We start from the raw sequence: 69,331 nt of genomic DNA, 5'->3' as shown, positions 1-69,331 counted from the left end.
GTTTACTCCGACACCTCAGTGAGTGACACAGACAGAAAGAGCAAGGCCGTCCTGAAAGAGAATGGATCTGTCTGGAGACAAAGCAGACCCTGAGAATGAGCAACTGTGTGAAAAGAAGAACTTCAAATGTGTGTTAGGTGTTAGATAGGAGCTCTCACTGAACTGAAAGAGGGAGATCACTTTGTGACGGGTTACACCTCTTCTTAAGGGTGTTTGTCTGGCTGGCAGCCCTGGTTCCCAGGTCTCTCCTGAGGGAAGAAAGTTTCTGCACAAAATACCAAAACTTTTAACAGAGAGGAGGGAAAGGCAATGGCCACATGATGGGGCCAATATATACGACAACATAGTTCTTCTATGCGGGATGACTCTGAACACTGACTGATCATCACTCCCTTGGATTTGAAGAGATGTTTAGTTTTGCACTTGGGAACCTGTAAGGCTGAAGCAATTTTATGGATGGTGACACTAGGATAAAAGGGTTATTTAATGTTGTAGAAATTGTTAAAAACACTGAGCTTAAACTGGAACTGCCTGTTATTAAAGGCTGGTTTCCCCACGTCAGTTCCACAAGCTCTGCTAGAAACACCCTGGGTTATCTCCTGGCTTGGTGGGAACTGGAGGGAATCGTCCCCTGCTGCCCTTGGCTCCAGGCTGGTTTTTCTGGGGAGGGGACGTGGAATTGATTTGTTTGCTGTTGAGAAGGGAGCCAGGCCAGTTCTCAGGGAACGAGAACTCCCGGCATCTTCCCAGCCCAGCCCAGGCTGCTGCCCTGTCCCAGCCTCTGTTCCCCTGGGGGCCCTGTGTGTTTGACTCTAGAGCAGGCCGGGAGCAGCAGCTGAGGCAGAGGACAGCTTGGGCCGGGCAGATAAGAAGGAGTTTAGCCAGCAAAAAAGGTAAAATGGCAGTGGAGTGTTACCTTGGACTCGACGGCATTTCTCCATTGGTCTGTCTGCTTGGGGGCAGGGACAATAACAAGTCCTGCTGCATTCGTTATTTCAAAGGGAGGTTTAGGATTTTCATTCTCACACACGGTGCACAAACCAGGACTCAACCTTTGCTGTAAACTAAACAAGCTGCCCACAGATTCTAGGAGCCACAATGAGCATTTGGGTGAGAGCTCAGACCTGCCCCTGTCTCAGAGGGAGACAGGGGTCATCTGTGTGGGGACTGGACCACTGACCTATCAGCTCTTAACTCCCAAACTTTCAGTAACTCTATTATCAGTGCCTGTGAGTGTTATTTAAACCATAAGAAAAACCACCCTGGGCTAGACTTCTCTTCTGACAGTAGCCAATAACAGGTACCCCAACATCCAGCCAACAAGGCACCACTGGGAGTTGAACCCAGAATCTCCTGTTTACAAAACAAACGCTTTAGCCAGCTAAGCCATGGTGCCTGGGGGTAGCTATAACACACTGTCTGCCCACACCTGACTCCCTGCCATCCCCACTGGGGCCTGACAAGCTTTGCTTGTGTTTGGATTCCGCAAAGCAGAGGAGCAGGTGACGTTTTCCTTGCAAGCTATGTGTGTGTGTGAGTGAATCTTTGGCCAGGTCTGCACTACAAAGTTGTTTCAGCAGAATGATATTGCTCAGGTGTGTGAAAAACACACAATGCTACCTCAGTCGGCAGCTTGTGGCTGGTGTACACACTGCAATGCCATGTCTGGCGACAAAAGTGCCCTGTTTTGCTGACAAAATAAAACGACTTCGATGAGAGGCCTAGAACTTTTTGCAGCAAACTTAAAGTGGCAGAGTGTCACTGTAGATGCTGCTGTTCATTATATCAGCATAACTGGCCTCTGCCAGTATCCCACAATGCCGGCCGTGAACTCGCCTGCCCTGCAGTCCTGCTACAGAGCCATGGGCCCCTCCCCTTTCATAGCTCTGGGAAGTTCTGACAGCTGAGCCTGCTGCTCTGCTCCGGCAGCCAGGAGCAAATCACTGCCGTGGATGCTGCTCTCTCCCGCACTGCGAACACAGAGCAGATGGTGGGAGTTTCCTTACAGTGTAAGGGGGCCACTGGAATCCGAACTGTGACACGCTCAGGACATCCCTTCCCTTGAGGAGGCTCTTACCTTCTAAACAGGGACGTCTGTTTTCTAGTAAAATCACGAAAAGGGAAGGAGAAAACTCGAAAGAGGTTCCCCCTGGTGCTCACGTACGTGAACCCGAATACTCTCTCAGTCCTCAAAGAGAGACCTGGAGAAGGAGACTTGCTGAAGCAAAGCCACAGGGGTCTCTGAGGTTTCCCTGGCCCCTCGCCCCTGTCCTGCCTGGCTGATGTCAGCATCTCTCTGTGAGGTCACCACCTCCCCACCACCTTTGACCAATGGTCTGAGGTCCTGCAAAAGGCCTTTGTGATGTCACTGCCACACCCCTCCCTTGCTGGGCTAATGTCCTGCCCCTGCCCAGGCACTGTGGAGGTTTGAGCTACTCCCTGTGGATCACCCCACTCAAGGAACGTTCGTTCTAGGAAGCAAGCCGGCTAGACAGGAAAACATCAGATGCTGTTTGGATGGACAGGGTGGGTCTCAGGGGAGGGGCAGAGAGGGTGGGTGGGGGGAACTGAACGCAATGCTCCAGATGTGGCCTCACCAGTGCTGAATAGAGGGGAATAATCACTTCCCTCCATCTGCTGGCAATGCTCCTACTAATCCAGCCCAATATGACCAGTTACCCATATTGAATGCAGACACAGCAATATCTGATACATTGGTTCCTGTCCATTCAGGAGGTTATTTCCCACCTATTCATAAATAATGAAGCTGCTCTAAGTGGAGGGGAGAGAGCTGTCCCGTCTGTGCAGTTAACCCATCTCCCCGAGAGGTGGTAGCTATGTCACTGGGGGAAGCTATGCTGGTGGGTGTGCAAGCTGTGGTGTCTCCATGTGTATATAAAGTTTAATCAAACCCCATTTTTAAAACCCCTGTGGTCTGGGAATAGAAAAGGAGCTCACTGAGGCAGAGCCCGTCCTTCAAAATCCTTAAGATCACTGACTTGCCAATGCAAAAGTCGTGGGGGTAGAGCTCAGTGGTAGAGTGTTTGACTGCAGATCAAGTGGTCCTTGGTTCAAATCCAAGTGCCCCCTTACAAACATGTTACTTCAGTAAAAATAATTCTATTTTCAGGAGCTCCACTAAATAGGGATCCCTGAAATGAATGGACACACTCAATGTTTTCCTGTGCAAATGCATAAAAACCTAGCAAACAAGTCCCCCAGCTGAAATCAGTTCCAATCCTCTAAGTGTCTAGGTTTGTTTTCATCAATTAAACAAAGGCCCATGAAGACACATTTGCAGGTCCTTGGCCTCCATGGGCTACAATGTGCAGAAGAACAAGAACCACATCCACTTGGGAGGCATGGACTAGTCTGTATTACATCTGGTAAGTAAGTTGCCATTGGGACTGAAAACTCTACTGGGGGTGGACAGGAGCCTGTTACAAAAATAAAATAACCAAGATTTACCAAACTCCCTGTTACACATTCAATCCTCTGTTTGTGCACACGGCATCAATTGGGGCTCTAATAAATGGCAACCTTCCTTTAACACAGATCGTTGTTCCTTGTGACTTTCAGATGCATTCGAATGGCAGCTGTTCAGAGATCATGTGCTGCTAGTTCATGAGCAGCAGCAGAGTCTCTGTACGTTTACCAACTGTAGAGCTGGGTGTGTCTGCATCCAAGTAACTGCAGAGTCAGTGTAGTACCAGCCAGTTAATTGCACAGTCTCCCTTTCTGGTCTCATTGATCATTTGGGTAGAAACAGCAACGGTTTGGTGGGTTTTGGTTTTTCCCCTTAGTTTTCTCCTAAGGAATGTGTGATCTTGAGCATGTTAGTTTAAGTTCCTGTGGGTCAGGAAAATTCCATCTCCTTGAAATAGCTGGGAAGTGACCTGTTTGTATAACCTAGAATAAAGGAGCTTTTAAAGAAGAAACTGCTTTACAAATATGCTGAGACAAAAACAGTAAATTCCACAGCCAGACACCAGGCCAGGATCAATGGATGGGGCCAGGATCAATTAATTACAGAAGAAACAAACTCTTGGGAAATAGCTGTAATTTGTCCCGAAACCTTTCCTTGTTCTCATATGCTATCACGGATTCTCTTCTAGAGGGCAGAGTTAAGGTTATCTGGGCATGTACCATCACTCTGTATTCCGGTTTTTCCAGAGTTTGAGTTTTACTGAACTCGATGTTCTGGAAGGTAAGAGATAGTCACAGTCAAAGTTAACTTTCTGTTAACAAAGGTTTTGTTTGTGACAAATAATGAGACTAATCCCTCTCTGCGGTAATTCCACGGACTTCAGTGTACTCTTTCTCTATTTCTAGTTCCAAAAAAATAAGCAAATTAAAACAACCTTGAGACCTAAAATGCTGTGAGAAAATGGAAATTTTAGTAGCTCAAATATTTCAGTTTCTTCTGTGTCTTGTGCGTGTGTAAATGGCACAACATGTTAATTTATAAGCACATCTTTCTTAACTTCTTTAAATATTCTGTAGTACATTGACTAGATCAAGTCGGTTGTTCAATGCAGTGAGGTTTTCATGCATTGCCTCATACATATTTTTCATATTATGTAAATGAACACAACTCATTGAACACAAAATTATGTATTTCATGCTGTGAACTGTGTCGGTCTCTCACATTAATACGTTTATTTTTTCTCTCTCTCTGTGAGGCACAACAAAATAATTTAGTGATGCTGAAAACGTTCCCTTCTCCTCCAGAACTGCCTTGGAATCACCGTCCCTTTGTAGATTAATCTGCCCCTGTGTCTCTACAAGGAAAATATATTTTCTATGAAAAAAACACAATTTTTTAATTAAAGGGACTGAGACAGAATAGGTTACTCAGACATAGGTTAGGGGGTTGTTATAGAAGTGGGTGGGTGAGATTCTGTGGCCTGTGTTGTGCAGGAGGTCCGACTAGATGATCATAATGGTCCCTTCTGCCCTTAAAGTCTATGAGAATAGCCACATGAGGGTGACACATCAGGAATGCAAAGCAACAGGTTCCTGGTTTGCACATTGATGGTGACAAGGGATTGAACTCAACTCCCCTCTTTTCAGACACATTTGTTTTATTCTGTTGTACTTAGTCCTCTGCCTTGTAGCTTCAACAGCCGCAGATGCAAGATGAGTTACTGCAGCCTAGACCTTGTGTCTGTGTTTAGGTGGTTTTCACCTAAACGTTCAAGCAGCTCCCAGCAATGTCCCGAGCTCCCCAAGTCCCACTGACAGCTGAGCTCTTCCTGCCCACTGAGCCCAGCCCAGACAGTGGGTGGGGGGTGAGTTTGTACCCAAATAACTGACAGAGCCAAGCAAGGAGCAAATAAATGTTTGCTTCAGTCACTAGGTCTCTGTTTCTATTGCTCGTTTGCTCTCTCCCCTTCTCTGATAAGGAGCAATGGTAAGAAAAGAGGTTAAACCATGTGCTAGGTGGTGGCTGGGTTTGGATGACAAATTTAAAACCATCTCAGCGCCCTCTAGTGTGACACTGACACCATCAGATTCTCACCTTTCATTCACACTTCATTAATAACAGTTTCCCTGAACTACTTTGCTGTGATTATTTCAATGGCTCCTACACCGATACCTGCTGCCCCTTCTGGCTGGTTAATTGCACTATTTGGAACCTGCTCCTAAAATTACACCCTTCCTGGAAGCAAGATTCAGAACTGCCCAAGGAAACCCCATTGGGTTTCAAGTGCAGCCCAGGCAGGGTGGCAAGGGGACAGCCCAGGGGTCTCAGAGCTTCTTCTTCCTCACAGAGAGAAGGTTAAGGGGGGCCACTAGTTATGACTCCTGGGTTTTAGTCCTGGCTGTGGGAGGAAAGGGGTGTTTAGTGGATTAGAGTTGGGGGCTTAGGAATCAAAGAGGAAACATCTCCCTTTTCAGCTTCAATGCACATTGAACAAGAACATGGCTTCTCATCTCTTCGGTTTCAGAGGAGCAGCCGTGTTAGTCTCTATCCTCAAAAAGAACAGGAGTACGTGTGGCACCTTAGAGACTAACACGTTTCTTAGGTTCTGTTGCCACCATGTGGCCATTTCATTTCACTTCTTAATGTTAAAAAGGTCTGGGTACTTCAATGAAGCTAATCATCTAGTGGAACAAGCTCCGCAAGGGACGTGGTTAATTCCCCATCACTGCCCTGTGTAAATGAAGACCGCAGCTCTTGCTGCAAGACACCTGGTGTGTGGGTGTCCCTGTTCCCCCTTCAGAACCTCTGGTACATGGTGCTTGCCTCCTCCCAGTTCAAAATCCCCATCATGTGGGTGCTCCCATCCAGGATCTCTGGTGGGTGTCTCTGTCCCCCACCCCATGAACTAGCTCCCGTGTGTGGTTTCCCCTGCCTGCCCCCATCCGGGATCTGTGGGTGTCTCTGTTCCCCTTTTCAAGATCCGTGTTGCAGGGGGGGCGTCCCTCCCCCCAGGTCAGAATCCCCAGCGTGTGGGTGCTCCCATCCCCCACTCCAGGCTCTGCGGGGGTGTCTGTATAAAAAGAGACTGTGTCTCACTGTCTTGCCCAGGCTATGCTGTGGGGGCTATTCACAGGCACGATCCCACTACTGATCAGCACAGGAGTTTTGACCTGCTCTGTTTCTGACCTGGGCCGGTTCACCCCTCCTTAGACAACCTGGGGACCCCAAGCTTCCCCGGGATCACCATATTGATGCCAAACTTTGTGCGGACACCCGATCGGCACAGCCCACTGCAGCCCAAAACTCCTGAGCTCACGTGACCCGCTGGCCTCAGCCTCCCCAGGAGCTAGGATCACAGGCACCAGCCACAGGGCCCAGCTGCTAACAGCGTCTCCCGCTTCCAATTTCAGGCTCAGCCTGGGAGCTCTGCGTTCTGAGCGGGTGGAAGTGGAGCCTGGCACTGAGCTGATGCGCTGAGGGTTATTTGCACTGTGCGTCACACGGAGGTGAAAACACGCGGCACAGATCTTTGAGCACAACCCTCGTCCTGAGGAATGGGGTCGGGGGGGGGGGCTGCATAAAGAGAGACTGGCTCTCCCTGGCGGGGCTACAGCGGCTCTTCACAGGGGCAGTCCCACTGCCAATTGGTACCAGAGTTTTGCCGGCCTCCTTTCCTGGGCTGGCTCCCCTCTCCCTAGGGGGAACTGGTGGCCCCAAACTTCCCAGAAACCAGCATAGCGAGGCCAACCTGAGCACAGACACCTGCTCAGCACCCCGGGGTGTAGCCCTGAACCCCGGCAATCAGCTACGCTCAGCTGCCCACCCAACAAGCGTTACACGCAGGAGCCTTCGTGCCCCGCGTGTTCAGCTCCCTCCCAGTGCCAGCTTTAAACTCCGCTGCTCAGTTCTAAGCTTTGGCCACACGGGGGCAGCCTGGAGCTCAGCCAACGCCTCCCGGTGCTGGTTGCGTTTCCCACTCCTCGTGGCAGGTTCACACCCCGCAGGCAGATCTCTGAATCGGAGCTGAACCGTTCCCCAAATCCAGCGCTTTAGCAGCAGCTTTGCTAGGAAAGCGCTGACGTCCCCAAGTAACGTAAGAGCCAGAGCTCTGTGTCCAGGATCTTCTATCGGGCCCCTCACCGCGGTGTCTGTCAGGCGCAAGGAGAAACCAGGGAAATGTTCTCATGGCGTTTAAGGGCAGAAGGGGCCATTAGCTCAGCTAGTCTGACCCCCGAATAACACAGAATTACACCATGACACGTATTGATCCCACAGACCTTAGATAGATCAAAGCGTTTCAGCCCTCAGGAAGGAGGCCAAACTGGGTACCAGAGGCAGCGAACAAGGGGCCCCCAAGGCAATGGCAGGGAGCTGACGAGGTGAAATATGCCCAGATGATCCCAGCAGGCGACCCACCCCCATGCTACAGAGGTGGGAGTCCCTGTTCCTCCTGCCCTTAAGAATCTCTGGTGGTAAGTGGGTCCCCCCAGTTCCCCAGATAAGAATCCTCCATGGGATTTCCCTGGCTTCACCTCCAAATAAGAACATTCTGTGGAGGGGGTGGGAGGAAGGTTGTCTGGCAGATATGTGTAAGCGGGGGAATGGTCCCACTACTGTGGGGAACTTTCCTGGCTTCTGTGCTACCCTGGTGAAGTGGGCTAGTGAAAGGATCTGAGTCCTCGCTCCCACTTCCTTTACCCAGAGGCCTCCCTGCCCTTGAGGACTCTCCTGTTTGGCAGAGTTCTCGTAGCCCCAACAAGACTGGGCCCAGGATTCCTGGGGGGCTCAACCCCCAACCCTGCTGTGGCCACCTAGGACAGGGGCTAAGGTGTCCCCACTCCGGGGTACCCTCTCTGCACTGGGCACCTCCCTGACCCACTGATTATTCCAGACAATTTAAAGCAAATACAAGTTGTTTACTTAACAATCAATTTAAAGAAAAGAATAAGAATAAATGGGAACGGTTACAGGGAAACACATCACCCTGCTCTGCGGCAGGAACATTACAAACAATGTCTCTGGACATCAAGGCACTTTGCAGTCTGTTCCTTGTAGGCCCCAGGCCTCCTTCTCAGGCCCTGGCTGTGCTGCAGGGATGCTGTGGGTGGGACACTTGAAATGGTGGTGACCACACACCTCCGGGCTTTGGGTGGTGGGATCCTTCTTCCCAGTGCCAGCCCCCCGGCAGGTTAAGGTCCCCCACCCAGCCTGGCCTGCATGGACCCTTGGCTGGAGTGTCTTTCTGCGCTGGGCCCTTTTACCAAGGTTCCCCCCCTTGGCTGGCCCCAGTTGCTCACCACACTCTGGCTCTCTGGCTGCAGCTCTGCTCCCAGCACAGGATCTGCTCTCCCTGGGCTGTGCCTCTGGCTCTCTGGCTGCAGCTCCGCTCCCAGCACAGGATCTGCTCTCTCTGCGCTGTGCCTCTGGCTCTCTGGCTGCAGCTCCGCTCCCAGCACAGGATCTGCTCTCTCTGCGCTGTGCCTCTGGCTCCAGCTCTGCTCCCAGCACGGGGTCTGCTCTCTCTGCGCTGTGCCTGTGGCTCTCTGGCTGCAGCTCTGCTCCCAGCACAGGATCTGCTCTCTCTGCGCTGTGCCTGTGGCTCTCTGGCTGCAGCTCTGCTCCCAGCACAGGATCTGCTCTCTCTGGGCTGTGCCTGTGGCTCTCTGGCTGCAGCTCCGCTCCCAGCACAGGATCTGCTCTCTCTGCGCTGTGCCTCTGGCTCTCTGGCTGCAGCTCCGCTCCCAGCACAGGATCTGCTCTCTCTGCGCTGTGCCTCTGGCTCTCTGGCTGCAGCTCCGCTCCCAGCACAGGATCTGCTCTCTCTGCGCTGTGCCTCTGGCCCCTCTGGATCTGGCCCGGCTCTGCTCTCCAGCTCAGCTTGGGCCCCTGCTTTCTCCTTTGCTCAGCCCCACTCCGTCTGACTCCGGCACATTCCTGCTCACATGGAGGACGGGACCCACCCTAGCCTTCTGTCTTCCTGATTAGCCGGCCTGCCCTGTCAATCAGGCTGACCTGGAGCATTGGCCTCTTGCCATTGTTCCTGGGGACTGTCAGTCTCAGGGTCCTGATTTGCCATCGATCCCTCCCCTTTTGGTGCTGGGAGCTAGCAACCAAAACACCCCCACTGAATGTTAGTAAGGGGGCAACAGTCCCCTTACATATGTAAAGGGGGACTGTGTCTCCCTGTCTGGCCCAGGCTCCTGGGAGGAAGTGATCTCAGTGTGTCTGGCTGTCTCCATTCCTCCCACCCATAAGAATCCCTGGTGTGTGGGTGCACCCTAGACCATTAAGGATCTCTGGTGGGTGGGTGTCTCTCTCCCGCTAGTCAGGATCTCTGGGGCATGGCTGTATAAAAAGAGGCTTTGACTCACCCAGGCTGGGCTGCCATCATGGAACAGACCAGGTCCTTCTGTGGAGGGTTTGCGTTCCTCCAATGATGTGATCTCAGTGTGTGTGGGTGTCCCTGTCCCTTCAACCCTTAACAATCCCTGGTGCGTGGGTGTGCGGGGCCCCATTACAATCCCCTCTGTCTTACCCCCCATGAGGGATCCGGTGGATGTGGGTGTTCTCCACGCTACTGGGGGTGTCTGGTGCACCTGTCCCTCCTGGTTAATAGTGGAGTGTGTGGGTGTCCCCCCGCCCATTAAGGATCCGTGTTGTGCGGATGCACCCGTTCTTCTCATTAAGAATGGTGCAACGGAGCATATGAGTGTGTCCCCCACCCCATGAACTAGCTCCCGTATATGGTTCCCCTCGCTCCCATCCAGGCTCTGTGGGTGTCGCTGTTCCGCTTTTCAAGACCCGTGTTGCAGGGGGGCGTCCCTCCCCCTGAGTCAGAATCCCCAGCGTGTGGGTGCTCCCATCCCCCACTCCAGGCTCTGCAGGGGGTGTCTAAAAAGAGACTGTGTCTCACTGTCTTGCCCAGGCTACGCTGCAGGGGCTACTCACAGGTGCAATCCCACTACTGATCAGCACAGGAGTTTTGACCTGCTCCATTTCCGACCTGGGCCGGTTCACCCCTCCTTAGGCAACCTGGAGACCCCAAGCTTCCCCGGGATCACCATATTGATGCTGAACTTAGTGTGGACACCCGATCGGCACAGCCTCCTGCAGCCCAGAACTCCTGAGCTCAAGCGATCCACCAGCCTCAGCCTCCCCAGGCGCTGGGATCACAGGCACCAGCCACAGAGCCCGGCTTGTTTTGCAGCTTGGCAGCTGGAGCTTTAAACTCTGCTTGTGAGCTCTGTGCCTTGGCCAGACGGGGACAGCCTGGAACTGGGAAATGCTTCTGCTCCCCCTGCCCCCGTCTCATATCAAGCTGCAGGCGCCGCTGTCCTGCCAGGTAAGATCCCGGATGTTTCGGTGACCCCTTTCCCCGCCCAGGTGTCCGGGTACCTCTCCCCCCCATACAGAATCCTGGATGTGTGGGTGTCCGTCCCTCTGCAGAGGATCCCGGAGTGTGGATGCCCTTGTCCCCCCCTACAACATCCTGGGTGTGTGGGTGCCACTCTCCCCCCCGTAGATCTCTGGTGGGTGGGTCTCCAGGGTGTGAGCGCTCCCATCCCCCGATACAGGCTGCGGGGGGGGGTATAACTGTCTCTCCCTGTCCTGCCCAGGCGGTGCTACAGCAGCTGTTCACAGGGGCAGCAACCTCACTGTCACCCTGCAGCTTTAACCTGCTCCAGGGGTGACCTGCTTCACCCTCCTGTGGGAGCCCGGGGACCCCGAACTGCCCAGAATCACCTGATTGATGCCGAGCTTAGCACAGACACCGGCTCAGCCTGGCAGGGAGCTACCCTGAGAATCAGCTTCCCTCCGCCTCCTGCTGCACAGCGAGGGTCCCACGCGAGAGGCTTCGTGCCCAGTTTGTTCAGGAGCGTCCCAGGCTCCAGCTGTAAACTCTGCTGGTCAGTTCTAATCTTTGGCCACACGGGGGCAGCACTAACGGTCCCATCTAAACGCTGTTTGCGTTCGGCCCTTCGGATCGCAGATTGTAACCCGCGGGCAGATCTCTGAGTGCAGCCAGATCCCTCCCCAAACTAAACATTGAAGCAGCAGCTCCCATTGGAAAGAGCAGGATTTTTGCCTTTAAAAACAAGGGAAATGTCTATAGCGAGAGACTGAAGAAGCTCAATTGATTTCATTGACTGGAGGTTAAGAGGCGATTTAATCACTGGTTTAAATACGTTTTACAAATTCCCAGAGGGGGGGATATGTGATTTAAAGGGTTCTTTAATTCACCTGACAAAATTTGCACAAGACCCCATTGGCTTGCAGTCGATGTCAGAAAATCCCAACTGGAAATGACCATTTTTTAACCGTGAGGCTAATTATCTAGTGGAACAAGCTCTGCAAGGAAGGTGGTAAATTCCCCATCACTTGCAGTTTGTAAATCAAGACTGCAGCTCTTGCTGCAAGATGCCTGGTGTGTGGGTGTCCCTGTTCTGCATTTCGGGATCCCTGGTACATGGTGCCTCCCTCCCACCAGTTCAGGATCCCCACAATGGGTGCTCCAGTCTCTGCGGGGGAGGGGGAGTGTATAAAAAGAGACCGTGTCTCACTGTCTTGCCTAGGCTACGCTGCAGGGGCTACTCACAGGTGCGGCCTGACTACTGATCGGCACGGGAGTTTTGACCTGCTCTGTTTCCGACCTGGGCCAGTTCACCCCTCCTTAGGCAACCTGGGGACCCCCAGCTTCCCAGGGATCACCATATTGATGCCGAGCTTAGTCCGGACACCCGATCGGCACAGCCCCCTGACCAGGCCAGAGAGAGCAGCAGGTTTCCCGTATTGTTTCCCGCTCTTGTTTTCTTGACTAGTTTCTCCTCTGCACCAGCTTCCACTTTTCCTTTGTGAGCCTGGCTAGCTCAGTTGGCTGAGCGTCAGACTTTTAATCTGAAGGTCCAGCATTCAAGTCCATAGTCAGGTGATAAACTACTTGCCAAGATCTTAAACTGTCCTTTCTGTAGTCCTCTTTGATGTTACTTTTTCTCTTCAGGATTTTCCCTTTCCTCAGAAGGGCCTTTTTGTGTGTGGGCTTGAAGGGGCAACTTCCTGACAGCCCCTCTGTCCTTGCAGCCTGGAGGAATAAAGGCCTCTGGGCATAGAGCATGTCCCTCCCCTGCACACACACACATACAAACACATAGAATATCCCTAAGGAATTAGAATCACCTGCTACCTTCCCCTGTCCTGCTGGATCCTCAAATGAAGATGCTCTTCAGCCTTAACCCATGTCCCCTCTGTTCCCAGTGCCCCTCAGACCCAACCCTCAGCCCCTCCTATGCTCACTGCTCCTCACTCCCACCCAGAGCCTGCTCCTCTTCACCCTTCTCCTCTGTCCCAACCCACAGCCCCCTCTTATTCCCAGTGCCCCTCAATCCCTACCCACAGCCCCCTCCTATTCCCAGTGCCCCTCAATCCCAACCCACAGGCCCCCCCCTCCTCACGCTGCTCCTCAATCCCAACCCACGGCTCCCTCCTTCCCTCCAGCAGCAGGTGCTTCACACCCCCTCAGGAAGATTTTCTTGCAAGGTTTCGTGTAGGAGTCTGCATGTGGATTTTACAGTATGTTGGAAATAGGTTGGGTTGCTTGCCGAAATGATCACTTGTGGCTGGTGTTAGATTCCGAGTCTCCTTGTTATTGGGGGCAGGAGAAATAAAGGGTTGTTATCCTTGTTGTGTGACCCAAGGGCAGCACAACTGTGCTTGGCAGACCCCGATGGAGGGACTCACCCTCAGTTCAATAGCACTTGCTAGGCAGGGGACATGGGTTCCAAAGCCAAGTGGGATGGGGCCTGGGTCCCAATACTAAAATGTAGGTGTTAGACCAACATTAGGACAGGGGGGCTGGGGAGGGATGAGTGAGTCCCTAGACAACATAGTGAGTACGGGGCCTTCTTATTTCCCACTTTTCCACCCAGGATAGCAGGTGAACTCTACAGAGGCTCCTCTGGGCTTGCACTGACTAAGGACAACAGCTGTGAGTGGGGTGCAGAGCGGGGATGGCTCATGTTAAAGGACTTTTAGTTGCTGGACTTACGAACCATAGGGAGAAGGACACTGCCCAGCTTATTTGGGGGTTGGGTCTTTCCCTTGTGGTTTATGTTTATGTGTTGGGGCTGCTGACATGACTTCTGCTAACCCTGGGCTTACATTGCAGTGTAGACATATCCTGAGAGGGCATCTATACTGTGATAAAATCCCGCTGGCCTGGATGGTCTGATTTGGGCTCCTGGGGCTCAGGTTGTGGAGCTAAAAAGTACAGCGCAGACATCAGGGCTCAGACTGGAGCCCAGGCTCGGAGACCCTCACCCCTCGTGGGGTCTCGGAGGCTGGACTGAAGCCCAAGTGTCTACGCTGTTATTTTATAACCGTGCAGCACAAGCCTGAATCAACTGACCCAGGGTTTGAGAATAGTGACTTGGGTGTGTTAATGGCAGTGTAGACATAATGCTAGGCTATGTCCACACTGCAATGAAACACCCACGTCTGTCCCGTGCCAGTGCAGGCTCCCAGGCTAGGGCTGTGGGGTGGTAAATTTGCAGCGTAGACATCTCGGCTCAGGCTCAATACCGGGCTCTGGAAGCCCTCAAGGTTGGGAGGGAGTTTAGCAAGCAAACAAGGTAAAATGGCAGGGGAGTATTACCCTGGACTCAATGGCATTTCTCCATTGGTCTGTCTGCTTTGGGGCAGGGACAATAACACGTCTTGCTGCATTCGTTATTTCAAAGGGTGGTTTAGGATTTTCATTCTCACACATGGTGCACAAAGCAGGACTCAACCCTCGGTGTAAACTAAATGAGCTGCCCACAGGTTCTGGCAGCCACAATGAGCCATTCAGCATGAAAGCCCAGACCTGCCCCTGTCCCAGAGGAAGCAGGATCATCTGTGACAGGCTGGAACACTGACCTATCAGCTCTTAACTCCCAAACTTTCAGTAAGTCTGTTATCAGTGCCTGTGAGTATAATTTAAACAACTATACTGGGCTGGACCAAAGAGCTCTGTGTTTTGTCCTCCCACAGTAACCAATACCAGGTTGCCCAAAGGTTACTCAAGAAGGCACCACTGGGAATTGAACCCAGGATCTCCTGTTTACAAGACAGGTGCTTTAGCCAGCTAAGCCATGGTGCCTGCCTGGGGCAACAACCCACTGTCTGCCCACACCTGACTCCCTGCCATCCCCACTGGGGCCTGACAAGCTTTGCTTGTGTTTGGATTCTGCAAAGCAGAGGAGCAGGTGAGGTTTTCCTTGCAAGCTCTCTGTGTGTGTGTGTGTGTGTGTGTGTGTGTGTGTGTGTGTGTGTGTGTGTGTGTGTGTGTGTGTGTGTGTGTGTGTGTGTGTGTGTGTGTGTGAGAGAGAGAGAGAGAGAGAGAGAGAGAGAGAGAGAATCTTTGGCCAGGTCTGCACTACAAGGTTACTTCAGCATCATTATATTGCTCAGGTGTGTGAAAAACACACAACGCTCCCTCGGTCAGCAGCTTTTGGCTGGTGCACACACTGCAATACCACATCTGGCGACAAAATTGCCCTGTTTTGGTGACAAAATAAAACCACCTCGACGAGAGGCCTAGTGCTTTTTGCAGCAAACTTAAAGTGACAAATGTCAGTGTAAATGCTGCTGGTCATTATATCACCATAACTGGCCTCCACCAGTATCCCACCATGCCTGCCGTGAACTCGCCTGCCCTGCATTCCTGCTACAGAGCCATGGGCCCCTCCCCTTTCATAGCTCCAGAAAGTTCTGACAGCTGAGCCACTATCTATACCGGGATTAGCTTGATAGAACTGCATTGCCAGCCTAAGTCATGTAATTACACCAACCTAATTTTGTAGTGTAGACCTGTCCAAAGAATCACACACACACCTTGGGAGCAAAACTTCATCTGCTCCTCTGCTTTATAGAATACAAACACGAACAACACTTCTCAGGGCCCAGTGGGGATTGGCAGAGAGTCAGGTGTGGGCCATCTTTATCCCAGGAGAGATGGACTCTAAGGGTACATCTCCATTGCAATGTAAGCCCAGGTGTGGCACGCTGTGCTCAGAGCAGCACCGGGAAGCCCTATATTCACCACTCTCATATAATGATGACATGGTTTGTTCAAAGTCTGCCTTGTGACGTATCATTTCAAAAGTCTTGATCTGTTGAACATTAATATCATGTTGGATTGTGTGTGCTCGCATTGGTTGGGAAGTTATAAAGCTTTGCTCTGTGTGTGTCACTGAAATATGTTATGAGGTTGGGAAATGCCCCCCACCAGCCTTTCAGGTGTGACAAGGGAGGAGCCAGACTCGCTGCTGGCCCATTGAAGGGATCCACACTCCCAAGGACTAGCCCAGGAACCGTGTACAATGCAGACTTCTCCAAGGGTACGTCTACACTACAAGACTATTTCGAATCTACTTAATTTGAATTTGTGGAATCGACCTTATGAAGTCGAATTTGTGTATCCACACTAAATACACTAATTCGACTGTCTGAGTCCACAGTAACGGGGCCAGCGTCGACTTTGGAAGCGGTGCACTGTGGGAAGCTATCCCACAGTTCCCGCACTCCCCGCTGCCCATTGGAATCCTGGGATTTCCCCCCAATGCATGCTGGGGGGAAAAATGTGTCGAGGGTGGTTTTGGGTAACTGTCATCATTGAACCGTCAATCACGCCCTCCCTCCCTCCCTCCCTGAAAGCGCCTGCGGGCACTCTGTTCGTGCACTTTTCTGCTCAGTGACAGCGCAGGCGCCACAGCACTTTGAGCACGGATCCCGCTGCAGTTATGGCCGTTGTCAACTCCTCGCACCTTATCGTCCACCTCTTCCACAGTCAGCTGCTGAGAAATAGGGCTACTTTTCAATGGTGCTGCGAGCACTGGTGGACCATGGGGGACGTTTTACCAACATCAACGTCAGGTGGCCAGGCAAAGTTCATGACGTGCGTGTTTTCAGGAACTCTGGTCTGTTTAGACGCCTGCAGGAAGGTAGTTTCTTCCCGGACCACAAAATAACTCTTGGGGATGTGCAGATGCCTATAGTGATCGTCGGGGACCCAGCCTACCCGCTAATGCCCTGGCTCGTGAAGCCCTATGCAGGCGCCTTGCACAGCGACAAGGAACTCTTCAAGTACCAGCGAGCAGTGAGCAGCGTGACCTGTGACTGTTCAGTTTCTTTACAGAGAAGCTGAAGCTGCCCCTGTTTCTTTACCAAGTGACTGTTGACTAGCATCTGCAGTTACATACCCCGCCCACCCCACTTTCCCAACTTCCAACACACGTTTAAAAATAAAATACATGTTCCACTGTAACTTTACAAAGGTTTCTTTATTGATGACTTTGCGTTACAGGGTTGAAACTGGGACACGGACTGTGCTGGGTAGGGTGTGCAGTGATGTAAAGACCGCCTGTAAACTCGAGGAATGACAGGCTCCTGCTCCAAGAGCGGTCTGCAGTGCCGGACTGGATGTTTCAACGGAGCCTGCCATCCCTCCTTTTTGGGACTCTGTGTGCGGGGGCTATGTGGCCTTTTGGCGGGGGAGGACGGATACAGATTCCTCTGCTGCGTAGCTCTGTGGTCCAGGACAGGGACCGTTGCATGAGATCTGTAACCCCCCTCCCCCGCTACAAAGTCACGTACCCCCCCACCCACACAGAACCTGCAAACCACCTCCCATACCGACCAGGGTGCCTACTGACTGCAGTGTGTGTGTGACCTGCTGCTGATCCTGCCCTCGTGTCTGTACCCTGGTAAAGGTGATTGTCCTGTCACATTACCAACCCCCTTCCCCCCCTTCAAACACAGTCTCCTCTAAAAGAACATGACGGAAACAGTAATTAACAGAAAAGTATTTTTTATTATCAACTAGACAGTTAGGGGATGAAACTGGGATGGGGGCTTGGGTGAGGCGGGAAGGAAAGGACTTTTCAAAATTTAGGGTATGAGAGCTTTTGGGTACTTGAGCACTCTGCTGGGGTGCAGTGACAGTTTACACGGCCTCTGGCGCCCCCCTTCTGGTTATTTTGGGTGAGGGGGGTATGGGACTTTTTTGGCGGGGGAGGGCGGTTGCAGATACACTGCAGGGGGGCTCTGTCCTCCTGCCGGAGGTCCTGCAGAACATGCACAAGGCGCAGGAGCATGTCCGTTTGCTCTCTCATTAGTCCAAGCAGCGTTTGAGTCGCCTGCTTGTCTTCCTCACGCCACCTCTCCTCCCGTTCACTGTGTGAGCGCTGGTACAGAGACAGGGTCTCCCTCCACTGGCTCTGCTGGTCCGTGTCGTCTCGGGAGCACCCCATAAGTTCTGCGAACATCTCGTCCCGTGTCTTTTTATTTTGCCGCCTAATCTTTGCCAGCCTCTGTGAGGGGGATGCTGTGGCGGGTCTGGAGACAGTCCAAGCTGTGTGATGGGAAAAAGGGAGTGAATTCCTTGCCAAGATAAATGTTTGCGAACAATGAACACAGTCTAGTCTGTCTCTGTGAATTCTGGGTTGAGATCCCAGTGCCTGATGGGGCAAAAACCATTTTCGCGGGTGGTTCTGAAGCTCAGCCCCCTGCTGCTATAATGATGATGGTTATCAGCCATATTGTACCATCTACCAGGAAAAATTAGGGCCAGGCACCCTTGATTGACCTAACGGATGGTAGTCTGCATGGTTACCAGTCCTTTTGCACTGCCCCATATGCCAATAGGCTGATGATGAGGATGGATATCAATCCGATTGTACCACCAACCATCTATAGCATGGGGGGAGCAAGGATGCTGGTGTTGAGAGCTGCACCATCGTGTCTATCTGCAGCATTCAGTAAAGATACGGTGACATGTAAAAGAGTCAAGAGAGGATTGTTTTCCCTTTCACTTCTGGGGGTGGGTGGGGGGTTGCATAAATTGCCTAGCTATGCCCTGACCCACTGCGGACACTGTTTTTGACCCTAGAAGCATTTGGAGCTCAGCCAGGAATGCAAATGCTTTTCGGAGACAGCAGGAACTGTGGGATACCTTGCGTCCTCAGTCCCCCCTCCCTCCATGAGCGTCCATTTGATTCTTTGGGTTTCCGTTACGCTCGTCACGCAGCAGAGTGCTGAGTCTCTGCTATGCCGTCTGTCTGGAGATTTTTTAAAAATACTTAGGACCAGGTGTAACTTTACAGTACTTCCCCTAATTAGATGCAGGAGTCTCCGAGCGAGATCACCCTGAGGACGGTCACTGAAGGAGTTAGAGAGCGCATGCTGCGTGAAAGCCAGCACAAACCAGGGGACTATGCAGCCGTGCTCGGGGAGGCAATGCTCCCTGAGTAGCTCATGAAAGCCTCGTGCGGAAAAGTGTGCTACCACGGAGCACCCAATAAGGCAGCTCTCCCCAGGAGCCTCCTGCGGAGGCTTTTAGATTACCTCCAGGAGAGCTTCGTGGAGATCTCCCAGGAGGATTTCTGTTCTAGCCCCATATATAGAGAGACCTTGTTTTCACATACTTCAGATTCCTGTTATATTAAGAATAAAAGTTTACATGGTTAAAGCACTTACCGAGTGATCCTTCCCCTGATTCAGGGTCCGGGTTAACGGCCGGGGAGGGGTTGGTAGGGGATCTCCGTGACGGTGATGAAGAGATCCTGGCTGTCGGGGAAACCAGCGTTGTAAGCGCTGTCGCCTGCCTCGTCCTCCACAAACCCTTCCTCATCTTCCCCGTCCGCGAACATCGCCGAGGAACTGTCCGTCGACATTGTCCCATCGTCAGAGTCCATGGTCACTGGTGGGGCAGTGGTGGCAGGCTCCGTAGCGTCCGTTTGCCGCTTTGATTTGTTGGTAGCCTTGTCTGGGGTCCTTGATTTTCCCGCGGCGCTGTGTTGCATCCCGCCTGTATCCTCTGTCTCTCATGGCTTTGGAGACCTTCTCGTAGGTCTTTGCATTCCGTTTTTTGGAGCGCAGCTCCAAAAGCACAGACTCCTCGCCCCACACACCGATCAGATCCAAGAGTTCCCGGTCAGTCTATGCTAGGTCCCTCTTTCTATTCAGAGATTACATGAACTCCTCTGCTGGAGAGCTCTGCATCGCTGCCGGTGCTGCTGAGCTCGCCCCGATGTCCACCCACGAAATGAGATTCTAACTGTCCAGACAGGAAAAGGAATTCAAATTTTCCCGGGACTTTTCCTGTGTGGCTGGTCAGAGCATCCGAGCTCGGACTGCTGTCCAGAGCATCAACAGAGTGGTGCAGTGTGGGATAGCTCCCGGAGCTAGTAAGTTCGATTTGCATCCACACCTAGCCTAATTCGACATAGCCATGTCGAATTTAGTGCTACTCCCCTCGTCGGGGTGGAGTACCGAAGTCGAACTAAAGAGCCCTCTAGGTCGAATTAAATGGCTTCCTGGTGTGGACGGGTGCACGGTTAATTCGAATTAACGCTGCTAAATTCGAATTAAAGTCCTAGTGTAGACCAGGCCCAAGATAGCACAGCGACAATGGACACTGCTTGACTCACATGGTAACAAAGGAGCTTCCTAGCAAGTTGGAAGAAACTATGAAAGAGGGGAAGAGACATCATGACTTGGCCTCTCTCCCCACAACTCAGCAGGTGGAAACACACCTGGAGGACAAAGACTGAACTGATTCAGAAATCAGAAGAGAATAATAACAATAATACTTGCAAACCAAAGTCCCCAAACAGACTAGTATTAGTTTTTCAGCAGAAAATTTTCAGTTTGGGGAATTTTGTTTTCTCAGTCAGACCTTGCCAAGGGAAGCAGGGAGAAAATGTTTGAGTTGCCTCCTTCAGAACAGCTTGGCCTAGACACTAGTTCTGGTTCACTGCTCTGGCCTTGCTCGGGTTGAGGGTATTTTAATAATTTGGGCAGGTCCCAGGGTGTTTGGGGGAGAAGATGAGGATGTTACCTCTTGAGATAAAAACTAAAAAATACAGCACCAGAGAATTTCTGTTTTAAAGAAATCTGGGATTTAGACATTTTATTTAAAGCAAGGGAGTTCTGAGTTTCTGAGAAGGTTTTTGTTTGCAAGAAGCAACATTGTTTGATCTGTCATTGTTCCAAAGGGGGAGATGGTTGTCTACAAAGGAGGGGTGAAAACTAAACGCACCCGATGAGGATGGGATTCGAACCCATGCATGCAGAGCACAATGGATTAGCAGTCCATCACCTTAACCACTCGGCCACCTCATCTGAGCTGTTAGAAAAAGGACAGAAGGAGAAATCTAAGGCCAGCAGAGCTAGGGACAATAAGGCCTTTTTAAATACTAAGCGGAAGCAGGGGCTGAATGAGCTCCCCCCTCACATCCAGTGAGGAGCTGGGGGAAAGACTTCAGAAACAGACCGTGTTTGCACAGACACACCTACTCTGCCTAGCTATGCAGCATGATGGGGCCGCTTTCCCAAAATGACCAGTTTCGGCTGGTGGTGGGTTACAAATCACTTTAGGATTGAATGGAATGAAATGTTATTATCCTTCCTGCATGAGTGAAGGGCAGCAGAACATACCTAGACCGTCCTGATGGAGGGGTCGGTGGGTGAGAAATAGCTTTTATTGGACTTCATAGAAGTGATTGAGAACATCACCCTAAACCAGTGGTCCCCAAACATTTCACTCTGTGACCTCTTAGCCATGGCTGTGGCCCCTCGGAAGTCACAGTTGAGAACATGGGCTGGGAGTGGGGCTGTTGCTTGCTGGGGAGAGGGGTGCAGACAGGGGTAAGGGGGTCGAGGCCGAGCTGGGAGCCAGAGGCCCAGGCTGAGGGTGGGGTTGGGGAAGAGCTGGGGCAGAGTGGGGCTGAGCGCTGCTCCCTCCATGGGGGCTGGCTCAGGCCCTGAGGTGCCTCCATGAATGTTCCTCTGTGTCCCCCTAGGAATCATGCCCCACATTTTGGGGACCACTGAACCCTACTCACTAATCAGCGGCTAGTGATGCCAAAGCCCAGGGAAAGGGAGAACAAGTGCGGGGCCCCCAGCGCTGGAGCTATGTGAAGGGGCTGCAGGAGAGGGGCAATGGCTGGTGGCCCAGGGAGTTAAGGGCAAAGGGGGCACAGGAGGGGGCAGGAGTTAGGGGTGAAGGAGGTGCAAGGGTTGGGAGTGCAGGAGCTAGCGGTAAAGGGGGAGTGGGGATCGTCCAGGGGCAATGGGGAAGTGCCAAAGTACAAGCTTTGCCAAGGGCACCATTTTCCCTAATGCTGGTTTGAGCAAACAATTGGAAATGACCCTTCAGTGAGACCAGAACCATAGTGTAGAAAAGCCCCTTTGTCAAGTGGTGGTGGCTGAGGGCTTAGGGAGATGGGTTAGAAAACAACAGGTATCTTTCTGTGGAGGTTTGATTCTTGCCTGCTAGGCAAGGCTGGTGTGTGGTGTCTCCATGGCTGCACTTTCAGTGTCTGATCTGCCACAGGGAGCCAAGTCTAGACATATTCAGAGGCTCTATGCCAGGGTTTCTCAAACTTCCTTTCACTGCAACCTCCTTCTGCCAAAAAAAACTTACTACATGGCCCTGGAAAGAGGGACCAAGCCCCTCCACACTGGGCAGAGGCAGGGGAGACAAAGCCTGAGCCCTGCCCCAGTGAGGGGAGGGCAAAACCAGAGCTTGAGGGATTCAGCCCTGGGTGGTGGGGCTCAGACATTTGGCTTCAGCCCCAGGCCCCAACAAGTCTAATGCCAGCCCCGGTGACCCCATTAAAACAGGGTTATGACCCACTTTCTGGTCCTGACCCACAGCTTGAGAACCACTACTCTGTGCTGGTGGGAGAGAGTTTTCCTGGGGGTGTAGTTAATCCACTTCCCAAGAGGTGGCAGCTTTGTCAGTGGGAGAAGCTATATCGGTGGGTGTGCAAGCTGTGGTGTTTACCACATTTAAGAAGTTTAATCAAACCCCATTTTTAAAACCTCCTGTGGTCTGGGAATGGCAAAGGAGCTCGAGGAAGCAGGGTCCGTCCTGAAAAGTCCTGGAGATCACAATTCGATACTCTTGTTGTCATGGGAGCATAGCTCAGTGGTAGAGTGCCTGACTGCTGGTCAAGTGGTTGTTAGTTCAAACCCCTGTGTTCTCTTATAACCTTCTTTCTTTTTTCAAAAAAAAGGAAAACATTTTCATTTCCATTCTCCATTCTGTTCAGGGGCTCCACTATACGGGGGTGCTTGATATGAATGTAAAACTCAACATTTTGCTGTCCAAATGCATAAAAACCTAGCAAAGCTGTCCATCAGCTGAAATCCATTCCAATCCTCTAATTGTCTAGTTTATGTTTTCATCAATTAAACAAAGGTATCATACGAATGTACATTTGCAGATCCCTCTTCTCCAGGAGCTGTGCTGTGCAGAAGAACAAGAGCCACATCCAGCTGCAGTTCAGGAATCTGATGACCAAAGAGCCACCAAATGTTCTGAGGGCTGGAGAAAAATGCCTTCTAGTGAGCTATTGAACGAGCTCAACCTGTTTCGCTTATCAAAAGAAGATTGAAAGGTGACTTCATTGAAGTGTTGAAGGGCCTTAATGGAGAGAAAATATTGGATATGAAAGGGCTCTTTAATCAAGCAGAGAAAGGCATAACAAGACCCAATGGCTTGAAGGTGAAAAGAGACAAATTCATATTACAAATAAGGCACAAATATTCAACAGCGAGGATGATTCACCACAGGAACAAGCTACCAAGGAAAGTGGTGGATTCACCATCTCCTGATGTCATTCAATGAAGACTAGATGACTTTCTGGAATGTGTTTGCCCCAAAAGTAGCTCTTGTGTCATACAGGAGGCCTGTGATATGCAGGGGGTCAGATTAGATGCTCTAATGGTCTCTTCTGGCCCTAAAGTTGACTAATTTCTGAAAAACTGAGTGTAGCATTGGGAGCAGCGTCTGATGTTTTCCTGTCTAGCCGGCTTGCTTCCTAGAAGGAACGCTCCTTGAGTGGGGTGATCCACAGGGAGTAGCTCAAACCTCCAAAGTGCCTGGCCAGGGGCAGGACATTAGCACAGCAAGGGAGGGGTGTGGCAGTGACATCACAAAGACTTTTGCAGGACCTCAGACTATTGGTCGAAGGTGGTGGGGAGGTGGTGACCTCACAGAGAGATGCTGACATCAGCCAGGCAGCATGGGTGGCAAGTTTGTAGAAATTTTGGTGGTGCCCAGAACCAGTTCCCCCCCAAACTCTGCCCCCACCCTAAGGCTCTGGGTGGGGTTTCGGGGGGAAGTATGAGGTGCAGGTCCTGGGCTGGGGGTAGGGGCATAGGAAGAGGTGAGGGGTGCAGGCTCTGGGAGGGAGTTTGGGTGCTGGGTGCAGGCTCCGGGCTGGGGCAGGGGGTGGGTGTGCAGGAGGGGGTGAGGGGTGCAGGCCTTGGGATGGAGTTTGGGTGCAGGCTCTGGTCTGGGGGTGGGGGAGTAGGAAGGGGGAGGTGGCGCATGCTCTGGGAGGGAGTTTGGGGATAGGAGGGAATGCAGGGGTGAGGGCTGTGGGGCTGAGGATGAGGGGTTCATGCTGTGGGGGGGCTCAGGGCTGGGGCAGAGGATCAGGGTGCAGGGGGATGAGGGCTCTGGCTGGGGCTGAGGATTAGGGTGCGGGGGGATTAGGGCTCTGGCTGGGGATGAGGATTAGGGTGTGGTGGGGAGGCGGGCTCTGGCTGGGGCTGAGGGTACGGAGGGGATGAGGGCTCCGGCTGAGGCTGAGGATTAGGGTGCAGGGGGGATGAGGGCTCTGGCTGGGGCAGAGGATTAGGTGCGGGGGATGAGGGCTCTGGCTGGGGAGGAGAATTAGGGTGTGGGGATGAGGGCTCTGGCTGGGGTGAGGATTAGGGTGCGGGGATGAGGGCTCTGGCTGGGGCTGAGGGTACGGAGGGATGAGGGCTCTGGCTGGGGATGAGGATTAGGGTGCAGGGGGGATGAGGGCTCTGGCTGGGGTGAGGATTACGGTGCAGGGGGGCTGAGGGCTCTGGGTGGGGAAGAGGATTAGGGTGCAGGGGGGATGAGGGCTCTGGCTGGGGTGAGGATTAGGGTGTGGGGGGATGAGGGCTCTGGCTGGGGCAGAGGATTAGGGTGTGGAGGGGATGAGGGCTCTGGCTGGGGCTGAGGGTTTGGGGTGTTGGAGAGGCTCAGGGTAAGGGCAGCCTGCCTCGCCATTAGTGCGGGCAGGCACTAGGACCCTGGGGCAGCAGACAGCAGTTCTCTGGCAGCACAGAGCAGGCAGGGGAGGGGGGCGCGCTGCTTTCTGTCAGGCAGGGAGGTGATGCGGAGCGGCGGGGGGGATACGTGCGAGGGGGTGGCAGGTGGGGGCTGGGACCTGCTCCAGGCAGGGTCGCGGCAGCGGGGGGAGATGTGGGGGGGCCGGGGCCCGATCCAGGCAGGGCCGGGGGAGAGACCCAGCTCCAACTGTTGCTGGAGCAGGGCACCCGGCCCTGAATATTCCTGGAGCCCGGGCACCGCACACAGATATAACCTGCCGCCCATGTGCGGAGCGGGCAGGACCCATGTGGGCGGGGGGTGGAGACACACGTGGGGCAGACACGCTCCTGCCTGGAGGGCCCGGGCCCGGCTGCCTGGTTCGCCCCTTGCCTGAGCTGCAGGAGGGACCTGGAGCGCGGCTCGGCTGCAGAGCTCAGAGCCCAGGCTGGGCCCAGGAGCGAGGGGATGGGGGAGCTGGGGGTGTATCGGGGGTTGGAGCCAAGAGTTGGGTGGAAATGGGGCTGTGCCACTGCCGCCTGGCGGTGGGGGGGGGGGGAGCCTCTGGCTTTTTTTTTTGGGCTCCGCCCTCCGCGTCCCGATATTTCATCTTTGACATTTGGTCACCCCAGCCTGATGTGAATGAGGATGTCTGGACCAAGGGGGCAGAGACTGGCCTTTGCTAGAGAAACCACTGTCAAGTTTGATCCAATTAGGACAAGCAGCAAATAAGAACAACCTCAGGTCTCAGTAACTGCTACAGGTAGCAAAGTCCTACAGGGAGCAGTTTCTGGCACTACACCTGCCCAGCTCTGCTCCCTGGCTCTTCTCAGGCTCCTGCTCTCTCCTTAGCTCTGCCCCACTCTGTCCCAGGCAGTTCCAGCTCCCACGGAGGATGGGACCCCCTGGCCTGGTGACTCCCTCATTACACTGCCTGGCCTGTCAGTGCGGCTAACTTGGAGCTTTGGCCTCTCCCCATTGCCCCTGGGGACTGTCAGTCTCAGGGTCCTGATTTCCCATTGGTCCTTCCCCCTTCTATTGGGACTGGGAACTAGCCAACCAAAACCCCACTAAGCTTTAGTAAGGGGCCAACAGTCCCTTACATGAGCCGGCCCCATGAGGGTCACTGATGGCCAGAGAAGGCAGCATAAGCTGGTCCCAGGGTGTAACAGGCAGCACTCAGGACTCTGAATCCTGCAATCTGAGTTCAAATCTCAGTGTGACCTTGTGTTGGGTTGTGGTGAAGCCCTGGAGCTCCCAGTGCTCAACTTCCCTGTCTCCAGTTGTGCAAGAGCTGGTTTTTCCCCTCCTGCTGGGTGACTCACACCTCCTAGAGCCAGGTCTCTGGCTGGGATGGCTACAATGGGTTGGGGCTCTAGAACTTGCTACCCTGATGGTTGGGATTCTTGCTGCTTCACCTGATGCCCACAAGTTTGGCCCTGGTGGTTCCAGCCACACTTTTCCTGGGGCCCACATGGCACTTGCAGAAAGGAGGGTCAGGGCTGGGATTGATAGTCAGGGCTTGGCAGGAGGGAGGAAGAGCCCCAGGCTGGAGCCCCACACACCTTCCCTCCTCCTCTGGGCACCTAGAGCAGAGGCGGCCCAGCTCTGTCTGCTGGACACCTCGGCAGAGTAGGTGAGTTCATGTAAATACAGTCTGGTCCCAAAGCCTCCCCCCAGCCCTGGCTCATCACTAGCTGTCAGGGGAGAGTCATTCACACCTTGCTTCCAAATCATCGTTTGAAATTCTGAGGTTGGCCAACATTGCCGAAGCCAATGCACCGACATTGTCAGCAAACAGAACAGCTGGGTGAGGAACCCGGCTTTGTCCAGACTTTTCAAACCTATTTTACTTTCTCAGGTACAAGTATTTTTCATACGTTGGATCTGCTTTTAAAGTGAGTGTTAACGTTTCAATTTCCATTCAGATTTGCAACCAATGACAACATTGGCAGCGCTGCAAGTAACTACCTGACCACTGGGGTGGGGTTTGGGGAAATTCGGGGGAGGGGTGCACAGCCCCCTGGCTGGGGGGCGTATAGGGAATGCCGGTTTCACTGAATTGAGTCTCCTACTGCAACACCTAAGCAGGTTACATCAGAGAGGAGCTGCACTGTCTAGGCAGTGGGATGCCTGTGCCTTTAAGAGCCCAGCCCTGGGAAGCCCATGCTGAGAGGTGCTGCCTGTGGGAGGGGAAATAGAAAAGCCCCTCTGCTCCCCCCACTCTGTTTTTGCAAACACTGGAGTCTCAGCCCCCCAGGGTAACTGTTACCCCTCTGCCCCTGCCTGTGCCGGGGTTTAACCCTCTGGCAGCGCCTCCCCCTGGCGGAACTCCGGCTTCGTCCCCCCTCCCAGACGTTGCCCGTCAGCCCCGCGCCTCACTCGGCCTCCAGGGGCTTGACCCCGACCAGTCAATTTCCACCCCCTGCTCAGACCCTGGCCACCCCCCTCCTCTGATTTGCCCCCCTTTCCCCTCTTTAATCCTTGTAAAAAGTAGCGGGGGCTGGGTCCCATTCTCTGGAGGCAGGGCTGGGCGCCTGGCCCCTGCCTGCCCAATGCTCAAAGCGCCCCACGATCTTGCGGATGTTTGCCGAGTGCTGCAGGGGCACCTGCAGGGAGAGAGAGACGCGGTTAGGAGGTGATGCAGCCAAGGGTGCCTCAGCCAACACTGAGATGCAGCCACCTCTGGGGTGGGTTGCACAAGTCAGCAAATGAATTTGAACAGGAAATGCACTGAAAGAACCGAGGCAGCGCAGGAGGTGGAGAAAACCAGAAAAAGCAGGAGCCCTGGATCCCAGCCCTGCCCCTCCCTCACTCTACCCCCTAACCCCCACTCCCCTCCCAGAGTTGGGGGGAGAACCCAGAAGTCCTGGTCCCCAGCCTTGCCCACCCCCATATTCCATCCACCAGCTGTCCCCCCAATTGCAGGGCAGCGCCACGGGGCACACCAGGGCCTGCTTATATGCACAGGACGGGCAACACCAGTGCCCCGGGGGAGAGATGATGCTAAGGGAGAAGCAGGCAGCAGACACCCCATGACAGAGAAAGAAGTTCCAAGGGGTACTGTGCTGCAAGGAGAGAGGGGGGTTGGCAGGGAATGGGAGGATCTCCCCTCACAGCGGGTGCATCTGTCTCCCCAGCAATTCCTCCCCAGCCCTACCCCGGCCCAGGCTAATCCCGGCCCAGCTACCAGGGTTATATTTGGCCTGGATTCCCCAGCTGCTGCTGGAGGGGTGTGGGGCTGGGGGGCATGAGCCTCTACTCCCCCTTCCCCCGACACAGCTGCATGGAACCGACGAAAGGAGCCCGCAGCACTGCTGCCTAGAGGAAACTGAGGCACCAGCCAGTGACAGACACATCATGGCTCTCCTCATCCTCATCCTCTTTTCCATATACAACCCGGGGGGGGGGGGGGATTCAGGGCAGTTGCATAGTTAACCTGTGGAACTCCTTGCCAGAGGCTGTTGTGAAGGCCAAGAGTATAATAAGGGTCAAAAAAAGAACTAGATAAATGAACAGAGGACAGGTCCATCAGTGGCTATTAGCCAGGGTGGGCAGGGATGGTGCCTGTAGCCTCTGTTTGCCAGAAGCTGGGAATGGGTGGCAGGGGATGGATCACTTGCTGATTCCCTGCTCTGTTCATTCCCTCTGGGGCCCCTGGCACTGGCCGCTGGCAGAAGACAGGAGGATATTGGGCTAGATGGACTTTGCATCTGACCCAGTCTGGCTGTTCTTATGTCTCCCTTTGCGCAGCAGCGACACCCAGTGGCCAATCAGGGTAACACATGTTTCCCTTGGAGCAGCAGTGACACCTCGTGGGCATTCAGAGTAATGCACAGAAGGTGACACCCAGTGACCAGCAGGTGGCCTCAGCCTCTTCTCGTTTGGTGGGGGACTGAGGTGGGCTAGACAAAAAAAATTGGGGGGGCTGTGCTCCCCATCACCTGGCCCCACCCTTCACGGGGGCCATGCCGCCCATGCCTCTGCTCCTTCTCACTTAAAGGCCAGGGGTTAGAGCAATACAACCTTTATTAAAATAAAATAGTAAACAGGGTTTACTTTAAATAATCTAAAGCTGTCCAAATTTTAGTATTAAATCCAAAGTTCTTAAAGATCCCATCAATAACCAAAGCCATTCAGGGTGCAGTAGAGGGCTCAACGGTAGGGCAGAGAATTGGGCTGTGAGGGCTCTGGAACAAGGCCAGGAAAAAGAGAATTGAGGCATGCAGGGCCGTCCTTAGGATTTATGGTGCCCTAGGTGAGATTATGAAACTGGTGCCCCTGTGCCTGATCTGCTCTTAGCAACACAAATATAAGCATACAGTATTGGAAAACTTGCCACATTCACGTTATTAAAACCAGTTTAACTTAACTAAGCACACTGTAATGCTGATGCACTAGCGCTAAAGAAGTATCCCTATAGAAAAAATTCTGATTTGACAGAATGATGCAAATAATATAATTTTTTTAATTTTGTCAAAATTTTATTGGAAATTTATATGAAGAGGTATTGAAACAAAGATTTGTTTTTAATTAAAAGCAATCTTTCTGGCTTTTTTGGCTGCAAAATCAGTTTAATAAGCTGGGTCTCCAAACAGTGGGAAAATATAACCCTAGTTTTACTGCTAGGTAAAGCACAAAGTGACCAAAATGAAGTCAGCACAGAATCATCTCATCTAGATTAAGGTCGCACAGAAATGTTACAGAAGTCCTATTGTGCCTTATTTTGTTTGGAAAGACATTAGCAATAGCAGCACATTCACATGATAAAATACATGATAAATCACTGCCTCTAAAGTTCCATCAAAAACTGACATTTTCACAGCTCTAGCATGATCTGCTGTACAGATTCTTCACAAGGAAGTGTCCCTGGCCTTTTTAACTCATATTAACTATGTATTTACTTTATGAAAGTTGGAGAAAACATTGTGAAAACATAAAACATTGGCTGCCCAACTTCTGGGCTGGCAAAGGCTATACTGACTCACAGGATAAAAAAAAAAAAAGCTGGAGAATCTTAGTACAACATATGGTCAGTCTATACCAGGGGTCGGCAACCTTTCAGAAGTGGTGTGCCAAGTTCACTGTAATTTAAGGTTTCTCGTGCCAGTAATACACTTTAACGTTTGTAGAAGGTCTCTCTCTATGTCTATATTATATAAATAAACTATTGTTATTATCTGAGGTCCTGGCCACCGGTCCTGCTCAGGCCACTGCCAGCTGAGTAAATGAAACCCCAGACTGGCAGCAGGCTGAGTGGGACTGGTGGCTGGAACCCTAGACAAGGATCCCAGGCCCTGCTCAGCCCGCTGCTTGTCTGGGGTTCTGACCACCAACTCCTGCCAGCCAGGATCCCGGCTGCCAAGCCCCCTCAGCCTGCTACCAGCCTGGGATTCTGCTCACCCAGGCTGGCAGGAGGCAGAGTAGGGCTGGCAGCTGGGCTCCTGACTGGCAAGGGGCCGGCAGCCGGAACCCCAGAGTAGCAGTCGTCTGAGTGCTGCCGGCACCCCAGACTGGCAGCAGACTGAGCCACTCAACCCTCCACCGGCCCTGCTCAGCCCGCCTCCAGCCCACTCAGCCCGCTGCCGGCTGAGTGAATGGAACCCCAGGCTGACAGCAGGTTGAGTGGTTCTGCCAGCCTGCTCAGCCCGCTGCCAGCCTGGGGTTCCTTGGGGGTCCCCAGGCCAGCAGCAGGTGCTGAGTGGGGCCGACGGCCGGTATCTCAGCTGGCAATAGGGCAGCAGCCGGAACCCCAGAGCAGTGATGGGCTGAGCCACTCAGCCTGCCGCTGCGTACCATCAAACATCAGCTCACCTGCCACCTTTGGCATGTGTGCCATAGGTTGCCGACCCCTGCTTTATACGCTAGTAAGGAGATGAGCATATTACAGTTGTTGGAGGGCTCTTATCAGGAGTAACAGGCTATAGGAAAGTCAGTCAACATTTTTTGTTTCTCTGATGAAAACTGGCCCACTCCCTGCCTCAAACCAAACCTGTCATTAATAATTGTCAACAACTTAATTTTCTGTTTTTGGCTAAGAGATTGACTTTTTTTTTTTTTAAATATTGAAATTGGATTCAGGATTGTTAGCAAGAATTTTTGGCAAACAAAGTTGTTAAATGACAATCTAAATGGCAACACAGTACTGCTTTCATACTGCTGGTCCAACAGCTGCAGTAGACCCCAAAATCCACCTCTTGGGGTGCAGAGTGGCAACAGCAGCAGCAAACCCTCAGGTCCAATCACACGCCAATGGGCACCACCACCAGCCTTACGGACCATAGTGAAGTTAGCACAGCATCTGATCTCAGGGACAGGTCACCCATGGAGCCACAGCAGCTCATCCTGCCCTGTACAGCTCCCCCCGGATGAGGTGGATCGGTGGCAGCTGCCAGCCCGGGGGAGACACGCTCCCCAGCTAGGTTGACCAGATCCAGATGTCCTGATTTTATAGGGCCAGTCCCGATATTTGGGGCTTTGTCTTATATAGGCACCAATTACCCCCACCCAGAGTGACCAGACAGCAAGTGTGAAAAATCAGGACAGGGGGTGGGGGTAAAAGGAGCCTATATAAGAAAAAGACCCCAAAATTGGGACTGGCCCTATAAAATAGGGATATCTGCTCACCCTATCCCAACCCCCTGTCCTGAGTTTTCACACATCTGGCTAACCCCAGCCCAGCCCCCTGTGACATTCCAATCCTGGCTCACTGCCCAGGAAGTGAGTTACTTTCACTTTCATTCCTCAGCAGGCAGGGAGCCAGCCTCCTCCCCCCACCTACCCCCCAGCACCTCACCCAACCCATCCCTGATGGAGGGGAGGGAGGAGAGAGAGAGGGATGCTTCTGGGGAGGAGGGAGAAAGGAGGGGGTGCTCCATGGGGCAGGGTGAGAGAAGAATGGATGTTATGGGGGACAACAGAGGATACTGGTTCCAGAGCCGCAGGGCCTGCCTCACCTCACCTCAGCCGGGGGAAAGAGTCACACTCACAGGTGAGCTCCCTCCCCAACCCCTCCCCAGAGACCCCAGCAGCCAATCCCCTCCCTCAGACTGTGCTGCATTCGGCTCTCTCTAGGACCCAGCAGCCCTGCTCTTACATGCTCCACTGCTTCCCGTCTGTCCAGGCTCCCAGCAGAGCAGTGCCCCCACACCTAGTGGTGCCCTAGGCAGCTGGCTATGGGTAAGGACGGCCCTGGACACATAAGAGAGAGATCAGGCTAGAGCAGAAAATGGTTAGGGGTGGGGGTGGAGAATTTGAAATGTAAGGAGAAGAAAAATCTTTCTTCTGCTCCCTCATCAGAGCATCTAAAAACCAGGTGAGAAATACCTCTCCCCCACTGCAACATCAACTCTGGTGGGCTTGGGCTGAGGAAGGAACTTCTCTCCCCAGCAGCTCCAGCTCACCTGGGCTAGGCCATGGACATCTGCCCCCACAGATCTGGTGTGCCTGGCCTGGGACAGGGGAGGGGCTCCTCTCCTCTCCATTGGGGACATGGCGGGATGAGAGATGTGATAGGCCTTTACGGGAAATCATTATTTGCCTGATTCATGTGCCAGTCCTAGTCCTTGCTGACCAAACAAACAGTATCCTGCATGCTGATGCCAGTTTGGAGGGTCTGGGAGCACTCTCCTACCAGGAAGTGGAAGGTAAATGTAAATCTGTAGCCTTTGCCAGCTGAGGACTGTCTGATAGCGAAACTCACTATCCCATCCACCAGCTGCAGTTCTTGGCCTTGAAATGGGCCATCATTGAGAAATTTCGAGACTACTTGTCTGGTGCTCAGTTTCAGGTATGCACAGAGAACAATCCACTGACTTATGTGTTAACAAGGGCTAAGCTGGATGCTACAGGGCAGAGATGGGTGGCTACTTTTGCTAGCCATAACTTCAGCATTCAATACCAATGAGCTGGTATAATAGGGATTGTGATTTATCAGGACCACCAACTCTTGGCTGTGGCGAGGATGTAAGCAGCGTCAGAATGAACTCTACCCTGCCATCTGTTGGTGATGTGTTGTAAAGGCTTTTCGTTGCTGATGTGCATGGTCACACCCACCCCGCATTGCATGATGGGGGTGCTTGTCCAAATGGTGATTTTGGCTGCTGTGGGATTCCCAAACACTTTCTTAATAGGGCAGGAGTAATGAAGTGTAGTAATCCCGGTCATATGAATCAAAAACAGTAGAACGGTACTTAGCAGTTCATGATTTCGGGACTCACATGAACCTACATAAAAATCGTTAGACAAGGGACATGGGGTCCAAAGAATAGCAATTTAAGAGAGATTGAAAATATATGTGTTTAACATCCTGAGATTCTGTTGAACTCTCTAAATACACATTTTATGGTTTTCTTCGCTCTTTAGTTGAAAAATAGAATTAATTATTATTCCACTACAAATAGTGTGTTAAAGCATACACTTAAAAATCTTAAACAGCTAAGTGGAAAATTGAGATATACTCAAGAAAGTAGATTGTGATGCTATTTAAAAGCTTAAGTTCATAGGAATACAGTTCAGAATGAGAACCTGGCAGAAAAGTTTTGCTGGAAGAGTTAGCAGAGCGAGATTGTTAGTCACAGGTCAGTGGGTGGGTTTATGCAAATCCTGGACTCTTGGACTGGGGTAGGGGGGGCACACGACTTCTGTGGCACATGCACCACCTCTGCAACTAACATTTGCTACCTCACTCCCTAACAACACACCTTTTACCTTTCAGGGCTAAAATACACCATGAAAGAGATCTAACGGCATAAGCTTAGGGTGAGCAACTGCAGCACTAACAACAATTTGAAGAGATTCAAAACGGCCTCTGCCTCTGTCTTTCCACACCAGGGACAGCAGAAAGGACATCAGCAACACCTACAAAAGACCAACAAACATCCATTTCTACCTCCCTCCATGTGCTGCCCTTAGGAACCCCTACCCCTTAATGGTGAGTACTTTTCAGGCGAGGGTGACGCTCTCAGGCCTCAAATGCCAGGTACAGTTACTCTGTCCTTGATCCAAAATCAACAGGAAAATACACTGGATTACTCCTGCCCCAATAACAAAGAGACTGGGGATCCCGCAGCAGCTGAAATGACTGTTTGGACAAGCACTCCCATCATGCAATCCGGGGTGGGTGTTACCATGCAAATGACATCAGCCCCAAAAGGCCTTGACGACAGATCACCAACAGATGGCAGGGTTGACTTCATACTGATCCTGCTTCAACTAGATTGTGGCAAAGATTCCCAAACACCGAACGTTAAAACTCACCTAACGCGGGTCAATCCATCCTCATCGTCGTAACCGCTCGTTATACTCCACACCCGAACGTAGCCCTCATATGGACAACATACCCTCCTAACTCAGTGGCTGTACGTTAACCTTTTACCCCCAGTCAGAGCTATTGCAGATTATGTATTCCTTACGCCAACCCATTTTAAACCGAACTTTGCACCCCTTGGGTAAGCTGTACGTTGTTCCCTGAGCACCAGCAACTTCTATGCCGAAACTCTGTCCCGTACACTTTTTTTTTCTTTGAACTTCATCTTAATAAAATGCTGACTTTTGTTCGAGATCCCGGCTCCTCTTCCTTTGCAAGGCGTGTGCGTTCGCTCCGCGTTTTACTCTGCTAATACGGCGGGGGGCGATTGAGCCAGAGGTGCTTGCCTGCTGCAGACACGGATCCAAGGCTGAACCTCGTCCCCCACAAGCGTAACTGAAAACAGTTTAAGAAGTGCTCCCGTCTCTGGCACTCAGCTACCCAGCTCCCAATGGGGTCCAAACCCCAAATAGATCCTTTTTACCCTGTAGAAGCTAGCTGTAAAATCCTGTGACCAGGGCAGCTGCCTAGTAGCCTGCGCATCTGCCTGCCAGAGCGAGGGCGTGTAAGGCACTAATCCGGATAGTGGCAGCTAGGTGGCAGGGGGAAGAGTGTGAAGAAGCAGCAGAGTGGCGCAGCGGGAGCGTGCTGGGCCCATAACCCAGAGGTCGATGGATCGAAACCATCCTCTGCTATGTGTGCACTTGTTTCTTTTCCCTCTGGGCCTTCAAGCGAGCGGGTGACCAGCAGAGCCCCAAGAGCCTAGGCCATGAGGCAAGAGGTGGCTGAGGCGAAGCGGCCTGCCAGGGAGCTCCCCGGCACCTCTGGCTGCCTGGGCTGAAGGCAAGAGGCAGGCCTGGGCGTGGCGAGGGCCTCCTGTCCCGGAATGAGGCTGCAGTGCTTCCTGGTCCCCTTTTCCCACCCACACCAGGAGGCGGCTGCTGCGGGAGAACACGAGGGAGGCTCTGGGGGCGCTAGGCAGCGCTGTGTGTGTGGCTGTCAGGGGAAAGAGCCGAGGCTCCCGACTCGACCTGCCATTGACTCGCGTGGCTCTGCGCGCTGTCAGCCGAGGCGGGGCGGGCCAGGCCGCGGACGTGACTCAGGCTTGGGCCGCATGGCCGTGCTTTCCTGACGAGGCATGAGGCAGGCCACGTCAGGAAAGCAGGAAAGCGTGAGGGGGGCTGGGAGTGAGGATTCCTGCCATTGACTCGCGTGGCTCTGCGCGCTGTCAGCCGAGGCGGGGCGGGCCAGGCCGCGGACGTGACTCAGGCTTGGGCCGCATGGCCGTGCTTTCCTGACGAGGCATGAGGCAGGCCACGTCAGGAAAGCAGGAAAGCGTGAGGGGGGCTGGGAGTGAGGATTCCTGGGTTTGAGGCAGGCCAAGAGCTTTGCACAGCGTACAGGGAAGTGGGAGGGAGGTGTCTTTGAGCTGGCCTGTCTCCTCTGCTTCTCCCTTGCCACTTGGGCGGAGGCGGGAAGGGAGCGAAATGTTCCCGGCTGAAAGTTTTTGTGCTCGGCTTTGAGGATTAAGCCTGAGCCTCCGGCACAGCTGCTGGCAGATGGGTTTCTGAATGGCATCCAGCCTGCTCTTTGGACCACCAGCTGAAAGCACTGAGGCCAAGAGGCAGGAAAATGGGACCTTTGAGGCTCCCCCCACAGGCCTCGGGGAAATCAAAGAAGTAGCACAGGCTTAGCGCTGTCCCTGGGTGGGCTCAAACCACCATCATTTTAATTAACAGCCCAATGCGCTGACCCCTTGCATCACAGAGACACAGACAAGTAAGGCTGTATTGAGCACAAAAGTCAGGAATCAGCTCAGGGTTCGGTATAGCACATGCATGCAGTGGTTAGCCAAGCAACAGCAAGGAACTGGACTGTTATGGAGCGAAAGTTCTGTGGGAATGAACCGAAAAGAGCACCGGGGCTGTGGTATAGCGCTCGCATACACTTTCTTTGGCCTGTTTTGCTGGAAGAGTTAGCAGAGCGAGATTGTTAGTTACAGGTTAGTGGGTGGGTTTCTGCAAATCCTGGACTCTGGGACCAGAGCAGGGGGGGGGAACAACTTTTGTGGCAGATGCACCATCTCTGCAACCAACATTTGCTACCTCACTCCATAACACTACCCCCAGAGCAGCCTTTTACCTCTCAGGGCCAAAATATACCATGAAAGAGATCACATGGCATAAGCTTAGGGCAAGTGATTTTAACACTGCAGCACTAACAACAATTCTAAAAAATTTAAAATTGCCTCTGTCTTTCCACACCTGGAATAGCAAATGTAAGACCAAAACATACATCCATTTCTATCTCCCACAACTTTTTGCCGTTTGGAACCCAGACCCCTTAATGGTGAGTACTTTTCAGGTGAGGGTTAAGCTCTCAGGCCTCAAATGCCAAGTACAGTTACTCTGTCCTTGATGCAAACTAAACAGGAAAATACACTTGATTACCCCTGCTTCCTCTCCCACAATGCTCTGCTCGCACACATGCTCACGTGCCTCTGGCCCTCCAGTCAGGCCCCTCCCGCTGCCTGCCTGCCTGGCCCGGTGCACTCCCCTGGCCAGCCCGGGCTCTTCGGCGCTGAGAGCCCGGCTGCCAGCCCCACCAGGGGCCCTTGCCGAAGTGCCGCCTGGTCCCTGCTGGGGCCTCTGCTGGGCCCGCTGTCCGCGGCAGGCAGGCGGGCGGCTGCGTCAGGGGCTGCAGCCCAGCTCAGAAAAGGAGGGGGCCAGACAAAGCTGGAACCTGATTTCAAGAACACTTCAGTGATGCCCGAGAGTCCTAGCCAGGTCCAGTCCCAGGAATGATCAAACCTGAGATTTAAATCAGTTCAATTAAATGCTCTGCCGGTGCCCCTGACTCCCTGCCCGCAGCCCCTGCTATCCCAGCCCTGAGCTACCAGTCAGCGCTCTGCCTGTGCCTCTCACTCCCAGACCACAGCTCTGGCTTGTCGCTGGGGCACTGGGCAATGCGGTGGAAGTGCGCTATACACAGCCAGTCCGGATTCTGCGGGAGTTTCCTTTCTCTGAGCAGGCTGTCTGCAGGGCAAGAAGCTTATGAAGCTTCAACCTTCCTAGGTCTGACCCTTGAGCATTCAGTATCCCTGTCCCACCAGCCGCATCCTGCTGTGCGACTGCACATGGCTAAGCAAAGAGAATGAACCCCAAATCCCCCCTGTGCTTTGGGAGCCAGGTTTGCTGTGGGAATTCTGTAGTTCAGATGACTTCACACCTGGGCATTGTGATTCTCTGGCATTAGGGCATTACTGTGCTGATGGCTGAGTGATTAAGGCGTTGGAGTCAAAATCCAATAGGGTTCCCCTGTGCAGGTTGGAATCTTGCTCACAACGAGGCCTGTGTTTTAGCCAGTCTCTCACCGGGACAATACCTCTGTACAACCCCCTGAGACACTCTCACCCTCTCCCCACCCCAAGTAAATCCTGTTCTGCTACTTTCATAGAGATCCCTGGGACACCACCTCACACTGTGTCCCTGAGGGGTCAGGCAAACTCTCAGCACCTGAACCGTCTGCTACTCACCTGGTGACCTATAGATCAGCCATAGCCCTGGTTCTGCTCCTCTCTCTAGAGTGCAAAAGGAGCCAAGTCAGCGACTCCATGGGAGCCATTTCCCCACAGGAAGTGCATTGAGTGCCCCTGTGGTGCTGGGGGGCTGGTGCTGCTGCTGCCTGTGGGGCTGGCAGGGGGGCTGATGTCTGCACAGACTCTCAGCTGCCAGGCCGGAGGGGGCACTTGGGACCTTACCAGACTGGCTCAGTGAAGACGGGGGCTTGACAGAGCAATACAGACGCTCTCCAGAGCACGGAGCAGCATCCGCCCATGCAGCCAGGCAATGAGCATTTCTCACAGCCTGGAGCCGAGGGGGAGGCGGCAGCTGCTGTTCCAGCTCCTCGGGGACAGGCTCCCCACAGGAGCCTGTCCCCTTCTTACTCCCCACAGTTAAGGGCGTCAGGTTCCTCCGGTGGGGGTGTGGAGCAGCCATTCATTTTCCTGTTTGCACTCCTCTGCGGTGTGAAAATTGGGGAAGGGAGGCAGAAGCTCCACTTCCCTCCCGAAATGACGCCCAGTGGGGGAAGCCAGGACAATAGGGTGGGGCGGCAAGTGGTGGCCAGACTCTTGCTGCCAGGGTGTAGTCTAGCTCTGGGTCCAGCTCAACTTCCTCCCTGTGCCACTGGCCCCCAGTCCCCTTCCACCACCAGGTCAACCCGGGCACTAGGGCAGGAACTGGGTGAGGCAGCAAGTCAAGTCAAGCTGAGCAAGGCAGGCAAAAGTGAGTCTTGTCTTCATGGGCCACTCACAATGACGTCCTTTTTGTGTGCAACTGCTGCAAAAAACTCCCGGAAAGAGAAGCAACAGGCCAAAACGCTCCTACATAGCTGCCAAAGTAGCTCAGTTGGGAGCGTATTGGGCTGGAGATCTAAGAGTTGATTGTTCAATCCCAGACTTCAGCAGGTCCTTTCATCCCTTTTTGTACAATGGTGGTTTGTCTTCTGGGAGCACAGGGGTGCCTGCACTCCAAGGTGAGTCTCTGAGCTTGGGCTCTGCAATAGGAAAAAAAAACCTGTGTGCTGCTGGCCTCACCTTTTCCAATGAGGGATGGGAGCTGTCTCTCCTACATGAGTTATTGGTGGACCCAATATGGCAGGAAGAGAGTGAGGCAGGGTGGCCCTCAGGAATGGTGCCAGAGATGGTGCTGGGCAGGGATTGGGGATGAAAAGTCCTCTGTGCAGCTGAGCAAGGGCAGTGCCCTGGAAGGGGCATCTGTGAAAATGGCCATTTGGAAGGTGGAAGGGATTTGGGGGCCCAGGAGGAGGCACTTGATGTTCATTGCCTTGGAGCAGCTGGGCTTGGACATGGTGGGTGTTCAGGAAATGCACATTAACAAGTCTAGGGTAGCTTGATGGGCAGAGGGTGATTGGTGGAAGGGCCCATCTCTCTGGTCCTCCAGGCCAGTGAAGAATGATGGGGTTGGAGTCTTGTTCTTCACATTCATGGTGCGAGTACAGAAGGTGCTGGAGCTCCAACCAGGGAGGGCATTAAAGGTTGGCTTTGTGCTCTGTAGCACTGGTTACTGCTATATTAGTGTGTATGGTCCCCAGTTAAGGCGTGAAAGGAAAGTTCTATGAAGGAACTGGCTCCCTTCCTCTAGACTGTTTGGTGTTGATCAGGATTTCAAGTCCCTGACCCACGGCAGAGGATATTGGAAGCTGAACATCCAGAGCTTGCAAGATAAAGGAGCAGAGGGGGAGGCCTGGTGGTGTTGGCAGTACGGAAAAGCATCAGAGGGGGATTGGTGGGAGTCGGTGAGGGAGGAGTTGGCGGCTTTGTTGTGGCAGTCGGGCAAACACCACAACATTTAAGAAACCAATGGTGCCAAGTCCTGCAGCGTCGCCTGTGGGATTTCCACAAGAGCATCCAGGCAGGGGAGCCAGTCAGCGTGTGACTGTAAGACCGGATCAAGCGACAGTTGCCCGAGTTCCAGGAGATTAGGCTGCAGCTGGCTGATATGAGCGGGAGCACTGAGTGAAGGGAGGGGTGGCCTCCCCTGACATTTTTGTGGCCTGCAGGGAATGGAGACAAAGCAGGGGGATGCAGGGACTCAGGGCAGGACCCAGAGATCTGGTAGAGCAGGACCACAGTCGCTGGAGGAGGAGAGAGAGTCCTGCGAGAGGAAGCCGCTGGTGGGAAGCAATAAGTGCAGAGTGCAAACCAGCCAGCTGAGAGTCACAGGGGTCTAGAAAATGAAACAGCAGCAGGTCCCATGGTGTAATGGGCAGCACTCAGGACTCTGAATCCTGGAATCTGAGTTCAAATCTCAGTAGGACCTGCTGGAGATATGTTAGCTTGCTGCAAAGCCCTGGAGCTCAATGTGCTTGGCTACCCTCTCTCAGGGTGAACTAGAGTGAATTTTTTCCCTCCTGCTGGGTGACTGATGGCCACTGGAGATAGGTATTTGGTCTGGCTGGTTCAATGGGCTGGCGGCTATAGGTTGGGGTCCTAGAACTTAACAGTCTGGCTAGAGAGTCCTGTGGTTTGACCATATGGTTGTTTCTCACTGCTTCACCTGAAGTCCTCAACTTTGGTCCCTGCAGCTGCCACACTTTTCCTCTTGCCCACATGGCATTTAAAGGAAGGAGTTCCAGGGCCAGGCTTCATAGTCAGGTCTAGGCAGGAGGGAGGAAGAGTCCCAGGCTGGAGCCCAACACACCTCTCCTTCTCTGGGCACCTGCAGCAGAGGCAGCTGGTGCTGACAGCTCCAAGGGAAGGCTTAAAAGCCACAGAGCAACCAAGGGCAGGGCCAGAGGAAGGCAGGAGCATGCCTATGCGCGGCCAGCAGACAGCCACAAAAACACCCGGCCAACCTGCTCCCTGCCATGCCAACCCCCCACTGAAGGCCACTCACAGACCAGCATTCGGTCTGCGGCCAGCATCACAAGGTGGTTGGAAAGCAGGGCCAGCCCCCGAGTGGGGCCTCTGACCGTTCCCACTCAAGGGGCTCCTTTTGGCAGTGGGGCAGGAGATATTTCCCCCAAGAGGCTCTTTCCCAGCTGCTGAGAAGCACAGAAGTACCTGGTGTTTGCTCTTGCGGTGAAAGGGGTTAATACGTTTAGGCGGCCTGGCTAGCTCAGCTGGCAGCACCTCTGGCTCTTACTCTGAAGGTTGAAGTTACAATTCCCTGTTTGGGTGCTTGGGGCTCCTCTTCAACAATACAACACACAATGTGCCTAAGCCCCCACCCAGTAACCTGGGAAACTAACCCTGGCCACTGGGTGCCTCTAAGAGGCGATACTTTCCCACTCACAACCACTGAGTGCAGAAAAGAAACTTTAATAAAAGGAGGAAAATCACCTTGTATTAACTTGGGAAAACACCACAATCAGGATTCATAACACAACACTATGAGCAAAACACCCACCCACAGTGCACTGGGCAGTGGCCTTTGGCCTCGGGCTCTTAAATCAAGACCCCCGAAGCTCTGTGGATGTGCCCCTCCTTCACTGCACCTCACCGACAGCTGCTGTCCTGGGTCAATGAAACCCAGAGTTCACCTCTCACCTCCCGGGGAAATCCCCTTTCTCCTCCGCTGTCTGGCCACATTGCCGGTCACTTGCCGCCCCGTCACTGCTCGGCTGGCCACCCTCTCTGCTCTGGGATGTCTTGTGGTCCCACCAGGAGCGGAACAGGCTCCCTAAAAGCAGGGCCGCCCAGAGGATTCGGGGCTCTGGGGCAAAGCGGGGGAGCGGACATAAAAAAAGGCGCCACCTGCTGCGGCTCTTGTACTCACTGGGCGGCGTCTGAGTCTTCAGTAGCAGCAGGTCCTTCACTCGGTCTGCGTCTTTGGCAGCACTGAAGGACCCACCACAGAAGTGCATCTGAAGACCCGGAGTGCTACCAGGAAGGGATTCTTGGCCAGAGTTTCAGGGGCCTGGGGCCTTGGGCAAATTGCCCCACTTGCCCCCCCAGGGTGGCCCTGCCTAAAAGTAGCGGCCACCAGAGCCCAAACAGTAGCCCCACCCCTTCCACTCGAGGCCACGCCCCTACCCCACCCCTTCTCCCCAAGGCCCCACTCCTTTGCTGCTTCATCCCCCAAGACCCCTCCTCCAGCTCACTGGTCTCCGTCCCCTCCCCCCATCATTAGCCCTTACTGTCATTACAAAGTGGTAAGGCAGAGCCCTCCCATTTTTAAAAGTCCTGGGGTGTTGTTCCCCCCTGTTCAGGCACCCCTGGGTCCCTGCGCTTCACACAGCTCTCCCTGATTTCAGCTGTTAGTGAGGGAGCCTCCCTGCTAGCGCAGACTGGGCAGTTTGTTGCATGAGAGACACTGTCCCAAAGCAGGACTAGTACTTAGAGCTGGTTATCAGTGATTTCAGATCTGTTGGTCTGCAGCAAGACTCTCCATTGAGTCTTAACCAGCTCTGTTATTACACAGGGAAGAACAAAAGGGTGAAATGGGGCCTGGAACCCTTAAGAAGAATCCACCCCACCAAGTACCAACACTTGTCGCTACCTGCTCTCAACCCCACTGAGAATGTTTTGGGGTCACTCCTTGGCTTTATCAGCCTAGGGGGTCTCAGAAAACAATGAGGGACAGGTGCTACAGTGGCACAGTTGGTTAGCATGCAGTACTGAAAGGAGCTATGCTGAGATTGTGAGTTCAAACCTCACCTGTAGCACTGGTTATCATTAACAACATGGCATCACCCTCTCATTTGGCCCTGTGGAATGTAGAACTCCAGCCCAGGGAACCCTGAGAAGGAAAGGAGTCAATAATGCCCCCTTCCATTATTACCTCCTCTCCAGAGCTCAGGTCAGAATCTGCAATCCTTTCTTCCCCCAGCCCCTGTGCCAGGATCCCTCAAGCAGAGCCTAGAGTCCACCATGGCGTCTGTACTATTGACAAACACTAATTACCACAATCTAGTTGAAACAGGGTCAGTATGAAGTCTACCCTGCCATCTGTTGGTGATCTGTTGTCAAGGCCTTTTGGGGCTGATGTCATTTGCATGGTTACACCCACCCCGGATTGCATGATGGCATTGCTTGTCCAAATGGCCATTTCAGTTGCTGTGGGATCCCCAGTCTCTTTGTTATTGGGGCAGGAGTAATACAGTGTATTTTCCTGTTGATCTTGGCTCAAGGACAGAGTAACTGTACCTGGCATTTGAGGCCTGAGAGCGTCATCCTCGTCTGGAAAGTACTCACCAATATGGGGTATGGGTTCCTAACAGCAAAACATGGTGGGTGGTGAAAATAGATTTTTGTTGGCAGCAGTGATGGCTTTTTATGTGCTGGTCCTGGTGTGGAAAAACAGAGACAGTTTTAAATCTTTTAAAATTGTTGTTGGTGTTGCAGTTCCTCATCATAAGTTTATGCTGTTAGATTTTTTTCACAGTGTATTTTGGTCCTTAGAGGTAAAAAGGTGCTCTGTGTGTGGTGATACGAAGTGAGATAGCAAAGGTTAGTTACAAAGGTGGTGCATGTCCTGCAAAAGTCATGTGCCCCGCCCACCCCAGTTCTGGTCTCAGTCAGGGCCTTCTCTTGTTGGAAAGGAGATGAAACCTCTTCTGGTAAACTGGCATTTCACACTTGGTAATGCTTCTCTCCTGATTGGTGGCGGGGTTTAGTGCCAACGCTTATATACTCTGGTTTCTCTTCAGATCGTATAAATCTATCACCTTACAACATGGGCTACGGCTATTATAAGTGAGAATAATGCATGAAGCAACTCACAAGCTTGTCATAAACTCTAAACACGTTTTTTTATAAAGCTAATGCCTGTTTTAACAACACTAACAAACAGGTGAGCAAGACTAGTTTCCAGCCATGCGTTTGTCACTTTTCAGTAAGGCCTAGGGGCCTTGGCATGAGCTGGCACTTGGTCTGCCAGTGTCAGAAGAGGATCTGCCCTCTCTTATCCCCAGGTGTCTGTACTGGGAGCAGTACTGTTCAACTTATTCATAAATGACCTGGGGAAAGGGCTAAACAGTGAGGTGGCAAAATTTGCAGATGATACAAAATTGCTCAAGAGAGTTAAGTCCCAGGCAGACTGCCAAGAGCCACAAAGAGATCTCACAAAACTGGGTGACGGGACAACCGAATGGAAGATGAACGTCATTGCTCATAAGTGCAAAGTAATGCACATTGGCAAACATAATCCCAACTATCCCTATAAAACGATGGGGTCTAAATTAGCTGTTACCACTCGAGAAAGAGATCTGGGAGTCATTGTGGATAGTTCTCTGAAAAAAATCCACTGAATGTGCAGCGGAGCTTTGGGAATCATTAAGAAAGGGACAGGTAATAAGACAGAAACTATCATATCGCCTCAATATCAATCCATGGTACGCCCACATCTTGAATACTGTGTGCTGATGCGGTTGCCCCAACCTCAAAAACGATATATGGGAATGGGAAAGAGTCAGAAACAGACAACAAACATGATGAGGGGATATGGACCAGCTTCCGTCTAAGAAGAGATTCATAAGATTGGGACTTTGCATCTTGGAAAAGAGACGACTAAAGGGGGATACGAGGGAGGTCTATAAAACCATGACCGGCGTGGAGCAAGTAAATAAGGAAGAGTTATTTACTCCTCCTCATAACACACGAACTAGGGGTCACCAAATGAAATTAATAGGCAGCAGCTTTATAACAAACAAAAGGAAGTCTTTCTTCACGCACCACACAGTCAACCTGTGGAACTCTTTGCCAGATGATGTCGCGAAGGCCAAGACTGTAACAGGGTTCAAAAAAGCACTAGATAAATTCATGGAGGATAGGTCCATCTATGGCGCTTCGCCAATGGTATCCCTAGCTAGGTATCCCGGTTTGCCAGGAGCTGGGCATGGGCGACAGGGGATGGAGCACTTGATGATTCCCTGTTCTGTTCATTCCCTCTGGGGCACCTGGCATTGGCCGCTGTCAGCAGACAGGATACTGGGCTAGGTCTTTAACTTGGACGGGTAGCTGGGAAGATGGTCAATCAGACAGAACCCGTTCGACAAACCTTTTCATTTCCTTGTTATTGCCTGACTCCTTTATTCATTTCCTTTTCCTTATTTCCCAGCAGACCGACTAGCCACCAGATTTGGGTGCTAGCAGAGGGACCTGACGAGCTCCTTCTTTTGGGCAGCGTTGAACATGCCAGGGCACAGTCAGATTCTGGATGCTCATCTGAATGTAATGCCTAGCGCTCACCTTTATTTCTGTTTCTTAGCTCTTTTGGGCCATCCATCTTTGGTCTGACCCGTGGGATCCCTGCATTAGGAGAGATGGCTAATTAATGAGCCCATAAACCTTGGAAATCAAATGAAACCTGAAGTCCGTAGAAGACCTCGAAAGGCCCTTGGGGGGTGGAGTGCGAGCTGAGGAAGAGTTCCCTGCACAGCTTACCTCTCCATTCTCGTTTTCCTGTCCTGAGCACAAAAGCCAGGAAGCAGCTCCGGGTAGGGAGGGGATACCATATGTGTGCAGTGGTTAGACAGGAAACAGCAAGGAACTGGACTCGTATGGAGTGAAAGAGTAAGCATCTTCTGTATGCCTGATGACTGCAGGTTTGAGAGAGTTATGTGGGAAGTGGAGGCTTTCGGTGGGCTTTCAGAGGAAATGTAATGGAAAGGCAGCCGAAAGTGGAATCCCAGGTTTTTAAACAATCCTCCACTAACACACCAAACAGCTCAGGTCTAGTTACTCATTGAAAATTAGAATAAAGTTACAGCAAGATTTCATCATAAATGAAGTCAAACCCTAAAGATTTCAGAACACAACTGCTACAAGGAGCCACGAGGGAAGCAATACAAAGTCAACCTTGTCTCAGAGAAAGGCAGTTAAACAATTTCTCTTTTTTAAAGCAGCATAATCTCCCCAAACGGAAGGGCACTGTTCCCGGAGAAGGGTCCTGGAGAGGGTTTTCCTCGTTGGTGCCGGCCATCCACCTCCCCGAAAGGCGGGAGCTAGGTCGACGGAAGAATTCTTCCGACCAAGGCGCGGACTGATGTAGCCGCGCCGACGACGCTCGTTCCCCGTGCAGCCCAGGCCCGAGGGTCGGTGCGTGCTGAACAGTTAAGTCAAAACAGCTCCGTCCGTCAGAGGTGTGCAAAAGGGAAAACCCGCTGCTGGGCGACACGGCCATGCCTACCCTAACCCCGAGCGTAGCTAAGGGCATTTGGAGAGGCGGTGGGTGGGCCTCAAGCAACGGAAAGCCCTCCTCCAGCATGGGATTGTGACAACCTAGTCTCCGTAGCACAGACAGGGTGGCCACCAAGAGACAGGAACAGACAGCGAAAGCCAAAGCGGCCCCAGGGCAGGGGGCGAGGCTGCCTGTTGGACGAGGAGACCGGGTGGGACAGGCGTTTTGGACAGGCCGTCCTCCCGTCAAAAGAGGAAGAGCCCGAGAAGAAGGGCCAGGCAAGAAGCTACAAGCAGGGAAAGAAGCAGAGCAGGCAGGCAGGCAGGCAGCTCCCCTTAGAGCCAAGGAAGGCACCGGTCCAAGCCCCCCAAAAGCAGACTAGAGAGCAGATCAGCTGCAAAAGACTAGGGAAAGCCAAGAACACAGAGAGACCCAAGTAAAGTTTCAGAGCTGAGCTTTGCTTACAAGGAGGAACGTGTGACAAAGATACCTAGAAGTACAGGGCCTGTGGAAAAGAGCACTCCCAAAGGCCCAGAATAACAGCTGTTTTCCTGAGAATCTGCTTTGCAGTGCACTAAGCCTAAACAGCCCACTACCGGTTGTCTGTTGTTCAAACCAATCACCAGGGGAGAGCGCGAACGCAGTCCCCCACTACCACAAATTATGCAGTCGAGTTTCCCACATTTGGGGAAATCGCAGGGGTCAGCACACCCACAGTGCAATGGATGAGCCTCACCCTGGGAAAACCACCTTTGTGATCATGGTATCTCCCCTGCCAGGTAAGTATGAGTTCCTGCTGCCCGGCCGCCGCCCGCCCTCGCTCGCCCCGCACTTATGACACACGGGGCGGACCGCCGCGCCCCCACCGCCGGCCTCGCCCACACCGCCCCCACTGCCGACAGCTGCCCCGACGTGGCCCCCGGAGACTGTCCCTTCCCCACGCCGAGCTCCCGGTGCCAAAGTCGGGCCCTGCCTGGCAGCCTGCGTCCGCTCCCACGATGCTCTGCTCGCACACAGATCTGCATACCTGCTCACGCGGCTCCGCCCCTCCGCTCGGGACCCTCCCCCTGCCCGCCCGGGCCGCCGCTCTTGCGTGCTCAGCTCTTTGAGCTCAGATGGGGTGTAGTGCTCAGATCGAGTGCGACAGACCTTAACTTTGCCATGTGAGGGTCATTCTAGCCCCATTACCTGGCTTGCTTATTTATACCTACGACTGTCTTTAACTGTTGTATGCGTGATGTACCCTCACTGCTTGCTGACTGTATCTTGAACTCACCCACAGTATACCCCACATTGGGGACATTGCACACTGTATAAGTTATGTGCTGTCCAATACCAAAGTACTAGCATCCCCTATACTCTGTATGTCACCCTGATGACCAGTAACTGATGTTACAAACTCTCTGTATTATCTATTCTTAAACATTTTCTAATAAACATTTAAAACTAAAATTGCCCTATACTCTGTATGTCACCCCCGATGACCAATATCTGACATTTCAACTCTCTGTATCGTTCATTTTCAAATATTTTCTAATAAACTTTTAAATCTTGGCCTATCCAAGTGCTTGGCCGTGATCAAGTGTCTTGATGTTTTTGGTCTTTTGGCCTCGAGATGAAAACCTTGTCTGTGTCTTGGGAACCTTGAGGTAAAAATTATCTAAGTTGTAGCGGTCCCGTCCCCGGAAGCCAGGCCATCGGAGAGACGACGTGGCCCACCTGCTGCTGGGGAAAGAGTGCAGCTTGCATTTCGCTTCTCTCGCTCTCTCCCACCGGAAGTTGGTCCAATACAAGAGTGACCTCCCCTGCCTTGTCTCACGTCAGTTTCTCCTCAGGGCAGAAGGTCGGGTGTTGTCAGCCACTCTCCAGAAACTGGACGGCCACTCGATCCCTTTTGTTACCTGCCAAGTGAGGCTGAGTGCACTGGCAGGCAGCGCCGTTTGAAGAAGTGGAAGATTGGACAAATGACCAGGAGGAGTATAAAAATATTGCTCAGGCACGCAGGAGTGAAATCAGGAAGGGCAACTCACGCTTGGAGTTGCAGCTAGCAAGAGATGGTAAGAGTAACCACAAGAAGGGTTTCTTCAGGGAGGTTAGCAACAAGAAGAAAGTCAAGGAAAGTGTGGGCCCCTTACAGAATGAGGGAGGCGACCTAGTGACAGAGGATGTGGAAAAAGCTAATGTACTCAATGCTTCCCCACCCTCCCCCTTCGTGATTTTGTCTTCACGAACAAAATCAGCTCCCAGACTGCTGCTCTGGGCAGCACAGCATGGAGAGGAGGTGACCAGCCCTCTGTGGAGAAAGAAGTGCTTCGGGACTATTTAGAAAAGCTGGATGAGCACAAATCCATGGGGCCGGATGCGCTGCATCCGAGGGTGCTAAAGGAGTTGGCGGGTGTGATTGCAGAGCCACTGGTCATTATCTTTGAAAATTCATGGCCATTGGGGGAGGTCCCAAATGACTGGGAAAAGGCTAATGTAGTGCCCATCTTTAAAAGAGGGAAGAAAGAAGGAGGATCCGGGAACTACAGGCCAGTCAGCCTCACCTCACTCCCTGGAAAAATCATGGAGCAGGTCCTCAAGGAATCAATTCTGAAGCACTTAGAGGAGAGGCAAGTGATCAGGAGCGGTCAGCATGGATTCAGCAAGGGCAAGTCACGCCTGACTAACCTAATTGCCTTCTGTGAGGAGAGAACTGGGTCTGTGGATGAGGGAAAAGCAATGGATGTGTTCTTCCTTGACTTTAGCAAAGTTTTTGATACGGTCTCCACAGTATTCTTGTCGGCAAGTTCAAGAAGTTTGGGCTGGATGAATGGACTATAAGGTGGACTATAAGCTGGCTAGGTCCTCGGGCTCAACGGGTAGTGATCAATGGCTCCACGTCTAATTGGCAGCCGGTCTCAAGCGGCGTGCCCCAAGGCTCGGTCCTGGGGCCGGTTGTGTACAATATCTTCGTTAAGGATCTGGAGGATGGCGTGGACTGCACTCTCAGCAAGTTTGCAGATGACGCTAAACTGGGAGGAGCGGTCGATACGCTGGAGGGTACGGATAGGCTACAGAGGGACCTAGACAAATTGGAGGATTGGGCTGAAAGAAACCTGATGAGGTTCAACAAGGACAAGTGCCCAGTCCTGCACTTAGGACGGAAGAATCCCGTGCACTGCTCCAGACTAGGGACCGAATGGCTAGGCAGCAGTTCTGCAGAAAAGGACCTAGAGGTTACAGTGGAAGAGAAGCTGGATATGAGTCGACAGCGTGCCCTTGTTGCCAAGAAGGCTAACGGCATTTTGGACTGTATACATAGGGGCATTGCCAGCAGATCGAGGGATGTGGTCGTTCCCTTCTCTTCGACGTTGATGAGGCCTCATCTGGAGTACCGTGTCCGGTTTTGGGCCCCACACTGCAAGAAGGATGTGGAAAACTGAAAAGAGTCCAGCATAGGGCAACAAAAGTGATTAGGGGGCTGGAAGACATGATTTATGAGGAGAGGCTGAGGGAACTGGGATTGTTTAGTCTGCAGAAGAGAAGAATGAGGGGGGAGTTGATCGCTGCTTTCAACTACCTGAAAGGGGGTTCCAAAGAGGATGGATCTAGACTGTTCTCAGTGGCACCAGATGACAGAACGAGGAGCAATGGTCCCAAGTTGCGGTGGGGAAGGTTTAGGTTGGATCTTAGGAAAACCCTTTTTCACTAGGAGGGTGGTGAAGCACTGGAATGGGTTCCCTAGGGAGGTGGTGGAATCTCCTTCCTGAGAGGTTTTTAAGGTCAGCCTTGACAAAGCCCTGGCTGGGATGATTTAGTTGGGGATTGGGTTGGACTAGATGACCTCCTGAGGTCCCTTCCAACCCTGATATTCCATGATTTGAAGCTGTTCCCGTGTATCAAGGTGAGCTGCAGCTCAGCGAACCCCAAGGATCTGAGCGAGGCGAGCTACTTTGCAGCAGAGGCAGACCAAGCGGCAGGTACAACGCGGGGTCGCACCCCGGCCGGCAGATAGAATCTCATGTGCGAGATCCCGGCTCCTGTTACTTTGCAAAGTGTGTGCGTTTGCTCCGGGTTTTAGCTGTGGGCCAAGTGCCCTCTGGCTTCTCGTCCGGGCTCCGTCCTCCATGCGCCTGAGCATCAGCGGGACTGTCTCAGGAGAGCAGCTGCCCCATCCCAATCTCCGCCCAGCCGGGGAAGGAGCAGAGGCAGCCCGGAGAAAAGACTCCTTTGAGCGCCGGAGACGGCCGGAGCATCTTATTTGCATAGCCACAGTGCATTGCGTGCAGCGAAGCGAGTCCCTGGTCGAGGGGCTGGTTTTGCTCCCTGTGTCCCCGGTTTCGATGATCCAACTCGGGCTGCCAATCGGTTCAATTCCATTTCCTCTGAAAGCTAGCGGTGTAGCGGGCTGGGAGAGTAGTCACCCTGACTTTTGGGAGCGTAGGCGGTTGCCCCGGCAGCGCCTCTGCCACAAGTTCTACATACTCTGTTTTCTCTTCAGTTCGTATAAATCTTTCGCCTTTTACTAAAGATTTCCGTGGAGAGGAATGTTGATGAGTTTGTAGCCAATTTTTTAAGGCTTTGCTTTGGCAAGGCTGTTGCCTGCTGTGAGAAAAACAGAAGAGTGTTCCCTGAGCTGGTGTCACTGGCTGAAACTTTTCTATAGTATGAAAAAAGTATAGTGGGGGCACCTGGCATTGGCCACTGTCAGCAGACAGGATACTGGGCTAGGTCTTTAACTTGGACAGGTAGCTAGGAAGACGGTCAATCAGACAGAACCCGTTGGACAAACCTTTTCATTTCCTTGTTATTACCTGACTCCTTTAATTCTTTTCCTTTTCCTTATTTCCCAGCAGAACGACTAGCCACCAGATTTGGGTGCTACCTGACTAGCTCCTTCTTTTGGGCAGCGTTGAACATGCCAGGGCACAGTCAGATTCTGGATGCTCATCTGAATGTAATGCCTAGCTCTCACCTTTATTTCTGTTTCTTAGCTCTTTTGGGCCATCCATCTTTGGTCTGACCCGTAGGATCGCTGCATTAGGAGAGATGGCTAATTAATGAGCCCATAAACCTTGGAAATCAAATGAAACCTGAAGTCCGTAGAAGATCTCGAAAGGCCCTTGGGGGGTGGAGTGCGAGCTGAGGAAGAGTTCCCTGCACAGCTTACCTCTCCATTCTCGTTTTCCTGTCCTGAGCGCAAAAGCCAGGAAGCAGCTCCGGGTAGGGAGGGGATACCATATGTGTGCAGTGGTTAGACAGGAAACAGCAAGGAACTGGACTCGTATGGAGTGAAACTGTAAGCATCTTCTGTATGCCTGATGGCTGCAGGTTTGAGAGAGTTATGTAGGAAGTGGAGGCTTACGGTGGGCTTTCAGAGGAAATGTAATGGAAAGGCAGCCGAAAGTGGAATCCCAGGTTTTTAAACAATCCTCCACTAACACACCAAACAGCTCAGGTCTAGTTACTCATTGAAAATTAGAATAAAGTTACAGCAAGATTTCATCATAAATGAAGTCAAACCCTAAAGATTTCAGAACACAACTGCTATAAGGAGCCACGAGGGAAGCAATACAAAGTCAACCTTGCCTCAGAGAAAGGCAGTTAAACAATTTCTCTTTTTTAAAGCAGCATAATCTCCCCAAACGGAAGGGCACTGTTCCCGGAGAAGGGTCCTGGAGAGGGTTTTCCTCGTTGGTGCCGGCCATCCACCTCCCCGAAAGGCGGGAGCTAGGTCGACGGAAGAATTCTTCCGACCAAGGCGCGGACTGATGTAGCCGCCGATTTACGTTCCCCGTGCAGCCCAGGCCCGAGGGTCGGTGCGTGCTGAACAGTTAAGTCAAAACAGCTCCGTCCGTCAGAGGTGTGCAAAAGGGAAAACCCGCTGCTGGGCGACACGGCCACGCCGCCCTAACCCGCAGCGTAGCTAAAGGGCATTCGGGGAGGCGGTGGGTGGGCCTCAAGCAACGGAAAGCCCTCCTCCAGCATGGGGTTGTGACAGCCTAGTCTCCGTAGCACAGACAGGGTGGCCACCAAGAGACAGGAACAGACAGCGAAAGCCAAAGCGGCCCCAGGGCAGGGGGCGAGGCTGCCTGTTGGACGAGGAGACCGGGTGGGACAGGCGTTTTGGACAGGCCGTCCTCCCGTCAAAAGAGGAAGAGCCCGAGAAGAAGGGCCAGGCAAGAAGCTACAAGCAGGGAAAGAAGCAGAGCAGGCAGGCAGGCAGGCAGCTCCCCTTAGAACCAAGGAAGGCACCGGTCCAAGCCCCCCAAAAGCAGACTAGAGAGCAGATCAGCTGCAAAAGACTAGGGAAAGCCAAGAACACAGAGAGACCCAAGTAAAGTTTCAGAGCTGAGCTTTGCTTACAAGGAGGAACGTGTGACAAAGATACCTAGAAGTACAGGGCCTGTGGAAAAGAGCACTCCCAAAGGCCCAGAATAACAGCTGTTTTCCTGAAAATCTGCTTTGCAGTGCACTAAGCCTAAACAGCCCACTATCGGTCATCTGTTGTTCAAACCAATCACCAGGGGAGAGCGCGAACGCAGTCCCCCACTACCACAAATTATGCAGTCGAGTTTCCCGCATTTGGGGAAATCGCAGGGGTCAACACACCCACAGTGCAATGGATGAGCCTCACCCTGGGAAAACCACCTTTGTGATCATGGTATCTCCCCTGCCAGGTAAGTATGAGTTCCTGCTGCCCGGCCGCCGCCCGCCCTCGCTCGCCCCACACTTATAACACACGGGGCGGACCGCCGCGCCCCCACCGCCGGCCTCGCCCACACCGGCCCCCACTGCCGACAGCTGCCCCGACGTGGCCCCCGGAGACCGTCCCTTCCCCACGCCGAGCTCCCGGTGCCAAAGTCGGGCCCTGCCTGGCAGCCTGCGTCCGCTCCCACGATGCTCTGCTCGCACACAGATCTGCATACCTGCTCACGCGGCTCCGCCCCTCTGCTCGGGCCCCTCCCCCTGCCCGCCCGGGCCGCCGCTCTTGCGTGCTCAGCTCTTTGAGCTCAGATGGGGTGTAGTGCTCAGATCGAGTGCGACAGACCTTAACTTTGCCATGTGAGGGTCATTCTAGCCCCATTACCTGGCTTGCTTATTTATACCTACGACTGTCTTTAACTGTTGTATGCGTGATGTACCCTCACTGCTTGCTGACTGTATCTTGAACTCACCCACAGTATACCCCACATTGGGGACATTGCACACTGTATAAGTTATGTGCTGTCCAATACCAAAGTACTAGCATCCCCCTATACTCTGTATGTCATCCCTGATGACCAGTAACTGATGTTACAAACTCTCTGTATTATCTATTCTTAAACATTTTCTAATAAACATTTAAAACTAAAATTGCCCTATACTCTGTATGTCACCCCCGATGACCAATATCTGACATTTCAACTCTCTGTATCGTTCATTTTCAAATATTTTCTAATAAACTTTTAAATCTTGGCCTATCCAAGTGCTTGGCCGTGATCAAGTGTCTTGATGTTTTTGGTCTTTTGGCCTCGAGATGAAAACCTTGTCTGTGTCTTGGGAACCTTGAGGTAAAAAATTATCTAAGTTGAAGCGGGTCCCGTCCCGGGAAGCCAGGCCATCGGAGAGACGACGTGGCCCACCTGCTGCTAGGGAAAGAGTGCAGCTTGCATTTCGCTTCTCTCTCGCTCTCTCCCCACCGGAAGTTGGTCCAATACAAGAATTACCTCCCCTGCCTTGTCTCACGTCAGTTTCTCCTCAGGGCAGAAGGTTGGGTGTTGTCAGCCACTCTCCAGAAACTGGACGGCCACTCGATCCCTTTTGTTACCTGCCAAGTGAGGCTGAGTGCACTGGCAGGCAGCGCCGTTTGAAGAAGTGGAAGATTGGACAAATGACCAGGGAGGAGTATAAAAATATTGCTCAGGCACGCAGGAGTGAAATCAGGAAGGGCAACTCACGCTTGGAGTTGCAGCTAGCAAGAGATGTTAAGAGTAACAACAAGAAGGGTTTCTTCAGGGATGTTAGCAACAAGAAGAAAGTCAAGGAAAGTGTGGGCCCCTTACAGAATGAGGGAGGCGACCTTGTGACAGAGGATGTGGAAAAAGCTAATGTACTCAATGCTTCCCCACCCTCCCCCTTCGTGATTTTGTCTTCACGAACAAAATCAGCTCCCAGACTGCTGCTCTGGGCAGCACAGCATGGAGAGGAGGTGACCAGCCCTCTGTGGAGAAAGAAGTGCTTCGGGACTATTTAGAAAAGCTGGATGAGCACAAATCCATGGGGCCGGATGCGCTGCATCCGAGGGTGCTAAAGGAGTTGGCGGGTGTGATTGCAGAGCCACAGGTCATTATCTTTGAAAATTCATGGCCATTGGGGGAGGTCCCAAATGACTGGGAAAAGGCTAATGTAGTGCCCATCTTTAAAAGAGGGAAGAAAGAAGGAGGATCCGGGGAACTACAGGCCAGTCAGCCTCACTTCAGTCCCTGGAAAAATCATGGAGCAGGTCCTCAAGGAATCAATTCTGAAGCACTTAGAGGAGAGGCAAGTGATCAGGAGCGGTCAGCATGGATTCAGCAAGGGCAAGTCATGCCTGACTAACCTAATTGCCTTCTGTGAGGAGAGAACTGGGTCTGTGGATGAGGGAAAAGCAATGGATGTGTTCTTCCTTGACTTTAGCAAAGTTTTGATACGGTCTCCACAGTATTCTTGTCGGCAAGTTCAAGAAGTTTGGGCTGGATGAATGGACTATAAGGTGGACTATAAGCTGGCTAGGTCCTCGGGCTCAACGGGTAGTGATCAATGGCTCCACGTCTAATTGGCAGCCGGTCTCAAGCGGCGTGCCCCAAGGCTCGGTCCTGGGGCCGGTTGTGTACAATATCTTCGTTAAGGATCTGGAGGATGACGTGGACTGCACTCTCAGCAAGTTTGCAGATGACGCTAAACTGGGAGGAGCGGTCGATACGCTGGAGGGTACGGATAGGCTACAGAGGGACCTAGACAAATTGGAGGATTGGGCCGAAAGAAACCTGATGAGGTTCAACAAGGACAAGTGCCCGGTCCTGCACTTAGGACGGAAGAATCCCGTGCACTGCTCCAGACTAGGGACCGAATGGCTAGGCAGCAGTTCTGCAGAAAAGGACCTAGGGGTTACAGTGGACGAGAAGCTGGATATGAGTCGACAGTGTGCCCTTGTTGCCAAGAAGGCTAACGGCATTTTGGACTGTATACGTAGGGGCATTGCCAGCAGATCGAGGGATGTGGTCATTCCCTTCTCTTCGACGTTGGTGAGGCCTCATCTGGAGTACCGTGTCCGGTTTTGGGCCCCACACTGCAAGAAGGATGTGGAAAAACTGAAAAGAGTCCAGCATAGGGCAACAAAAGTGATTAGGGGGCTGGAAGACATGATTTATGAGGAGAGGCTGAGGAACTGGGATTGTTTAGTCTGCAGAAGAGAAGAATGAGGGGGGAGTTGATCGCTGCTTTCAACTACCTGAAAGGGGGTTCCAAAGAGGATGGATCTAGACTGTTCTCAGGGGCACCAGATGACAGAACGAGGAGCAATGGTCCCAAGTTGCGGTGGGGAAGGTTTAGGTTGGATCTTAGGAAAACCCTTTTTCACTAGGAGGGTGGTGAAGCACTGGAATGGGTTCCTTAGGGAGGTGGTGGAATCTCCTTCCTGAGAGGTTTTTAAGGTCAGCCTTGACAAAGCCCTGGCTGGGATGATTTAGTTGGGGATTGGGTTGGACTAGATGACCTCCTGAGGTCCCTTCCAACCCTGATATTCCATGATTTGAAGCTGTTCCCGTGTATCAAGGTGAGCTGCAGCTCAGCGAACCCCAAGGATCTGAGCGAGGCGAGCTACTTTGCAGCAGAGGCAGACCAAGCAGCAGGTACAATGCGGGGTCGCACTCGGCCGGCAGATAGAATCTCATGTGCGAGATCCCGGCTCCTGTTACTTTGCAAAGTGTGTGCGTTTGCTCCGGGTTTGAGCTGTGGGCCAAGTGCCCTCTGGCTTCTCGTCCGGGCTCCGTCCTCCATGCGCCTGGGCATCAGCGGGACTGTCTCAGGAGAGCAGCTGCCCCATCCCAATCTCCGCCCAGCCGGGGAAGGAGCAGAGGCAGCCCGGAGAAAAGACTCCTTTGAGCGCCGGAGACGGCCGGAGCATCTTATTTGCATAGCCACAGTGCATTGCGTGCAGCGAAGCGAGTCCCTGGTCGAGGGGCTGGTTTTGCTCCCTGTGTCCCCGGTTTCGATGATCCAACTCGGGCTGCCAATCGGTTCAATTCCATTTCCTCTGAAAGCTAGCGGTGTAGCGGGCTGGGAGAGTAGTCACCCTGACTTTTGGGAGCGTAGGCGGTTGCCCCGGCAGCGCCTCTGCCACGAGTTCTACATACTCTGTTTTCTCTTCAGTTCGTATAAATCTTTCGCCTTTTACTAAAGATTTCCGTGGAGAGGAATGTTGATGAGTTTGTAGCCAATTTTTTAAGGCTTTGCTTTGGCAAGGCTGTTGCTTGCTGTGAGAAAAACAGAAGAGTGCTCCCTGAGCTGGTGTCACTGGCTGAAGCTTTTCTATAGTATGAAAAAAGTATAGTAGGGGGTACCTGGCATTGGCTGCTGTCAGCTGACAGGATCGTGGGCTAGGTCTTTAACTTGGACGGGTAGCTGGGAAGACAGTCAATCAGACAGAACCCGTTCAACAAACCTTTTCATTTCCTTGTTATTGCCTGATTCCTTTAATTCTTTTCCTTTTCCTTATTTCCCAGCAGACCGACTAGCCACCAGATTTGGGTGCTAGCAGAGGGACCTGACGAGCTCCTTCTTTTCGGCAGCGTTGAACATGCCAGGGCACAGTCAGATTCTGGATTCTCATCTGAATGTAACGCCTAGCTCTCACCTTTATTTCTGTTTCTTAGCTCTTTTGGGCCATCGATCTTTGGTCTGACCCGTAGAATCCCTGCATTAGGAGAGATGGCTAATTAATGAGCCCATAAACCTTGGAAATCAAATGAAACCTGAAGTCCGTAGAAGACCTCGAAAGGCCCTTGGGGGTGGAGTGCGAGCTGAGGAAGAGTTCCCTGCACAGCTTACCTCTCCATTCTCGTTTTCCTGCCCTGAGCGGAAAAGCCAGGAAGCAGCTCCGGGTAGGGAGGGGATACCATATGTGTGCAGTGGTTAGACAGGAAACAGCAAGGAACTGGACTCGTATGGAGTGAAACTGTAAGCATCTTCTGTATGCCTGATGACTGCAGGTTTGAGAGAGTTATGTGGGAAGTGGAGGCTTTCGGTGGGCTTTCAGAGGAAATGTAATGGAAAGGTAACCGAAAGTGGAATCCCAGGTTTTTAAACAATCCTCCACTAACACGCCAAACAGCTCAGGTCTAGTTACTCATTGAAAATTAGAATAAAGTTACAGCAAGATTTCATCATAAATGAAGTCAAACCCTAAAGATTTCAGAACACAACTGCTATAAGGAGCCACGAGGGAAGCAATACAAAGTCAACCTTGCCTCAGAGAAAGGCAGTTAAACACTTTCTCTTTTAAAGCAGCATAATCTCCCCAAACGGAAGGGCACTGTTCCCGGAGAAGGGTCCTGGAGAGGTTTTCCTCGTTGGTGCCGGCCATCCACCTCCCGAAAGGCGGGAGCTAGGTCGACGGAAGAATTCTTCCGACCAAGGCGCGGACTGATGTAGCCGCGCGATTTACGTTCCCGTGCAGCCCAGGCCCGAGGGTCGGTGCGTGCTGAACAGTTAAGTCAAAACAGCTCCGTCCGTCAGAGGTGTGCAAAAGGGAAAACCCGCTCCTGGGCGACAGGGCCACGCCGCCCTAACCCGCAGCGTAGCTAAAGGGCATTCGGGGAGGCGGTGGGTGGGCCTCAAGCGACGGAAAGCCCTCCTCCAGCATAGGGTTGTGACAGCCTAGTCTCCGTAGCACCGACAGGGTGGCCACCAAGAGACAGGAACAGACAGCGAAAGCCAAAGCGGCCCCAGGGCAGGGGCGAGGCTGCCTGTTGGACGAGGAGACCGGGTGGGACAGGCGTTTTGGACAGGCCGTCCTCCCGTCAAAAGAGGAAGAGCCCGAGAAGAAGGGCCAGGCAAGAAGCTACAAGCAGGGAAAGAAGCAGAGCAGGCAGGCGGGCAGGCAGCTCCCCTTAGAGCCAAGGAAGGCACCGGTCCAAGCCCCCCAAAAGCAGACTAGAGAGCAGATCAGCTGCAAAAGACTAGGGAAAGCCAAGAACACAGAGAGACCCAAGTAAAGTTTCAGAGCTGAGCTTTGCTTACAAGGAGGAACGTGTGACAAAGATACCTAGAAGTACAGGGCTTGTGGAAAAGAGCACTCCCAAAGACCCAGAATAACAGCTGTTTTCCTGAGTATCTGCTTTGCAGTGCACTAAGCCTAAACAGCCCACTATCGGTTGTCTGTTGTTCAAACCAATCACCAGGGGAGAGCGCGAACGCAGTCCCCCACTACCACAAATTATGCCGTCAAGTTTCCCGCATTTGGGGAAATCACAAGGGTCAGCACACCCGCAGTGCAAAGGATGAGTCTCACCCTAGGAAAACCACTTTCGTGATCATGGTATCTCTCTTGCCAGGTAAGTATGTTTTCCTGCTGCCCGGCCGCCGCCCGCCCTCGCTCGCCCCGCACTTATAACACACGGGGCGGACCGCCGCGCCCCCACCGCCGGCCTCGCCCACACCGGCCCCCACTGCCGACAGCTGCCCGGACACGTCCCCCGGAGACCGTCCCTTCCCCACGCCGAGCTCCCGGTGCCAAAGTCGGGCCCTGCCTGGCAGCCTGCGTCCGCTCCCACGATGCTCTGCTCGCACACAGATCTGCATACCTGCTCACGCGGCTCCGCCCCTCCGCTCGGGCCCCTCCCCCTGCCCGCCCGGGCCGCCGCTCTTGCCTGCCCTGTAGGGGTAGCCGGGTCCCGTCCCACGCAGCCAGGGCAGCAGAGAGACCACGTGGCCCACCTGCTGCTGGGGAAAGAGCGCAGCTTGCGTGTCGCTTCTCTCTCTCGCTCTCCCCCCACCGGCAGTTGGTCCAATACAGGAATGACCTCCCCTCCCCTCGCAAAAAACCCACCTTTCCAAACAGTCCTTCTTTCCCTGCCCCCTAATTTTGCTTTCACACCCTGGGACCATCTCCTCTCTTTGTCTCCCCCCCCCCCCAGGTAAAGCAGAGATGGAGGCAACTTCAGCCACTGGAGACAGCCCCAGCGAGCGCTGCAGCCCACCCCCGGGGGGGTGGTGTTTGCAGACATAGGAAGGGAGCAGCTGGGAGCGGTGGGTGCTGGGAACAAGGAGGCAGGAGAACAAAGCCCAGAGATGGGACATTGGGCATCTCCGGGGGGCGGGGCTCTGGCACAGCCCGGGGGCGGGGCAGCTCCTGGGGGCGGGGCTCTGGCACAGACCGGGGGGGGCAGCTCCTGGGAGCGGGGCTCTGGCACAGCCCGGGGGCGGGGCAGCTCCTGGGGCGGGGCTCTGACACAGCCCGGGGGCGGGGCAGCTCCTGGGGGCGGGGCTCTGGCACAGCCTGGGGGCGGGGCAGCTCCTGGGGGCGGGGCTCTGACACAGCCCGGGGGCGGGGCAGCTCCTGGGGGCGGGGCTCTGACACCGCCCGGGGCGGGCAGCTCCTGGGGCGGGGCTCTGGCACAGACCGGGGGCGGGGCAGCTCCTGGGGGCGGGGCTCTGGCACATTGTGACGCGAGAGCCCGGGTTCAGCAGCTGCTCCCTGGTGGCCACGTGCTGCCAGCAGCGCTGGAGCCGCCGGAGCCGGAGCGGAGCCGCTGTTCTCAGCTGCAGTAGGATCTGCCCCCGGCCCCGCTGGGATCCAGGTGGGGCCAGAGCCTGGGGCCCGGGGGTTCCCCGTTGTGTGGCTGGCGGGGGCGGGCGGGCAGAAGCCGGAGCTGCAGGCGGGGGAAGGGCAGTGGGGCAGGTGGGGGTTGAACGGTCTCTGTGCAGCTGGGAAAGTCCAGGGGGAGAGTGTGTGTGAGTCGGGGGTGGGGGGAGATACCTGCCTCCTTCTCCTGTCTGTGCCACTTCCCTCCCCAGCACTGGTAACAAGTCTCTCTAGTTCTCCCCCTTTTCTCTCCCCTCACCACACAGGACCGTCAAACCGAAGGAGAATCCCTCGTTTTTCCTAAAATTATTGACTCTCTAGTCTCTTATTTTCCCCAATTTTCTCCATAAGTCTCAAATGTCAATTTAAATTTTCCTCATATTTGGGGGGGGGGCGGCTTCCTCCCTCCCCCCATTTCATCTGCAGCAATTCGTCCTTGTTTGGGTGGGAAATTGTTGCCTGAGTCATTCCCAAAGGGATGGGGGGTCCTGGGTGCTGTTTGGGGGAGCCCTGAGACACAGCTCCCTCTGGGGTGGAGATGGGGTGGCCATTCTCTGCCAGCCACAGGGCATGGCTGGGGCACCGGTGGGGAAGGAGGAACCAGTGTCCCCTTTGGAGCCTGCCCAGCCCCTTTGGTTCTGCTCCTTTCTAGCATTTTGTTCAGAGACTTTATTACTGCAGAGGCTGAAAAACGTCTGTGGATTTACCCCTGGCAGGAGGGGTCAGGTCTACACTGTAATAAAGAGATCGAGCATTTTCCAGCATGGCAGAGTCTAGGATGTCTGTCTGCAGGGAAAGGGCCTGGGAATTGTGATGTGAAATGAACTAAAGCCTGTTCTGAAACCTCCACAACTGCCCTTCTCACCCTGCCAGGCTGCAGAATGACGCCCACGTCTCGCTCCGGTTCATCCCATCCTCCTATGGGACAGGGAAGGGAAATGGCTGCAGAGGAGCCCGTTCAGGTAGGGATTATTGGGGGTTATTGGTGGGTTCCTGCTGGAGGGAGAGTGACAGCAGATACACAGGAGCTGGGAGGCTTGGGCAGTCTGGTTTGGAGGTTGGAGCGGGGCAGGAAATTCACAGGGTGGAGAATGGGAGGAAGCCAGGGTGTAGCAAACCTGTTGGGATCTCGGTAATATGTGGCTTCCATTCTAGGAACAGACCCATGAGGTTAGAAGGTGGAAATGCTCTGATTTGTGGAAGTGCAAAGAACACACCTAGGTGGGGCTAGGTAAAGGGAGCAGAATCCCAGGGCTGGAGCCTCACTGCTGTGAGATGTAGAGGGGCACCCACCAATGAGGCTTAGTCAGGGGTTCTCAACTGTTTTCTTTCTGAGGCCCCTCAACATGTTATAAAACCCCCACTGCCCTGCATGTGCCTGGTTTTCTGCACAGAAAAGCCAGGGCTGGTGTTAGGGGGTAGCAAACAGGGGTATTGCCTGGGGCCCCATGTGACAGGGACCCCCACAGAGCTAATTGCTCCAGCTTTGGCTTCAGCCCCTGGTGGCAGGGCTCATGGCCCCAGGCAGAGAGGTTTGGGCTTTCTGCCCTGGGCCCAAGCGAGTCTAACACTGGCCCTGCTTGGAGGAGCCCCTGAAACCAGCTCGCAGCCCCCCAGAGGTCCAGGGACCCCTGCTTGAGAACCACGGCCTGAGGGGATGTGCCCCTCCCCCATACCCAGCTCCAGGGCTGGCCTTAGAGAAAATGGCACCCTGGGTGAACTTGTATTTTGGTGCCCCCCATCACCCCTGGCCCTCACGGGCTCCCCACCATCACGTCCAGGCCCCGGTGCCTCCCTCTAGTGCTTAGTTTGTATTGAAAGAGGTGCCAGAGCTCAGCCATGGCACAAATTCAGCACTGGCAGGGCGGCCTGATAGCGGCAGGTGCTGGCCGAGCGCCCAGCTCTGAAGGCCATGCCACCGCCAGCAGCAGCAGCGCAGAAGTGAGGGTGGCCTGGTGTGTGGTGTATTGTGCAGCCTTTTATTTAAAGTGCAGTTTGTAATGTGGTATTACACCGCCGCGGGGTCGGCTCTGGTGGCGACAGTTTCAAGCTTAACAGAGTGAAAGTCGCCTCTGCTACTTGCTTCAAATGCACAGTCTCTAGGAACACACAAAGACCAAGGGTAGTGACCACACAGACATTCACAGGTACAAGGTCTAGTCGGTTTTACAAGTTTTATTGAAGTTACAGTTAAGGTTACGACGACCCAAGGCATATAGACATTGTATGAAGACCTGTGCAAAAGTTACAACTCTAGTTCTACTCACATCCTGTTCAATAGTATTAGGGTCTGAGGTGTCTCTCATGGATTGATCATCAGTAGAGGGATGGTTCCTGCTGGAATTTCCCACAGGAGCTCAATTTTCCTGCTCTGGGCACCCCTTTTATAATGAGATTCTAATTATACCTCATTAGCATTGACACACAACCTGTATCCTGTGGTTAAGGCACATTTGGAAACAGAGGTGCCTTTACAAAAATTTTATTTAAAATTAATCTTCCTGCTAATTGTTCACCCTGTTACCACTTGGTACCTCTTTTCCCATAATCTTAATACAGCCACATATTAAATTTCAAAGTAAATTTAGAACAATCAGGAGACAATACAGCAAGATATTCCCTATCCCAAGCCTTGAGGTATCAGTTCTGGAGCTTTAATGCAGGTATCAGAAACACAAGGTTGATACTTTTTACCCCATCTTTAGTAGAGATAAATAAAAATAAATAAAATCTGCTTACTTTCTCTAACAGACACGCTCCATGTTACTGCCATTATCTCCTCTATTTTAGTCAATTGTTTTTCATTCCACTGAAAACATATTTACTTAGTTTACATAGGGGATTAAAGTTTTTTTCTCTTTTTTACGAATGGGAATTTGTTTCTCTAGTTATTTTGGCATTTGTGTTAACTGGTCACTACCATGTAGGTGACTCACTAACATTTCACTCCATCATTGTTATTAGTATCATACTTGGAACTGTATTTATTTTCATAGACATTTTAAGTTACTTTACAGACAGATTTAAAAATACAATCTGAAGATAAGTGATCTTCATCTGCACAGTGTCTAAAGTTTTGAGTTTAGCTAATTTTTTTTTAAATGAGCCCAGCTAAGGTAAGTACATGCAAAATGTAGAGTCTGTTATTTGACTGTACCATTTTAAATAATGAATGACAAAGCACAATACGGTAATAACAGTAATAATGATAATTACTCCAGCCAGGACAGGTGAGGCATTTTAGAACTCATTACTCAAAGAATTGAATTTAAGCATAAGACGGAAATAAAATTTTGAAATGCACAGACCAGTTAGAAAGCTAAAATACCAGCACTGTCATCCTGACCGAATGTGAAAGAATAAAATTACAGAGACTATGTGCACTTTGCGCATTTTGACAGGAAGTAAAAAGAAGGAATAACAGTAATTGAAGTGTCTATTGTGGGGTGAGTGTGGGGGGGGTGGGGGGTGAGTCACACCCGCTGTCACTCCCAGCACAGTGGCACTCACTAGTCCGAAGGCTCGTTCACACAGCAGCAGGGGCCAGCAGCTCCCACTCCTGACCCAGAGGCGGCAGCACAGAATCTTGTCCCCCCCACCTCAGCTCAGCAGAGACTGGGCACAGAGGCAGGAGGGTGGGGCCACCCTGACATCAGCAAACCCCCTCCCCGCCACGGCACAGGAGGCTCCTGGGAGCAGCTTGGCCGGGGCAGCTCCAAGTGGGGTGGGGGCAGGGCTGCAGGAAGAGCTGCAGGGGCAGACAGCTGAAGAGAAGTGGGGGGAGGAGAGACAGGACACCCCTCAGCAAGGCCCCCCTGGACCGTCATGTCGTCTGCCCCCCACTAAGTCTGGTCCTGTCCTGCTCTTCACAATGAGAACAGCGTTGGGCTCCCTGCCAGCGAGCTCTCCCTGCGCCCTGCTAGGGGCTCCATCTCCTGTGTCCGTCTGTGGCTAGTTGCGGGGTGATGGATCTGCTGAGAGAGACAAGGGGCTCTCGCTTCGTCCCCTCACCCTGGTGTTTCCTGGCTGCTCTGAGCAGGGTGGGGGTGGGACTCCTGCCTGTGAGCCAGCCAGAGCTTCCCTTTGATTGGCTCCTCTCCCCCATGAGTGGTGGGGTTGTGACGGAGGCAGCAGGTACTGAGTGTTGGACTCTTTCTCCTTCAGGGGCCGGTGACCTTCGAGGAGGTGGCTGTGTATTTCACCAGAGAGGAATGGGCTCTGCTGGACCCCGCTCAGAGAGCCCTCTGCAGAGACGTCATGCAGGAGAACTATGAGACGGTGACCTCGCTGGGTGAGGAGTCCTGTCCCCTCGGTTATTAGAAGCTGTGGGGGCTCTAAAAAACCTGAGTAGTGATAACTTTATACCTTTATTTGTCATACAAGTTTTGACAAGTTCCCTTGCCCCACTTTTTTTGCCTTATCTCCCACCCACTAAAATTCCTTATGGTAATAGGATGGCTATATACCATATCTGCTCCTTTTCTCTGATTACAAGAATGTCAATAGCTGCCCCAACCCATACGTGGCCTTTGGGAAGTCCATAAGCATCAAGCATTAATACTCATGATTTACATCACTTATTAATTAATAATTCCAATCTATGAATGTGCTGCAACCTAATTGCTAAAGCCCACCCCAAACTTCCTTCTTTTCAGAAGAATTAGGGGCTGTTGCTCCTGAATTTTAGTGTTTAATTCCCCAGCCTTCTCCACACACTGGGGAGTTTAATTCTCCCTCCCATTACACCTGAGTCACTAGATTTCCTAATTCCTCAAAATCTGCTTTTGCGATGCCACAGTTCTGGGGTAGCGAAGCCTTTGACCTGCCTCCATGGTCTGCTCAAGCAATGGCCTCTCGGGTATCAGGCCTCTAGCCAGCCCCTCTCTATGGGTGGGGACCCACCTGCCTCTCCTGTTTGACCAGGGTGTGCGGATTGCAGCTTGTCCTCCACTGTGTTCACTGGACTAACATCCAGGTCCCGTGCTTTGCTTTCTCTCCTGGGGCTGTGAGCCGTGTGTGTGTGATAGAGGCAGGAATTTTGGTGATACTTCTATGATGCCAATACACACCTCAGTTTCCCTCTGTGGTTGGTATTGCTATGATTATAAAGAGCAGGAGACATGAGGTGTTTTGTCACGGAGCTGTCACGGGATGATATGAATGAGTCATTAAGGACAGGCTGGGACCAACCTACATCAATGGAATACCCGACAGAGACAAGGGAATAATTGTCACCTGTCCATGGGAGGATCTCCCCTTGGCTGAGTGAAGTATACACGGACTCGTTACGTTCTTGGGAGCAGGAATAACTGGGCTCGCAGATGCAGGGAGCTCTACCGGAGTGAAGACAAACGGACAGGCTCAGTGAAAGGAAATCAAACTGTTTTCTACAGCAGCCTGGCTCAACTGTTTCTCTCCAAAAAGTCTGTCATATTCAGTCTCCCGAAAGAGGTAAAATCAGTCACTGCCCCTTTCTGTGCAGGGCAAAGCTTCAGAAGATGGAGTTCTGCATAACCAGCCTTGAGATCCAGCCTTAGTGACACCAGATTGCACAGGAAACCCATCTCCCCATCCCTCAGCCTCCCCGGTATCATCTGGCCCATCTCAGCACCACAGTCTGTGAAGTATTCGTGCTTTCAAGGGCTGGCTCAAAGATAACAGTCATAAGTAGGGCCAGTGTTTGCTGGCAGCGAAAACAGAGTAATTGACAAGCATGAGCAATATATAATCCTTTACAACATGAAAATGCATTGGGGGAGGGGACAGGAGCAGTGATGAGCTGCCAAAATCTTAACAACCGGTTCCCTATAAAAAGTTCTGATTTAAGGGAGGGGAGTGGGGGAGGGGCCAGAGGAGAGATTCTCATGGGGCCGGAGGCCCCTGCAGGGCCTCGGCCAATTGCCCCACTTGCCCCCTCCCGTCTCCTCTGGCCAGCCCTGGAGCTTGCAGCAGCCCCCCGCCCCACCTTGCTGGGCCATTCAAAAAGTGGCAGCAGGACGACTCCAGAGCTCAGCTGAGCTGCCCAGCTGGTGCCGGCGGCTGGCCACGCTGCAGCTGGGGGGAAGCGGGGGAAGGGCCGGGGGAGCCTCAGCCTCCCCAGCTGGGAATCCTGGGAGCAACAGGATGGTCCGGCCCACAGACCAGAGTTCTTTGCCCACCCCCTGGCCCTTTAACAGCTGGTTCTCCACGGAGGTCTAATTTTAGCAACCGGTTCTTGAGAACCTGTGGGAACCGGCTCCAGCTCCCCACTGGACAGGAGCCAGCTGTGTGGGGAAGGTGGGGCCCAGACACTGGGCATTGAGAGCCTGGAGCCGGCTGTGTGCTGGGGAGACAGGGCATGAACCAGCTGTGTGCAGGGGAGAGGAGCAGGGGAGAGGTGCTGTTGATGCCGTCTGCGCTGCAGCACGATGAGGGTGCCCAGTGTCCCACTGCCAAGTGCCCCGTCTCCCAAGGGGAAGCTCCAGTGTTTTTTCTGAGCCCAGACTTGTATGAGGAGGGAAGAAATTGGCAGCAAGTCTCAAAGCAGCCAGCCCCCAGCCTCTGCCCCGTGCCCTGGGGAGGAGTCAGGGGTCTCCAGGCAGAAATGTGGGGTTTGTGACCCTGCATCCCCAACCACCTTCTGTTCAGCTATTCTGGATACGAAGGGTGATTCCAGAAATGAAGAGTAATTTCAGGGGGAAATGCAGTAACAGCCGCAATTTCCGGAAAACACTGGCCCTAGTCATAACATTAAATACAATAGTCTCAAGTTCTATACCTGTGTTCATCAGATCTGTCCCTCTGCCTTCACATAGTTCACCCTGCTGGCGGGTTCCACCTCTTCCCTCATCTGTGTCTGTCTTGTCTAGTTAGACTGTAAATTCTTCAGGGCCTGGGCCATCTTCTATTCTGGGTTTGTGCTGTGCCTAGCACAACAGGGGCCCATGGTTCATTGGCTCTTAGGCACTAAGGTCATGAATATGAGTTATAATAATAACTCTCCTGCCACTTTGAGCCAAGGAAGCCGGCCTTGGGGTGTTACGTCTTAAAAATGAGCTGGGGTTAAAACCATGGAATATTCCTTGTGACAAGTATCCCACAAATTCCATGGACCTTCCTTGTTTTCTTTCCCTTCCCAGGGTTTCCAGTTTCCAAACCTGATGTGATCTCGCAGCTGGAATGAGGGGACCAGCCATGGGTCTCAGACATCTATGGCTCTGAAAAAAAGTGCTCCCGAGAGCCGTGTGCACAGGTGAGGAATTGGGTGAACCATCTCAACAACTGTCTGTGAATACAGGAAACATTTGGGATGCCCTACAAAGACTCTCCAAGTTGTAAGTGCTCCAAGTTCAGAACTGTTCCCTGCAGATGTGACCTCCAGACTCACAGCTCTGCTGGTGCTGCTCACTCCCGACCCGCAGCCCCCTGCGCTCCCTCCAGCTCTGATGGTGCCCCTCACTCCTGACCCGCAGCCCCTGCTATCCCAGTCCTGACCTCGAGACTCACAGCTCTCCTGGTGCCCCTCACTCCTGACCTGCAGCCCCCTGCGCTACCTCCAGCTCTGACGGTGCCCCTCACTCCCTACCCGCAGCCCCTGCTATCCCAGTCCTGACCTCCAGACTCACAGCTCTGCTGGTGCCCCTCACTCCTGATCCGCAGCCCCCTGGGCTCCCTCCAGCTCTGAGGGTGCCCCTCACTCCCAACCCGCAGCCCCTGCCATCCCAGTCCTGACCTCCAGACTCACAGTTCTGCTGATGCCCCTCACTCCCGACCCGCAGCCCTCTGCGCTCCCTCCAGCTCTGCTGGTGCCCCTCACTCCCGACCCACAGCCCCCAGGACTCCCTGCTGAGTTCCTCAGTCACTGTGCTGCCGGTGCCCCTCACTGCCGACCCGCAGCCCCTGCTATCCCAGTCCTGACCTCCAGACTCACAGCTCTGCTGGTGCCCCTCACTCCCGACCCCGCAGCCCCTGCTATCCCAGTCCTGACCTCCAGACTCACATCTCTGCTGGTGCCCCTCACTCCTGAACCGCAGCCCTGCTATCCCAGTCCTGACCTCCAGACTCACAGCTCTGCTGGTGCCCCTCACTCCCGACCCACAGCCCCCTGCACTCCCTCCAGCTCTGACGGTGCCCCTAACTCCCGACCCGCAGCCCCTGCCATCCCAGTCCTGACCTCCAGACTCACAGTTCTGTTAGTGCCCCTCACTCCCGACCCACAGCCCGCTGAGCTCCCCCCAGCTCTAGCGGTGCCCCTCACTCCTGACCCGCAGCCCCTGGGCTTCCCCCAGCTCTACCAGTGCCCCTCACTCCCGACCCGCAGCCCCTGCTATCCCATTCCTGACCTCCTGTGAGGTTATGAGTGTAATATATTTCATTGAAAGGTGACATGGCCAGAAAGAGTTAATTAACTCACCTCACCCACTGACCTGACCCATGGGTGAACCTTGAGGGCTGGTTAGGAAGATCTGTAAATGAACAGAGCTTTGAAATGCTAGTCTGCATTGTTAGAGGTAAAAGGGGAGATGTTTGCTCAGGTCTTGTGATGTCAGCAAACAAGTCTCGTCTATAAGAACCCTGGGACATGATCCTGCTTCATCTCAGATCTGCTTTCGGTTTCAAGAGAGGGAACTCTTAAGCCATAAGGATTGAGATCCCGAGTCACTGACTGGAGTCATCCTGAATATGGACATTGGACTATCACCTCTCGACTATTTCTAAAAGGACTTTTGGCAACTACAAGCTCATCTCTGCTATGCATCTGAACCTCGAGAATTGAATTCAAGTCTGTCTGTATATTGATCTTTTAACCAACACTCTCTCTCTCTTTTCTTTGTTAATAAATTTTAGCTTAGTTAATAAGAATTGGCTGTAGCGTGTATTTTGGGTAAGATCTAAGTTATAATTGAACCTGGGTGTGTGGCTGATCCTTTGGGATTGGAAGAACCTTTTCTTTGATATGATGAGATCAGATTTTCAGGAATCATCCTCATATCTGACGAGTGTCTGGACGGAGGCCTGAGGCTGGGCACTTTAAGGGAACTGCGGGGTTTGGACTTCTGAGTAACCAGTGAGGTGCTACAGAAGCTGTTTTGTGCTGGTTGGTAAATCTAAGTATTGGAATAACCACCAGCATTTGGGGTGTGTCTGCCCCGTTTTGTTTGCAGTTCACCCTGATTGAGTGACCTCAGCTGGCTCCCACGGGCAGCACAGTCACACTACTCCTTTCTAGTCACACTTTCTACACATCTAACATTAGTATATAATGTAATACAGATCTATCCCAACACCTGCCGGAGGTCCTCTGGTAAGGCGGATTCGGCGGCATGCCCGCGGGAGGTCTGCCGGTCCCGTGCTTCGGCGTAACCACCACTGAATTGCCGCTGAAGCCGCAGGACTGGCAGAGCTCCCGCAGGCATGCCACCTAATCCGCATTACCAGGGGACCTCCTGCAGGCAGCCTGACTGCCACCCTCACAGCGATCGGCAGGCCACCCCCCGCAGCTTGCTGCGCTGGTGCCTGGAGCCGCCCCTGTCCCTGACCCAGGGCAGAGGATAGTGAAGCTGAACAGCCAGAGCTTGTAAGATAAAGGAGCAGGGGGGTGAGGCCTGGCAGTGTGGGCAGAATGGGAAAGCATCAGAGGGTTCTATGGTAACCAGGGGGATTGGTGGGAGTCGGTGAGGGAGGAGTTGGCGGCTTTGTTGTGGCAGTCGGGCAAACACCACAACATTAAAGAAACCAACGGTGCCAAGTCCTGCAGCGTCGCCTGTGGGATTTCCACAAGAGCATCCAGGCAGGGGAGCCAGTCAGTGTGTGACTGTACGATCGGATCAAGCGACAGCTGCCCGAGTTCCAGGAGATGAGGCTGCAGTTGGCGGATATGAGCAGGAGCATCGAGTGAAGGGAGGAGCAGCCTCCTGACATTTTTGCAGCCTGCAGGAACGGAGACAAAGCAGGGGGCTACGGGGGACTCAGGGCAGGACCCGCGGATCCGGTAGTTCAGGACCACAGTCACTGGAGGAGGAGAGAGAGTCCTGCGAGA

The 69,331-nt window shown here is 53.0% G+C and overlaps 1 long non-coding RNA gene and 10 other non-coding genes across 12 annotated transcripts; 5 read left to right on the top strand and 6 right to left on the bottom strand.

Annotated features, from left to right (window-relative positions):
* Positions 1-1,322: 1,322 nt before the first annotated feature.
* TRNAT-UGU lies at positions 1,323-1,396 on the bottom strand. The gene has a single exon. It is a non-coding gene; the product is annotated as a tRNA-Thr (tRNA).
* Positions 1,397-3,018: 1,622 nt separating this feature from the next.
* Positions 3,019-3,090, top strand: TRNAC-GCA. Its single transcript has one exon. It is a non-coding gene; the product is annotated as a tRNA-Cys (tRNA).
* Positions 3,091-14,487: 11,397 nt separating this feature from the next.
* On the bottom strand, positions 14,488-14,561 carry TRNAT-UGU. Its single transcript has one exon. It is a non-coding gene; the product is annotated as a tRNA-Thr (tRNA).
* Positions 14,562-20,502: 5,941 nt separating this feature from the next.
* TRNAS-GCU lies at positions 20,503-20,584 on the bottom strand. The gene has a single exon. It is a non-coding gene; the product is annotated as a tRNA-Ser (tRNA).
* Positions 20,585-34,484: 13,900 nt separating this feature from the next.
* TRNAM-CAU lies at positions 34,485-34,556 on the top strand. Its single transcript has one exon. It is a non-coding gene; the product is annotated as a tRNA-Met (tRNA).
* An 11,573-nt stretch (positions 34,557-46,129) lies between these two features.
* On the bottom strand, positions 46,130-46,293 carry LOC120376082. The gene has a single exon (XR_005587004.1). It is a non-coding gene; the product is annotated as a U1 spliceosomal RNA (small nuclear RNA).
* Positions 46,294-49,969: 3,676 nt separating this feature from the next.
* On the top strand, positions 49,970-50,085 carry LOC120375963. The gene has a single exon (XR_005586894.1). It is a non-coding gene; the product is annotated as a U5 spliceosomal RNA (small nuclear RNA).
* Positions 50,086-52,012: 1,927 nt separating this feature from the next.
* On the bottom strand, positions 52,013-52,176 carry LOC120376143. The gene has a single exon (XR_005587052.1). It is a non-coding gene; the product is annotated as a U1 spliceosomal RNA (small nuclear RNA).
* A 3,684-nt stretch (positions 52,177-55,860) lies between these two features.
* Positions 55,861-55,976, top strand: LOC120375962. Its single transcript, XR_005586893.1, has one exon. It is a non-coding gene; the product is annotated as a U5 spliceosomal RNA (small nuclear RNA).
* A 1,931-nt stretch (positions 55,977-57,907) lies between these two features.
* On the bottom strand, positions 57,908-58,071 carry LOC120376276. The gene has a single exon (XR_005587176.1). It is a non-coding gene; the product is annotated as a U1 spliceosomal RNA (small nuclear RNA).
* Positions 58,072-59,249: 1,178 nt separating this feature from the next.
* Positions 59,250-66,478, top strand: LOC120375868. Of its 2 annotated transcripts, none has more exons than XR_005586851.1 (3): positions 59,250-59,308; positions 60,187-60,275; positions 66,432-66,478. It is a non-coding gene; the product is annotated as an uncharacterized LOC120375868 (long non-coding RNA). The 2 variants fall into 2 exon arrangements; XR_005586852.1 differs by lacking the exon at positions 66,432-66,478 and adding an exon at positions 60,469-60,571.
* Positions 66,479-69,331: the final 2,853 nt, after the last annotated feature.

The sequence above is a fragment of the Mauremys reevesii genome, linkage group 12 (assembly GCF_016161935.1).
Source record: "Mauremys reevesii isolate NIE-2019 linkage group 12, ASM1616193v1, whole genome shotgun sequence".
In the NCBI taxonomy this organism is placed as follows: Eukaryota; Metazoa; Chordata; order Testudines; family Geoemydidae; genus Mauremys; species Mauremys reevesii.
This window is presented reverse-complemented; position numbering and strand designations above follow the sequence as displayed.